Source organism: Ochotona princeps, chromosome 21 (assembly GCF_030435755.1).
Source record: "Ochotona princeps isolate mOchPri1 chromosome 21, mOchPri1.hap1, whole genome shotgun sequence".
In the NCBI taxonomy this organism is placed as follows: Eukaryota; Metazoa; Chordata; class Mammalia; order Lagomorpha; family Ochotonidae; genus Ochotona; species Ochotona princeps.
This window is the reverse complement of record NC_080852.1, coordinates 34,937,128-34,998,075: the sequence shown is the minus strand read 5'-3', so window position 1 is coordinate 34,998,075 and position 60,948 is coordinate 34,937,128. Positions and strand designations below refer to the sequence as shown.

Sequence of the window (60,948 nt, the reverse complement as noted above, 5' to 3'; positions counted from 1 at the left end):
CTTCCACAAGGCTGCTGTTCAGCTTAAGTGAGCCTTGTGGGACCCTCAGCCACCAGCCCCTGGACCAGCCAGGAACCAGAAACCTGGATTCCCTGGGGGTGGGGTAGAGTGGGGAACATACTGGCTGTGTCTGCAGGGCCAAGGGAGCCCCACCTGGGCTAAGTCCAGGAGCCCTCCGTGGGGCACACCCAGTCTCAACCTCTGGGGAAGACAGCAGGGGAAAGGCAGTGTAGGAACTCAGCCACTGTGGCCCCGGGCCCCCCACAGGAGCAGTGTGGGGCCTGGATTCTCTGGCCGGCCAGCACAGCAGGCCAGCCCCGCGCTCTGCACTGGACATGGGAACCACGATGCCAAGGGATGTCCCACAAGCACTTTAATGCAGTTGAGGGTGGGAAGGAGGGGGTCCCTGGGTGCTGCGGCCCTGCAGGGGGTCCCGGGAGGCAGGGACGACGCGAGTCAAGGCTGTGATGTCCAGTGCTGGTCCCTGGGAGGGTGAGGCCCAGGCTGCTGCATGCAGGAAAAGCCAGGCAGGTGCTTGGGGCTGCCGAGGGCCTCTGCTGCTCCTGGTCATCTTCTGCCTGAGAGAAGAGGGGGGTTAGTGATAGGGGCCCAAGCTGCCCTGCACTCACTGTAAAGCAGCGCTGTCCCAGAGCAGGAAACAGGCTCAGACACTAAGCAACCAGCTCAGTGTTTGGAGTGGGACTGAAGTTACAACCCCAGACTGGGGCTGCTGGGCCAGGCCTTTCAGCCCCGGCCAGGCTGCCCTGCGTGGCTGACAGGCTGTAGTGGAGGGGTTGGGTTCTCAGCGTCACCCGTGCCCACCTTGGTCCCGGCAGGTCCTGTTGGCCAACATGTTCTGCGTGGAAGCTCATCTCCAGAACCTCGCCAGCCTGTCTCAGCTGGACAAGCGTGAGTGGGCACCGCAGGGGACAGGGCCCCACTCCGGGAGGGCGGGGTGGGAGCCGTCCCTGGGACCCAGGTCAGCCTGGGCTGGTGGCAGCGGTGCCTGCCTGGCAGGGCACACACTGGTGGGCCTGACCCCTCCCCGGGACAGCTGTGGGTGGAGCAGAGGTGCCCACACATGGCCGCTTGTGTGTGCTGGCCCTGCTGGGCAGGCCCGGCCGTGTCCTTGTGTCTGCCAGGGGTGCGGGGAGGAGTTGTGGTGACACTGCACAGGCTCTGGAGAGAGCACTAGCTCTGCTCCTCAGCCGCCGCACAGCACCCAGAGAGAATGCCCAGCTCTGCCCGCTCAGGCTTGGACCTTCCGTTTGTGGTGTCCCTCCTTCTTGCCCGCCCCATATTGGACTGTGCAGCACCCAGTCCCCTCCTGACCCCCGAGTCCTGTGGGCTGGAGGCGCTGGATCAGCATCCTTGCAGAGGCCCCTTTGGGCCGGGCCTGGTGTGGGTGAGGAGGGAACACCTTCCACCCAACTCACTGGATTGGGGTGTCAGAGCAGCACAGGAGGCGGCCCTGTGGCACTCCCCGAGGTTGGTCCACAGGGCAGCGTGGGGAGGAGGGGAAACACCGTTCCAAAGGCCCTGTGCGCATGCTTGGGGACGCGGCCTGCTGCCTCCCTCTGGCCACGGCGTGGATGGGTCTCCCTTTCTCTCCTGCAGTGTTTCTTCAACATGGCAAGATAAGCATGTTTCTGTCCATGAATTCCTGGGAGCTGGCACTAGGAGCACTGCCAGTGGGGCCCACAGGGAGCCCTGGCACCCCTGGGTGGGCAGCAGCCAGCTGGAGCCTCAGCATGTCCCGGGCCAGCTGGACAGGGGAGGGGCACCGGCCTGCTGTGCTCAGGAGGCAGGGAAGGACTGGACCCCACCTTACGTATCCCGTGTTGCTTTCTAGGAAGAAGACTTTGGCCAGCCTCGGAGCTGAGAGAAACTCACTTCACGTCTCCCCTCAGAGTTCTCACCCATTAGCCTACCACCGTGGGCTCTGTCAGCCTGCCAACGAACCATCAGGAGTGGAGGGGAAGCAGATAGGGGGACTGGTGTGGCCAGACCTGTTCCTTCCTGGGAGAAGCAGCAGTTCCGGGAGATGGAGGGGTGCGGGAAGGTCCCCGTGAGGCCCAGGGATGCAGACGCCAGCCAAGGGCCACAGCATCGTGTCTCACTGTCCCCATAACCCCCTGACTCGACAGCTGAGAGGCCAGGCCCGGCATCTGCCCGAGTGACAGGTGCAGCTCTCCTGAGCTCCCCCTGGACCCCACCTTGAGTTCTCAGCAAGTCCTGACATCACTATGCACACGGAATGCAAAGTCCCTGACAGCAGCAGAAGCGCCAAGGGGCTAGGCCCACCTGTCGCAGGCTCCAGTGCTACAGGTGGGGGCAGCTGGAAGAAAGGCGGTGGCTTCTTGTACAGGTCGAAGTCTAGGTGGCGCTGGTCCCAGCTCCATCTGTCGCGATCCAACACGGGCTTCAGCACGTTGGCGAACAGTGCACACTCCATCCACTCCTGTCACGGAGCAGGTTGGTAGGGCCACAGGCCCCCAGACACCCCCATGCCCGCACCCGAGTCCCAAATTCTCCCCGAGACCTCATCCAGCTCTCTGATGGGGGGCAGCCTGAGGCTCTCGGACTGGCCGGCGGGGCCGCTCTGCAGGCCTGTCACCTGGAAGCCACCGGCCGTGAGCCAGGCCTGGCGGGACCGCTGCTCGGCTTGCTTCTTCTCCTCCTCCGAGTCCTGAGGCTCCACCATGGCTGAGAGGTAATTCTGGGAGTACGTGAACCTCCTTCCTGGCTCCTGCAAACACGGGCAAACAGATCCACTTGGAAGGGCTGGTGGCCGTGGGGATTGCAGGCGGGGTCAGAACAGCTGGGGCGCAGTGTGAACTGTGCGATGACCCGTAAGGGGCCTCTTGCTTTCAGTGGAGCACCCACTGGCTACAAGGCTTCGCAACTGTGGACAGGCAAACATGGACACACAGTCCCTTTGGTCACCCTCGGGTGGGAAACAGCGCTGTCCCCCGTGCTTCGCAGGGTGCCTGCCTTCCCTCTGACATCTGAGGACAGAGCTTGCCGAACCTGCCACCTGCCAGTGTCCTGTCCCTCACCTTGGCCATCTCCTTGTACAGCTCCTTCTTGGCAAGCTGGGTGGAGTTCAGGGTCTGAGTGCTGTAGTTGTAGACAGCGTGGTTGGCCGGAGCAGAAATTCTGATCACCTTCACTGCCGACTTTGGGGGCCTCTTGCCGGCTTGGTGAACTTCCTGGATGTTTTTCTGTGGAAAGAGACCCGAGTCCTTACCTGTGCCGGTCCCCTCCACTTCGCCTGGAAGCTCTGGTGCAGGGAGCTAGGGCACAGCTGCAGAATGGGCATTGATGGGCACTGAGTCCTGGTGCTGTGCTGCATTCTAGAGCCTCGCCCAAGGTCCCTGCTGTTGGAGCACGCAGCACGGGCGCCATCCTTCCTTTCAGCTGCTACAGAGACCCCCAGCTGTGAGGCCAGTGAGACAGGCTTTCTTGGGGCTCTGCCTCTGAGGAGGAACTCGCACAGTTCCCCCCTCAACCCCCCCTTGAGAGAGCCACTTGGGAAGCCAGAGACCCCAATCATTGCCCACCCCAGCAGAGCAGCTCTGATGCGTGCACCCAAGCCCGTGTCCCACGCCCTCCAGGGGGGCCTGTTCCATGGGGGCCCTTGGTCCTGCGTTGGAGGCCCAGTCCCTCCGCCTTTGCCCTCCCGATGCTGCCGGGAACAAGGATGAGAGCCCCACTGCCACTGTTACAGAGGGTGTAGGGAGCCTGCAGCCTGGGAGATGGAAAGATATGACCACTGGCATCACACAGAAACACAAAGGATCATTAGGGACAACTGTGGGCAACTGCATACCAACAGATCGGAAAATCTAGAAGAAAAGTTTCTGGACACACAGAACGTACAAACAATGAACCTAAAAGACTAAAAACCTGAGCCAGCCCGCCCTGGGTAACGAGACTGAGTCGGCATTTAAAGTGTCCCAGCAGAGCAGGACTCAGGCCTGAGGGTCTCGTTGTGGGGTCTCCCCCCGCAAATTCCACCGAAAAACTGACAACAACGCTTCTTAAACAGTCCCAGAAGCCCAGCACGAGGGAACCTTCCCAAACTCCTCAGCGTTATAGCACCAGAACTGACAAGGACACACACACACACCCCTGTGACTACAGCAAAACTTCTCAGTGAAATACCAGCTCAATTTAGCAGTGTATTAAAAATATTCCTACCGGGCCCAGTGGCGTGGCCTAGCGACTAAAGTCCTCGCCTTGAACGCCCCGGGATCCCATATGGGCACCGGTTCTAGTCCCGGCAGCCCCACTTCCCATCCAGCTCCCTGCTTGTGGCCTGGGAAAGCAGTCGAGGATGGCCCAAAGCTTTGGGACCCTGCACCCGCGTGGGAGACCCAGAAAGAGGTTCCTGGTTCCTGGCTTTGGATCGGCACACACCGGCCTTTGCGGCTCACTTGAGGAGTAAATCATAGGACGGAAGATCTTCCTCTCTGTCTCTCCTCCTCTCTGTGTATCTGACTTTGTAATAAAAATAAATAAATCTTTAAAAAAATATTCCTACCAGGATCAGGTGGGATTTATCCTAGGGCTGCAAGGGATAGCTCACCATATGGAAATAAACTATGTAAAACAAGGTATTAAAAAATAAGGTATTAGCAGAATGAAGGATATAATGAAGAGATGTTGAAAAAAAAAACTCTAGAAAATAACCAACACCCACTCAGGATTAAAATCCTGAGTAATGTTTATATAAAAGGGCCTTATACCAACAAAATGAAGGCTGCATGTGACAGACCCATAGCTTTTCATGGGGAAAAATCTGAAAGCATTTTGTCTAAGTTCTGGCACTACAAACAGACCTAACACTCAGGGCCGTACCATGGTGTAGCACGTTAAGCCACTGTCTGCAGTGCGGGGATCCCATGCGGGCACCAGATAGTCACGGCTGTGCCACTTCCAATCCAGCTCCCTGCTACTGCGCCTGGGGAAGCAGTAGAGGATAGCCCAGGTTCTTGAGCCTCTACACCCACGTGAGAGACACAGAAGCAGCTCTGGGCTCCGGGCTTCCACCTGGCATCACAGCCATTTGGAGAATGAGCCAGCAGATAGAAGGTTCTCTTCCTCTACACTTCCACTGTGCAAATAAATCCATCTGAAAAGGAAAGGAGCATCGACTCTCATGGCTTTAACTGAAATGTGATAGAAATCTCTGCACCAGAACAATCAGGTGAGAGAAAAGGCACAAAAAGGTGCCATGATGCCCCCTGCTGGCAAATGTTGGTATTGCAGGAAGTGGCTTAATTTCTATGCTACATTATCAGCCCTGAAAGAACTACTTTTTATTATTTTTAAAAGATGTATTTATTTGAAAGGCAGAGTTAAAGAGACAGGATGTACTGGTTCACCGTCTACAAGGCTGCAATGGCCAGAGTTGTGCCAGACTGATGCCAGGAACCTGGGGCTTCATCTGGGGGTGTCATGTAGGCTCAGGGGTCCACACACTTTGGCCATCTGCCGCTGCCTTTCCAGGCACGCTAGCAAGGGGCTGGACTAGAAGCAGCACATTGAGGATTCAAACCGGTGCCCATATGGGATTTCAGGGAAACAGGCATTGGCTGAACCCATAGCATCACGGCGCCAGCCCTGTTCATTTTGTTTTGTTTTTAAATGCTATGTGGGGTTAAAGCAAACACGATGTAAAGCAGCAGAGGCGTTGTGCAGAATGGTAGGAAATGCCTCAGAAACACCAGACCTCGCACACGATCCAGCCATCCCACTTCTTTGGGTGTCTTTCCAAAGAAAGGGAAATGAGCCTCTCCAAGCGGTGCGCACACCCCCATGTTTGCTGCAGCCCAACACATAAAACATGGACGCAACCTTGATGTCCACCGACAGGTGACACAGAGGAACTAACGCATGTACATTCGCAGCGGCAGGTTAGCTATCACAGTGAGTCTCTGCAGCGGGTGGATGGGGCCGGCAGCCGGGCAGGGACATCATGCTATGTGAAACACGTCGGCCACACAATGACAGATTTCACTCGTGGTGTCTCGTGTGGAAGTTCAAGCGGGAAAGCTCCCTCTGAATGTATGATAGTGAGCCCCAGCAGGCACCAAAACAGCCTTGGACAGGAGCAAGCTCCAGCATCCCGCCACACTGCAGGGTGACCAGTGTCCACAGCCATACAAGGTTTTGATTAAACAGAGTTCAAAGCCTCCGACAAGGAGATGGAACTACCTTGACTAAAGCAGAACACATTTTATACTTTCCTAAAATATCACACTGTACCTATACATGTTTGCAGTTCCTGTGTATTTAAGAAAGTTCTTGGGGCCAGCGCAGTGCCTAAACAGGCTAAGACCCTGCCTGCTGGCACCAGCATCCCATATGGACACCAGTTCGTGTTCTGGCTGCTCCACTTCCTGATCCGCTCCCTACGTGTGGCCTGGGAAGGCAGTGGAGGACGGCCCAAGTCCTTGGGACCCTGCACCCAGGAGGAAATGCCTGGCTCCTGTCTTCAGACGGCTCAGCTCTGGCCATTGTAGCCATTTGGGGACTGAACTAGTGGATGGAAGATCTTTGTTTCTCCTTCTCTCTGTAAATCTGCCTTTCCAATAAAAAGAAATAAGGAGATAGGAACTCTAACCTAATTTCACCTTTAATGTATATGATACATGTTATCAAATCATACTGTACTCCAAAAATGTGCGATAATGAAAATATTAACTCCTGAGTAAATGCACCGTATTCCTGTACACATGGAAGTGGACTGAGATGGTGAGGTAAGGAATATTCTATTGCTAAACTTTCTAATAGGCATATACTTGGATCTGGCTTTATAATTCAGAAGAAATTTAAGGCACACAACGAGAACATAGAGTGCATATTGTCCTATGTTGAATCTGGCCAAGGATGAACACAGAGGAAGGGTCACAGCTTTAAATGTCAGCATTGCTCCAGGGAAAGAACAAAACCCAAGCAGCCAGCTCTGCCAGTACCTTTCTGTCCAAGGTGACGAACGGGAGACCCGGGAAGTGCTTTTTGTGAAACAACAAAAAACGCTAGCACTTGCCCCGGGTGTGTGTGCAGGTGAGTGGACAGCCCAGGGGCCCTGGTGCCCAGCAGAGCGAGGCCCACCTGGATCAGGCTGAGCTTGTGGCCTTCCTTCTGCAGCAGCACCGCGTTCCGCCACTGCAGGTACTTCCGCTGGTGGGCGTGGATCTCGGTGGAGAGTGTGGAGGTCCGGTTCCGGAAGTGTTCCAGATTGGGGCTGGGCTGGGGCGGTGTGGCCAACAGCGCCTCCTCTGAGAATCCTTCTTGGGTGATGGGGATCCCAAACTCCTGGCTCAGGTCTCTGATCATGGCCGAGGAGGGCAGCAGGTCACCCACAATCACGTCCCTGAGCCTGGTGCTGTTATAGCAGATGTCATAGATCCTGCAAGGGAAGAGGAGCCAGCCACTCAGCCTCACCCGCCTGGCGAGGCGTGCCAAGGTGGCTGCTCTACACAGGAAATGGGAACACCGGGGTGCCAAGCAGAAGGTGCCAGATCACGACTACGTAAATGAAGAATGATTCTGGTCTGATGAGCCTGAACTCAGAGCAAACTCTCTCACCATCTCCCTCCTGGCCCTGGAAGCCAGGTCCCCTCACGTCTGTTCTGTGACAGTCCTTACCCAGGCTCCTCAGCGGTCCCACCAAGCTGCCCACAGCAGTGCATGTGGGTCTGGGAGCCTCCTGTGTGGGGGACAGGGGACATGCACGCACCCTCACTTCTGACCCCACTTCCCCCAGCCACGAGAACACTCACAACATGAGCACACATTGGAGAGATGGTCTCTGGTCTCCATAGACGGCATACACAGTGCCTGCCAGTGTCATCCCACCTCCCCCGTCTGAGGGCTGGCCCCGGGCGCCCTCCCCATGCCCTGGCTCATGGATCGCGCCCAGAACACACACTCCAGGACCGCCTGCTGCCGCTGTGTTGGAGTGCCCAGGATTGAGCCTGCCTGTCCCCTGTGGCAGAGCTAGGGCGGCCAATTAGGAGTGTAGGTATGGTCTCCCCAGCCCTGGCTGGGCTGCCTCCTCTTCCCCTTGAGTGCATAGTTAAAGCAGGGATCCATGGGGTCCCCCTGATGCTGGCTTTAAAAATGCAAAGACAGGGCCTTGGGACCCTGCACACCCACAGGGGAGACCAGGAGTAAGCTCCGGGTTCCTGGCTTTAGATAGGCTCAGCTGGGGCCACTGGGGCCATGTGGGGAGAGAACCAGCAGATGGAAGATCTGTTTGTCTCTCCCTCTTTCGCACCTCCTGCCCCACACAGAGCCTGCCCCGGCGGGTACCTCCTGGCTGGCCATGCCTCAAGGTCCTGCCTCCTGCAGCAGGGGCAGGACCTGCCCCTCAGCACGCCACGAACTGTCACTGTTCAATGACTGTTCCACAAACGGACAGAGGGACCACTGAGCCATGGCGTAGGAGCGTGCTCTCGGCTTCATGTGTCAGAGCCAGAAATGGCAAACGTACCCCTCAGGAAACGCAGCTGAGCCAGCCTGGCTGGCACTGCCCTCCCGCGCTCCCTCAGCTCTCTGGGAAGACAGGTGTAACCCCCATTCCACACCACGCACTCTCCTCCAGCCAGAGACAGCAGGCGCAGCAAAGGCATGAGTGGGAATGACCCTGCCTTCCTCCTCCCATGGGAGTGCCTAGAACCATCGGCCACAGACCACACCTGCAGAGGGAGCCTCCCCCACGCCTGCACAGGGCCCCCCCACACCTGTACAGGGGCCCCCCCACCTGCAGAAGGACCCCCCACACCTGCACAGGGGCCTCCCGGACACCTGTACAGGGAGCCTCCCCCAAGCCTGCACAGGGGCCTCCCCACACCTGTACAGGGGCCCCCCACACCTGCACAGGGGCCCCCCACACCTGCACAGGGAGCCTCCCCCAAGCCTGCACAGGGGCCCCCCACACCTGCAGAGGAACCCCCCCACACCTGCAGAGAGGCCCCCCATGCCTGCAGGGCCCACCTGGCCAGCGCCCGGAAGACACTCCTGGGCACCTGGCGACGCAGGTAGAGCGCCGCCTGCCGCATGAGCTGCGACATGGGCTTGAAGAGGTGCACCCGGCACAGCAGGGTGTCCAGGTCCCCGTAGAGGCGGCAGCGGAAGCGCAGCTTGGAGTTGTACAGCACCTTGTGTCTTCCCTTCTCTGTCTCGGGAATTCTGCAAGACAAGGGGGAGGGCGCCAGGCTCGACGTCGCTCTACTCCGCAGGGTCTGAGCGCTGGCTGCCTTCACCAATATCCACGGCCCCAGCCCTGGTTACAAACAGACCACAGGCTCATGAATCAGGTGGGGAGAGAAATTTCAACACCTGAGGCCTGGCAGGGCGGAGAGGACCGTGAGGGCTCCCACCCTGCCCTGGCACTCCGGCCACTGTCACTGCTCTGAGCCAGGGCACAGTCTGTGCGTGCCCTGGCTCCCCAGCCAGGACTCTGTCCAGTCACAGCCCTTCATGCCTGCGATGCACACACCCATGTCCCACCCTTCTATGGAGATGTGTCTGTTGTTTTCACATCAGCTCACAGGCTTTTCCATGTGTTTAAGATACTCTGTTCCACATATTATATGTAACTTGTTTGTGGTTCTTCTTGTCACAATCTTACGGTATCTTTTGATAAACAAGTTATTCAGTTTAAGGAAGCCAACGCTATCATTCCTCTCACTTACATCCCACCCAGAGAACTTTCTCTACTCTGAGTGATGGAAATCTTCTATACCATCTAGCAGTTACCGAGTCCTGGGCAAACTCCTGATGAATCCCCTGAATTGAGCCAACCTCTCCCTCTCTCAGATGACCCTGATCCTGAACTTGGCTTCAAGCGGCCTCTCTGCTCCCCACCCCCCATCCATCCGTCACTTGCATGCAAAACTCAAAGCCAACCACCTACAGGTGCTGAAGGTTCTCCCACAGCTGCCTCAAGCCCTGGTCGGCCAAGCCTTCCAGAACGAAGAGGTGGAGCTCGCCGTCCAGCAGGTGGAAGCCGGTGAGCACGTTCAGCTGCTGCTGCTCCTGGATCTTCACCCGCATCCTGAAGGTGGACAGGATCTGCTGGGTGTTCCTGATGGGGCAGGAGCCCAGCTCCAGGGCCTGGGCATTAATCACGGTGATGTCCTGGAGCACACTATGCAGCAGGAGTGTCTTCCTGTGGTCAAACAGGATGACGATGCGGCCGAACTGAGAGCCCTGGAGGTCGGGGTCAGCGGTCCCAGCCCTGAGTGGCACCGTGATGTCCACCCGAAGCTTCAGCTGGGATCCAGCGTCCAGGTAGTTGCCCATGGGCATTGGGCCACGGTGGAGGCCATCTTTGGGGACCCGGAAGCCCCCAACCTTCCTGAGGCTGCTGTCTTCCATGGGGTCTATGAGCTTGGGCTCACAGCTGTGGATTGGCACATCCAGGTCCAGGAACCTGTGGCCCAGAAGGAGGTCAGCAAAACTGACCTGGGCCACCCCGTACGGGTCCCACAGCTTGTGCCTGGATTTCAGAGGATTGGCCTCCGTCTCCTTAGGGGAGATCACAGCAGGCAGGTTGAGGAACATATCCAGGGGATCCTCCCCAAACACGCTGGGCTTCTGCAAGTAGTCCTCGGACTTGCGGTCACGGTCATGAACTTCCACCACCATGGGGGGGCCTTCCAGGTACTCCCTCAGGTCACCGGGGTGCATCCCGCCGAGGAAGACAACGTTGATGTCCTGGAAGTGAACGCGGGGGGCATGGGGCTCCCCCTCAGTCTTGTGAACCGGGGCATCATGGAACTGATACTTGCAGTACACAGGCATGCAGAGCCTCTAGGGGAGACAGGGCGGCAGCAGGTCACCTGGCTGCGCCAGCGCTCGCTCCCCTCCCCCTTCTCCCCAGGAACAGGCGGCTCCCATGGGAGCAGGGCACATCCCACTGCCACACTTGCTGCCCGCGGCCCTGGGAGCCCAAGGACCTCAAAACCAACAGGCCCCTGAGCACACATGGTGCCAGGTGGTTCCGGGACTGCCTGGCCTCATGCACATGTAAGCACCCTGATGGTGGCTGGCAGGGGATGAGGCCTCAGGCCTGTGCGCTGCTGTTTCTGTGCAGGCAGACACTTCATGGGACATGGAGTCCAAAGGTAAGCTTATTTCAGCGCCAAAAAAAAAATTGAAACGCAAGCATGGTTTCTCCATACTGTACATTTTCCGTACACTTTTTCAAGACTCTTTGTCTATTTACCGGCACAGAACAGTTTAAAGTAGAATTTTTAGATGACCATTTACGTTAGTGTAAAAAACAAAGCTTTTAGGAAGAAACTAAATGAAAGTTGACAACCCCAAAGCACGGCAGAGAGAAGTGAAAAACGCTCTCACAGAGAACCAACCGCTGCTGTGGCCAAAGTATACAACACAAAGCTAAACGCTAAAGCCAGAATCACAACCAGTCCACAAGAAAACATGGTGTGGGGATCTCCATAAACGTGCGGCGAAGGAAGATTTAACAGGATCCCATAAATACTCCTAACAGAAAGTTGGTAAACCAGACTCCATCAAAGTTGGTAAACCAGACTCCATCAAAGATACCAACTACAGAATTCAAGTTCTACACAGGAAAAAAACCTTATGACATAACCCTCTCTATGTGTACATAAACATACACGCACATGTGTGTGCTATGATCTGAATGTCTGTGTCCATCTAAAATGTATACATTAAATATAAAGGCCTCGTGTGACCGTCCCCTGGGAGAGGACCGGTCACAGCAACCCCCCCAGATGAGACCACTGTCCCTACAGAAGGGACACAGCCAGCCAGTTCCCTCCACCCGCCGCTACGCGGAAGGGGCTCTCAGCAGGCCCTAGGCCCTGGCTGCCTGCACTCCGGCAATGTGAGAAACAAGTGCGTGTGTTCCACAAGCCACCCATTTCACAAGCTCACACAGATGAGACAGGTGCAGCACAAAGGGCTCGCATCCAGAATGCAAAAACAGAACACCCGCAATCGGTAATAAAGAAGACAAGCAATGAAAACCAACGGCACAGGAGCTTTCAAACCTGGCAGAGTGGTGTGAGCACGTACCATCTGCCTCTCTAGGTCAGAGCTGGTGGGGCAGCTGAGGGCTGGGCCCACGGAGGGGCCTGGCCAGCGCAGCAGGGCATTTCCTGGGCCTGAGTTTCCCCCTTTATGCTCAGGATGGCACTCATCAGATGACCGAATCCCCAATACAGTACCAGGCATGGGCACGTGCAGCTCAGAGAAGCCCTCTACTGCCCGACCAACACCCTGTTGGACACACAGCACAGGGAGTTCGTCGCCACTACTTCCCATCCCTGGCCCTGCCCTTGGGGACGTCCAATACCCAAAAGCACCTCTTGGTGGCCGTGAGAGCAGCCAGGCAAGTGCCTAGGACTCTTCCGTCCATATGTCTGCCCACCTCTCACCCTCAGAGACAGGTCCCAGTTCAGGAGTCCAGGGCAGAGTGGGAACCAAGAAGCCACAGCTATTAGCCCACTCCGCAGCCCGGAGAGCTGGCAAACGCGGTGGACATGGCAGACAAGAGACAAACGAAGATGGGATCCCACGACACAACATGAGCGCGCGTGAACGAGCATGGACAGACCTGCTCCAACACAGTACGTCAGAGGCCTAGGGAACGCAGCCCCGGAGCAATGTCCCCAAGCAAGACACCTGCAGGACATAGCAGGGACATAACAGCACCGAACAACCACAACCCGCTCCAACCGGTGACCCAGCGCCCCACGGCCAGGGACACAGCTGAGGGCAACGAGACAGTGCGCCCAGCGGGACCTGCACGCCTGTGTTCACCGCAGCTCCATTCACAACAGCCGGGACGCGGCCGGCCGAGGGGGAACGGGTGAAGAAAAGGTGTCACGTGCAGGCAGTGGAACAGCAAACAGCCATGACAAAGAAGGAAACTGTGACATCTGCAGACAGGCAGGCAGAATCCGGGTCATCACGCAAGCGGAAGTCAGAGGAAGACTAACACTGCATGCCGCGTTGACAAAAAGTCAATCTGCTCTGACAGGGGATTCCAGTGTTCCACAGCACAGCACAGGGACCGTAATTCACAGTACGATAGTCTCTGTTGTACACAACTACAAAAGGGGAGCTGGTAGACTCCAATGTAGAGTTAAGGAAATGAGGGCCTGGCGCAGTAGCCTACTGGCTAAACTCCTCGCCTTGTATGTACCTGGATCCCATATGGGCACCGGTTCTAATCCCAGAGACCCACTTCCCATCCAGCTCCCTGCTTATGGCCTGGGAAAGCAGTTGAGGACGGTCCAAAGCCTTGGGACCCTGCACCTGTGTGGAGACCTGGAGAAAGCTCCTGGCTCCTGGCTTCAGATCAGCTCAGCTGCAGCCATTGCGACAATCTGGGGAGTGAACTAGCAGAGAGATCTTTCCCTGTGTTTCTCCTTCTCTGTAAATCTGCCTTTCCAAGAAAAATGAGTAAATCTTTTTTAAAAAATGTGCAAATATTACGTTAAGTCAATATTTAAATTTAAAAGGTCTAACATGAGAGAGAGAGAGAGAGAGAGAGAGAGAGAGAGAGAGAGAGAGAGAGAGAGAGAGAGAGAGAGAAATAGAACAGTGCCTTAAAAACACTACAGGACAGTTACTTTTTACCTGGAACTCTCTACCCAAACTATCAATCAACTATCAGGATACAATAAAGGTATTTTCAGATGTATATCAGATAGAACTCTCAGTAGCCTTACTCACGAAGTTCCTGGAAGTTGTGCCTCAGAAGAACCACGAGGGAAAGAGGAAGACACAGGACCGAGACAGGGAGACCCATGAGGACCCAGCAGAACTCCCTGGCACGCTGCAATGCTAATCCTGCTGGTTCCCAAGGAGCCCCCACTGAGCCCGGGCTCTGCCCAGCGCTCCCAGAGGCCGGCGACCGCCACTTAAAAAGCACCTGGGGTTGTCAGCTGCCCCCTCAGCCCTTCCTGCCCTCAGCTCTCATGGCCTCCCTGAGGGACACTGGGTGGAGAAATGTGGACGACCGTCTTCGCTGCGAGGGGCTTAGGGAGGAGTATAGGTACATGTGACAGGCAGCTGGGAGGGTGGGCCTGGCTGTCTGCCTCTCACCTCCAGCTCGTGGATGGGCACGGGCTGTGCCGGCAGGCAGGACGCACACTCGATCTTTATGATCAGGGGGTTCAAGTCCTGCTTCTGCTCCTCGGTCATGAGGGGGACTTCCGCCCGCAGCGTCAGCAGACAGTCCAGGATGTGGGCTGACTTCTCGCTGCTGCGGCTCATGACGGTCTGCCGTCCTGCAGGGAGCATGCACAGTGTGAGCCCTGGAAAAGTGCAGAGTGGTGGGAGGGACAGGGATGGGGCAAACCCCGAGGGAGAGGGCAACACAGTTCCTCAGAGGGAGCGCCCTTCAGTTCTCCAAGTGATTTAATGCTAACGATTCTCTTGCAGCAAGCACTGGGAGCATTTCCAGCATCCCCGGGACACAAGGAATGCTGAAGCACAGGTGCCACCCAGCCTAACCAGACCTGGGGTGCAGCCTCTCCACTGGGAATGTGAAAGCTCCCCCTGGGGATTCCAGAACCATCTACTGGCCACGTGGGGCTCCAGGGACTTACACATCATTTAGGATGCAGCTCCTTCACGGCATGAGATGCATCCCAGGCGCTCAGTATCCCTGTGTGCCCAGGGTCACAGCCGGGGTCAGCACAAAAGGCATGAGGGTGGGAGCAGCACTGGACTATTTCAAGCTGTCATGTTCACACCGGTCAGCACGGGCCAAGTCCTGCCAGCATGCGCACTCAGAGCCAGCAGTGTGACCCCAGGGACACGGAACAGACCTGCACATTGCAGCCAGCGGTGTGGCCCCAAGGACACCAAACAGACCTGCTCATCACTTGTGCTACAAAGGCCCCAAGTGCCGGAGCTTCTCAGATTTTGCAATCTTTGCATCAGCTTAGCCAGGAGAACATCCCTAACCCTACAGCATGAATACACAAAGCACTCCTGCGGAAGATTACTTGCCATCTTGGGTTAGACACATGTGTCCTGGCTTTGGCTATGGCAGACACACCCGGGGAAAAACAGAATTGCAGTTTAAAGCAGCCAGAGAAGCCTCACATCTCAGAGGCAGACAAATCCGGGGTCAGACCCCAGAGCCGCCTCTTAGCCACATGCACATGTCTTTCTGAGGCTCATGTCCCCATGTGCAATGTGGGGACAGAGCATCCTGTCCAGGGTTAAGGGGACGAGATGACCACATAGAGAGGTGCCAGAACACTGCCCGCTACAGCACATGCCCACCCAGGTTAGCCCTGCCCCTTCCCAAAACTTGTCAGTGCACTCCAGGACATACAGAGCTGGAGTGATCCCGCTTGGTACTGCTGCTCACACAGCCATGAGCAGGCTGTGACGCTGCGCACAGTGCTCCGGCCCCCGCCATTCTCTCCCATAATGCGGAGTCTCTGAGTGATGGCCAAATGTGGGCTTCTCCCATGGCTGTGACCTTTCCAGGTGTGAGCTCTCCCAAGAGAGGGGGATCCCCAGCACACCCAGAATCAGGAGTTGTCAGCGCTGAGGCTGGGCCACAGTCCCCGACTCAGGACCGACACCTCAGTGCAGCCCACTTCACAGCAGCGGCACCCCGCTCACAGGGCTGATGCTGGAAATGCCTCCACTCTGCCCAGTGCGCCCTGGGGGATGGGATTCCCAAGCTGAGAGGGACACTTGTGCTGCACCAGCCGGGCGCGAGCACACATCACTCAGTACCCCAAAACTGCCTCACCTGGCAGCTGTCATCTCCACCTTCCAGAGGGGAAGAGTGTGGCCTGCAGAGGCTAAGGAATCAGTCAAGGTCCCGTGGTGGGTGAGGTGAGGAGGCCACGAGCATCTACACGGCCAAACGCATCCCCTCTGCTCAGCGTACAATCTCATGTGTGGGCAAGACTCCCACGCCACCCGGCACAAACTGACTTCACGGATCACTGCCCAGCGGTCAGGACAAACAGGTGCATGGAACCTGCGGGCTGATCTGAAACCCAAGAGGGTGACCAGAAGTCACCAGGCAGGTCCTGCAGTCATCGTGGCAGAAGCAGACAGCCGGCCTGCTGAGCCTCCTGTCCTCGCTGAAGGCCACGGCCAGCACTACCCCTCTCCCGCCCCTACCCTTGCAGCTGCCAGCTCCAGCCAGCTCTGAGCCCTGCCCCATGTAGGTCTGTGCTAGGCAGCCACACACTCTGTGAGCCTCAGGGCTGCCCGAGGAGGCAGGAAGGAAGGCGGTGGGGGAAGATATCGCCATCGCCATGGGATGGATGAGGTGACAGGCTCAGAAAGACCTTGTGATCTGCAGTTTGGTCACCATGTCTGCTTGTCACCAAGGTCCTGCACCCATGGAACACTGCAAAGCTGGGACAACGCAGGTGGGGAGGGGGTGGCCTGGACACATCCTGGCTTCATCGGGTGGCAGCCACGTCGGGCAGCCAAGGCCCCTGAGCTCCTTCCTCTCACAGTAACAACCCTGAGGAACGCAGTCAGTCCAGAGACAAAACAGGGCGGGCTCCATGAACTCCCTACAGCAGCTGACAGGAAGCACCTCCACGCCTCTGGCCCAGAGCAGGAGCACACGGTGCTGTGCAGGAGGCAGGAGTTCCGGGGCACAGCGTGGCCCCGGGCAGCAGCCTTGGGAAGTTCACTCACACAGACGCAGGACCGTGTCCAGAAACGACGTGGATGCCACGCCCAGGCCAGGGAAGGCAGCCCGAGAGGATTCAGTGCAGACTACAAACAGTACTCGCTCAGGACAGACCGACATGGCCACAGGAGCCCCTGAGGGCGCCTGCCTCCTGAGCCATGTGGGCCGAGCTGGGCACTCAGCCTTCAGGATACTGCCTTGCACCACGGTTTCACCTGCCAAAGACCAAAGGCCAAAGCCTGTGCCTCAGAGGAAGAGCCAGCAGGGGGGCACACATCCAACCTGATGCTTAAAAAGCGACTTGACACTGTCTTAGCCAACAGGACAGGTGCACTTCCTCCTTAGTTCCCATTTTAAAACGAAATCGTGTACTTCTACCCAAAATGTACTCACATAAGTTTATCCAAAATATGCTCTGAGCTTTCCATCACCAAACCATATGGCCTGGCCACAACCTTTCACCAGACGGCGGGTGGTACAGTTCAGACACTGTCACGTCTCAGGCGGCCGAGGGACCGCACCCCTGCCGGACCCTAATGGTGGCCTCGTCAGGGAGCCGCGCTTGCCCGTTTCTCCTCACCGAGCTAATGCTGACCCACCACGGCCACAGGCTCATGGACATGACCAGAGTTTGCTACCAGGACCGGGGGTGTCAAAACGTTCTTGGAAAATGACATTAAGGACACATTTATTGGGGCACCACCTGCAGCACTGGCATCCCATTTGGGTTCTGGATCAAGTCCCAGCTGCTCCACTTCCCGCCAAGCTCCCTGCCAATGTGTCTTGAATTCCATGGTTTGTCATAATATGCAGTTGCTATGAAAGTTCTCCCCTTTTATATTTAAGTGGTAGAACATGAGAGTGACAGAGTAAAAGGGGCAAGGAGAGAGAAAGGAAGGAAGGAAGGAAGGAAAAAAAGAGAAAGAGAAGCGAGGGGAGGGAAGGGGAGAGCTTCTGTCTATTGGTTCATTCCCCAAACGGCCACAACAGCCCAGTCTGGGCCAGGCTGAAGCCAGGAGTCAGGAAGTCCACCCTGGTCTCACACTTCAGGTCATCATCTGCTGCCTTCTCAGACATACCAGCAGAAGTGGAACAGCTGGGCTTGAGCCAACACTGGTATGGGATGCTCGTGTCGTAACCAGAGGCGCAACCATGGCACCACAGCATTGGCCCACCCCTCTGTGAATGTTTCCAGATCCTGTCTGTAAGGTGCCTGGCACCCAATAAATGCTCAGTGGCAACCTTCCCTGGGTGCTCGTGCCGTCACCTGGAGGGAGCATCCCTGTAGAGCTAAGATCAGGACACCTGTCCCCCTCCCACGAGCGGCCTCGGACTGCACAGTCCAAGCGTCCTGTGGCCAGCCCTGGCTTCACGGTCTGTCGGCTGCGTGACCTCAGGCAGAGCGTTCAACCTCTCTGGGCTGTATGTCCTCCTCTGTGTGAAGACAATGACCCCCCCAACTCCCACAGCTCCTGAGGGGCCAGGAGGAAAGCGGACATGCCAGCCCCACGCGACAGGACTGCCAGAAGCCACAGGCGGGGTCACCTACCGGCCAGGAGTGGCATGACAGCCAGCTGCAGGGAGAAGGCGCTCTGCCGCCAGGGGCCCAGCAGCTTCCGGCTGCCTTCCTCCTCCACCCCGGGATGAGTCTTCCTCTTTGGGCTTTTCTTTTGTCCTTCGGAATCCTTCCCTTTAGCTGCAAAACCAAAGAACAGACATAAACATTCAGGAGAGGTGGGATCCAAGTCACCTTTTGCAAACTACGAGCTTGAGGCACCTGGGGAAAGTTCCAGAAGCCCCTAGAAGGCGGCAGTTGTTCTTGTGCTGCAGCACATTCCCAGCAGAGGAAGTAGAAGTTTCAGATTATGGAGCTGGTGTCACGGCACAGCAGGTAAAGCTGCCACCTGTGCCATCAGCATTCCACGTGGACATCGGTTCAAGTCCCAGCTGTCTCACTTCCCATCCAGCTCTCTGCTACAACCTGGGAAAGCAGTGGAGGACGGCCCAAAGCCTTGGGACCCTGCACCTGTGTGGGAGACCCAGAAGAGGCTCTGGGCAAATCCAGCTCAGCTCAGGTCTGGCCACTGCGGCTGTATGGAGAGTAACCAGCGGATGCAAGACCTTTCTGCCTGCCCTTCTCTCTCTGTAAAGATCTACCTTCCAGATAAGAAACACACACACAGTTCAGAAAAAAAGCAAGTGGCCCACAGAGACTCCAGAACCAGCAGAGCGCCAGCCCCCACACACACAGCCTGTGGGCTGTTCCCGGCCGCATGTCGCTGAACCACCAAGTTCACAGGCAGAGATTCCTGTGTGCCCGTCTCCTCTGGCCTCACACTCTGAGCTGGCATCCCTGCTTGCTCTTTCCTCTTCACACCCAGACAGGCGGGCCCCGTCACCCCCACTTAGAACATGGCCTGGCACCAATAAATTAGCATGGGCTGATTAGGGTGCAAAGAAGATATTTTTAATCCATGCATATGTTGCACATGATAGGAACTGCCCACAAACTCCTTCAAGAACCCTCAGGCACCATCACCGCTGGGTCCCAGAAATAAAACCGTAAGAGCAGAGCGAGTTGCAGCAAGGGACAGAACAGACAAAATCATTTCTGCAACTCACAAAGGTGAAAGTCAATGCAGGGCCAGAAAACCATCCAAGAGGACGGGGCCACACACACTCCACACGGGAGGTTGCTCCCACTCCCTGACGGACAGCAAAGGGGCCCACACAGATCCACTGCCTGGTGCTTCTTGCAAGAACAGAAGAGAAATGTGAACTAGAAGTACCAAGGCTTCAATGGTAAGCACACGTAGTCGTCCCATTTTTCCGTGAACTCCACTTCAAGCTTGACCAGGTCGGCATACTGCTGAGGTAGAGGCCGTTCACTCAGGGCTGCCAGGTATGATGGTGTGGACTGATGTGTAAAACCTTTAAAAATGGACAAAGGCTCTAACATTGTGGTGCAGTGTGTTAGGATGCCGCCTGTAATTCTGGCATGCCCTATGAGGGCCCATCCGAGTCCCGGCTGCTCCCTGCTGGTGCACCTGGGAAGGCAGATGGCCCAGGCGCTTGGGTCTCTGCAACTTTGCGGGAGTTGTGGTGGAACGCCCGAGTTCGACCTGGCCCAGCCTTGGAGTGAACCAGACATGGAGATCTCTCTTCTCTGTCTGTCCCTCTGTCCTCCTCCCTCCCTCCCCAATCTTTGTGAAACTCTTTGAAATAACTAAATAACTCTTAAACGAGTTGTCTTCCACAGCATCCCTAGCACCCCAGGGCCTTGTCCAGGTGGTCAGTCCTCTCCACGACCCTAGCCTACTCATCCAGCAACAGCTCAGGCTCAGAAACAAACTCAGAGCGGGGAAAGTGACCTACAGCAGCTTCAGCTCTACGTAACACAGCCCTCCAATGAGGGTGCAGGTACAACCTCTGGTTCTAGAACTATCACGTCATACCAGAAACCCAGGCACTCAGTGAAACACTGGGGAACGGAGGAAGACCAAGACTGAGTGCCACACGGAGACACTTGTCTCTGGACAGCCTGTGACTGAGGCCACACAGTTCTGCCCGACCAGGTCCCATGACGTGGGCTGCTGCATCCCTCATTCCGCCAGAGAAAGCCGACAGTCTGCCATCTTTGAAGGAGGATCCTCCCACAGTCCTCACTCTCAAGAAAATATTTATTTATTTTTATTGGAAAGGCAGATCAGATTTCCTGAGAGAAGGGGAGACAGAAAGATATTCCACCCACTGATTCACTCCCCAGGTGATGGTAATGGCTGGAGCTGAGCCAATCTGAAGCCAGGAGCCAGAAGCTTCCTCTGGGTCTCCCATGTGGTGCAGCATCCCAAGGCTTTGGACCATCCTCGACTGCTTTCTCAGGCCACAAGCAGGGGGCTGGATGGGAAGCAGGGCCACCGGGATTAGAACCGGCACCCATGTGGGATCCCAGCGTGTTTAAGGCAAGGAAAGAATTTAGCCACTGAGCCATTGCACCAGACCCCACAGCCCTTACTCTCTCATGGTTCCAACATTACACTGTCTGCTCCATTGGAGCATCCGTCACCAGAACTACAACTCCTTATCTGAAAGTCTCCGCTAGCTATTTTTATACGCCCTACAAAATAGCATGGATCAAGAGTCCCAGCACTCCAGCAGAGCAGGATGGCATGAGACAGGCAAGGAAAACGCATGGCATCAAGAGGGTGAGTGAATGGAAGATGAAGGGAGACGGATGAGGTGGATGAGGTGGACAGACAGCTGGCAGGATGGACAGACGTGAGAGGTGGCGACGAGATGGACAGACGGCTGAGACAGCTGGAGGGAAGATGACAAGGACAGATGCACGGACAACAGATGCAGGAATGAGATGGAGGGAGGGATAAGACGGGGAAGAGGGAGATGGGTGGGGGATGACACGGCTGTGTTGAGAGACGAGAGAAGGGATTACACGTGGACAGATGTCACAGAGGGATGACGGGTGAGGCGGATCAGGTGCCAGTGTGTCCAGCACTGGCAGGTAACATTTGGTCAAGTCTCCAAGAATCTTCTCACCACCTCCTGAACGTGAAGCGCCCTGCAAGGCCACCGCTGACTTACCTTGCGACTTCTGCCTGTCTAAGTTGCTGAACGAAGATCTCTCGATTATGTCATTGATCTCCAGCATGGTCGCCTCGGCCAAGGGCGTCGTTTGCACTTTTGAATTATTCCCCCTGGAAAATTCACAAAATTCCTATTTTCCCATCATGGCCCTGTTCGCCAACTCTTTGAAGATCACCCCCTCTCCTGACTCTGTGCAGGCATCTTGAAATATTTTGCACAAAAGTTAACTCATCTGGTGATGCTATTCTCCAATGGACTCGCTGAAGTCCATCCACACCTTTAGGGAAGAAACCCAAACTAGAAACCACCCAAGGGTTATCCGCCACATCCAGAAACACCTAACTGTTAAGGGACAGAAGAGACAGAAAAGATCTGAATTGACGGACAGAACACGATGGCGAACTTGACCATGGGAAATGTCAAATCTTTCTAAATTCATGCACCAAAGCAAAGCCAAAGCAATTTTTAAGAAGTCATTTAAGGACATACTTTTGGGTTCTCCTTGTGCCACACTCCCAAACACTAGCAGGGCCGTCACTGACCCCCACCCAGTTCCCACAGCTGCTGTACCCCTTTCTCTAGAACTTTCTCAGCTTAGTACAGGCCCTGTGGTTAGCTCGCTGCTCCTCCAGCAGGGAGCACTGTGACTTATGGGGGGCAATGATTCCATACAAGTCACTTAAATCACCTAAGAAATAGAAAACTGGTGGGCGGCCAGCAGGGCATTAAGTGGGGCAGCAGGAGGTGCTCTCGAGTGATCAGGATTACAGATCTCCGCTCCTCCCAGGGCCACGACCAGAGTCTCTTCCACCCACATCCTCACCCAAGCACAGGGTCGTACCTTGGGGCTGACTTCTCTTGTTCCTCGCTGCTCTTGGGAGAAGTTTCAGTGTCTGTCTGGCGAGAATCTGAAAATATCAGTAAATGTCTCCAAAAATCCTCTTTCCGTGAAGTTCACTCAGAAATGAGCCCCCCACCCCGGTCCTGCCCACTTCTGTCGTGTCCGACTCTGCGGGGGCCTGGTGCGTCATGTGGCAAGCGTTGGGTATAAAAGTCTTGCTCCCAGGGAGGGAAGGACGGTACGCAGACCCGCTCCATCTGCCCAGAAGGAGGCAAGAGCAGCTTCCACTCCCGCACAGAGCCCAGAACGAGGAAGCAAGACCGTCGGCAACCTCCTGGACGGTCCTTCAAGTGTCAGCACGCAAGACCCTGAAACCACTCCCAAGTTTTCCAAGTACCCAACGACAGGGGGTGCTTGAGGAGACAGCCTAGCAGCAGATGAAACACACAAACTAAGGACAGGGACATGCTGGAAGGGAAGCCCAAAACCCACACGGTGGCACAGGAACGATTTCAGAATACATAATCCAAGTAACATCTACACAAAGGGTCACAGAACAGGGTAACCAGGACGCTGCACCGACTGAGCCAGGGTGGAAGCAGGCATTAACCCACTTGTGATCTGACCCTCTTCCGTCTCTACTGCATTTTGTAGACACCGCACGCACGTTTCTTCTGCTGTCAGAAAAAACTTCTCCATCTTACAACACAAAGAAAACTCAACAAAGAGCTGAGTGCCCAGCACAAAGCGAGCTTCACAGGGCAGCGTGGCACAGGCTGTGAGGGAGGTGGTGGCACATCATCATGCCGGCCAGGGCAGGGCAGTGACCTGAGAGCTCTGAGCCAGTCACGCCCACAGCAGCCCATAAAGGCCGTCTCCACTCACTGTGTCGGTGTGGGTACGGCTGCTTGGAGTGCTTCTCCGCCTTGTCGGGCTTCTCCATCTTGTCCTGCTTCTCCGCCTTGTCGGGCTTCTCCACTGACTCCTCCTGGTCCCACTCTGTTTTAATGGAGTTGGCTTTCTCCAAGCCCAGCTCAGACAGGCTCCTCTGACTTAAAACCAAACGTCGCACTTCCTCTAGGAGGCAGAAAGGATTAACTCAGCAGGTCAGAAACACCTCAGCCCTCTCCTGGCAACGGCTTACTCCAACGAGGCCTGGGATCCATGTTGGGCCACCAGATCAGCACCGACTGCCTGAGTCTGTACCAATGCCCAGGCTAAGGCACCACAGGGCACCGTGTGTCCCCCGTGTGCAGATGAGGGGTATGGCACTCAGGAGCCTGGGTCACAGAGCTGGTCCTCAGCTAAGCCGGGGTCACACCGAGAGCTCTGGGATTAGAACTGGAGCCCATATGGAATCCCAGGCGCTCAAGGCGAGGACTTTAGCTCCTAGGCTACTGTGCCAGACCCTGAGCAAATCTTAAAAACAACTAAGAGGGCCCACTGCAATTGCTCAACGGCTCAACCCTAGCCTTACAAGTGCCAGGATCTCATATGGGTGCCAGTTTGTGTCCCAGCTGCTCCACTTCCCATCCAGCTCCCGGCTTGTGGCCTGGGAAGGCAGTAGAGGACGGCCCACAGCCTTAACACCCAGCACCTTCACGGGAGGCCCAGAGGAGGCTCCTGGTTTTGGCTTGGCCCAGCTCTAGGCATTGTGGTCATTTGGGGAGTGAACCAGCAGATGGAAGATCTTTCTGTCTCTCCTCTCTCTGTAAATCTTATCTGTTTTTCCAATGAAAATAAATAAATCTAAAAAACAAAAGCAACCATGGAAACCACATTATAAAAGGTCTTCAAAGTCAGACTTGGAAGTCCCACCTGTTCCCCCAAAGCACTGGCTGTCCATGAAACATCCCAGAGCAATGGAACCACAGGGCTGGAGGGCGAGCAAAGGTCAACAGAGGCTGAACCCAGCCGCCTCTCAAGGCCATGTCTGGGGCGGGGTCTGAAGCTCCCAAGCTCTTGGGAAAGACACAGGTGGGGCCTGCCCAAAGAGTTCCTCAAGTGAGGCTGCTGTTTGGGACCATGTTCTGACCGTGAGCCCGTGACAATTACACACACGAGAGCAGCCAGGACTTCAGTTCCACACACGCCATGGCGGGGGTGTGGAGCCATACTGGTCTTCTCGCTCTTTTTAAACCTTCCCAGGGGCATGCAGGGGGCCAAGTGGTGACGATGCCCTCGGCCCCCTCCGGAGTCCCAGGGTGGGATTTGGGCGCCTGACCCTGGCTTTCTGCTATCACTCAAGTACACTAGACTCCCAGATGGAATTCCTGGTTTCGGCCCAGGTTTGGGCTGCTGTGGCCATGTAGGGAGTGAACAGTGGTTGGGAACTCAGACTGCTGCACATAAATTAAAAATGTCAATGTTAAAAAACAAAAACAGTAGCCCAAAAGAGTAGAGGCAGAAGAATCTGGACACAGAGACGGGGCCAGAGTCAGGGGCCAGACACAGCTGGCAGAAGGTGAACCCCAGAGAACGACACACAGGCGGGGTCACCAGCTGTCAGGTGGGGGTGCCCAGTCCTGACACCACACAAGGGGGCAACACTGATGCCACCTCTATCGAACACTGAAAATCAAGCAGATGGGTGGATGGAAGATCAATGGTCCCTCTGGTTGGGAGACCCAGAGGAGGCCAGCAGGTGGGAAGCCACCAGCCTGGGCCAACAAGCCACCTGTGTGCTGACACATGGGCACATGGTACAGATGGCACCCCTGCACTTGTCTTTCTCCATTACTATAAATGATGGCTTTGTGTGGGAAGAATTCTCTCCACTTTTTGTTTTCATTGTATTCGCTTAAAAGGCATAGTTAGATCGAGACAGGAAAAGAGACAGCCTTTTATCCACTGGCTCATTCCCTAAATGACCACAATGGCTGGGACTGGTCCAGACAGACGCCAGAGGCCTGAGGTCCATCTGGGTCTTCCACGTGGATGCAGGTGCCCAAGGACTTGGGTCATCTTCTAGCTGTTTTGCCAGGTGCAAAGCAGGGAGCTAGACTGAAAGAGAAGCCGAGATTCCAACCAGCACGTGTGTGGGATGTCACAGCCAGCTGCTTCACCCACAGCACTAGACTGCCGGTCCCTAGGGTCCTGTTTGCTGCTCTCTCCTCGCAGGGGAGCACACAAGACCTTCTGACATTCAAAACCGTATTTCCACAAACATCACAAATGTGATCACGATGTCTTGGGGAGGTGGCATGTTTTTGCCTTTTGTCTCTTGGCATCCTCTTAGCTCCCGGAAGCAGGTTGCTGGCAGATGACCATGTCATAGCTGCCACCCAGGGACACAGACCTTGCCCACCCAGGTCTGTCACTCCTCAGAAGCATGGCAGGGTACCCAGGCATGCCCTGGAGGGAGGCAGCGCCTGAGATGAATGTCATGTGCACCCCAGGAAGCTGCCCTGGAGCAAGCAAGGCAGCACCAGCTCCCACTCTTGCTGCCATGGGGGCTGGGGACCAGAATTTTCTATTGGGGGGATTTTGGGGACATGCACATATAGACACTGAGGTCCCCCGGGGATAGGATGGACATCTAAACACACAGACTCACAGATGTTTCATGGACAGTATTTTCAGTGTGCCTGGGTTTTGACCGTGACACATGGCTTGAAGTCAAGTGTGGCATTCTTTACCTGGGCAGCATGTCTATGCCCACACAGGCTTTAGGTCTTGGGGTATTTCGGACTGTGGATCAGGAAGCTCCCTGGTTGCCGTCAAGTTTCTAGAAACGTCATCAAAAAGCCAGAAAGTCCAACATACCGACAGATGCTACGTCGTCCAGAGAGCCGGCAGTCTTCAGCCCGTACCTGATCTTCTTGGGGACCCTGTCCTTGGTGTTCCACAGCTTCAGGGTTATTTTGTGGGCACACATTTTCTTCAGCAATTCCTTGGTGACGTTGATGTTAAAAGTCTGAGTCCACGACACCCAGACCCTGTCTCCTTCTTCCCACAGCTTCACAATCTGTGCAGAACAGGGTTCAGAGGTGTGAGCTACCGTGTGTGTGTGTGTGTGTGTGTGTGTGTGTGTGTGTCTGTGGTATGGAAGGAGGGCTCTGTCAGCCCATGCTGCCTTAGTCGGAGTCAGTGCTCTGCCCCACACCCCTGCACCCATCTGACCTTAAACCTGGCAGAAAGAATCCAACCAAAGCCATCAGTGCCCAGCAGTGGCTGCTCCAGAACCACCAAGCCAGCCTCTGCAGGCAACAAGTGCACACGCATACACACACGGACACAAGCACACGCGTGCTGTGGGAGATCATCCCGGATCCCTGCCTGCTTGGCCTGTGTGGGAGGGCATAGTGCGTGACACACCGTGTCCCCCGATGATGGTGTCAGCTAAACCAAGACCTCAACCTGGCCTAGTCACTGGTCAAGCAGGCAAGAGCATGGGCTGCACCCATCTCTCTTCTCTGCCCTTGGACCAGCTGTTCTGGGACTTCCTTGATAAGCAACTCTGAGTTAGATGCAACCCACAGCCTGTCTACCAGCCACTCAGTCAATGTGACCTGATCTGTGACTTGGTCGGAGGGTCCACACAGACAGACATGCCTTCTAGCCAGTTACAATGTCATTGCTGGGTGGGAGGACTGTCAGGGAATGCCCTTCTGCCGTCCCCTCTCCTAGTCTGTATAAGTTTGTGCTCACTTTGCAATAAACGGACATGCTCAATTAGGCTGTCTCCTGTGGCTCTTGTGGCCAAACAACACCATCGCCTCAACCTCTCAGTGGTTTGGGGGCCTGCTGGCAGGAAAAACCACCAAGACATACACCTGCTGACACACGTGCATAAGTTCACACACACACGTGTGTGTATTCACAAGCACACACTGAAAGCCAGCACGGGAGCTATAAAGTTTCAGCATCAAGGACACTGCTGAGTAAAACGGCATCCCAGTGAAACGCTGGCACTACCTGGTGAGGGCAGAGTCCCACCCAGGGGTCGGAGTGGCACCCAGGATCCTAAATTTCTAGAACACCCCAGACGGAAGCACAACTGGCAGGTCCCCAGGGTGCACACTGTGCCTGGGTGTCAGACCACCCACACACACACCCCCACACACACACACACCTTCACTCCTGACTCCAGGAATACTTTGGCCATGGCTGGGAAGATCACCACGTCGACTTTCTTGGGTTCAGTGTCATCGGGCAGCAGGTGGTACTCGATGTGGCAGAAGCGATACGCCCTCACCGCAGAGGTTTCCAGTCGGGGGTGTTTCCTGTATTTTTCAATCAGTTTCGTGTATTTTACTCGGTGACCTAGAAGCAAAGATTGGCAAAGTTCGCTTCAGCTTCCTAGAGAAAAGTCCGATGTGCCTCTGCACAAACAGGATGAGCTCTAAGACACTACAGTGTCAGTCTTAAAAAAAAAAAAAATCTCAAACTTTAAGATTGTATTTATTTTATTGGAAAGGCAGAGAAGAGAGAGAGAGGAAGATCTTCTGTCCAATGAATCACTCCCCAAGTGGCTGCAATGGCGGTGCTGCGCCAATCTGAAGCCAGGAGCCAGGAACTTCTTCCAGGTCCCCCACACGGGTGCAGGGTCCCAAGGCTTTGGGCCGTCCTCGACTGCTCTACCAGGCCACAAGCAGGGAGCTGGATGGGAAGTGGAGTTGCCGGGATTAGAACCAGCGCCCATATGGGATCCCGGCACGTGCAAGGTGAGGACTTTAACCATTACGCTATCACGCCGGGCCCAAAGTTTGAGATTTTCACCGTCGCAGGCCTCTGCTGCATTAACTGCACCAGTGACAGCGTCTGTGTGGTGTGGTTTGATTAAACTTCTCAGGAATCGTTACAACTTTCCTGGTGTTCAGCACTGTGGCTTAGCAGGTAAACTCACTGCCTTCAGCACTGGCATCCCATATGGGCAGGGGTTCAAGTCCCAGTTGCTCAAGTTCCTATCCAGCTCCCTGATAATGACCTGGGAAAGCAGCATATGATGGCCCAACTGCTCAGGACCCTGCATCCACATGGGAGACCCAGAAGAAGCTCCTGGCTCCTGGCTCTGGATCAGTGCAGCTCCAGCCATTGCGGCCACTTGGGCATTGAAGCAGCAAATGGAAGATCTTCCTCTCAGTCTCTCCTCCTCTCTGTATATCTGAATTTCCAATAACAAAATCTTTTTAAAAAGTGTCATGTGCCAAACAAAGAAAACAGTTAACATATTAAAAAAGAAGAGAGGACATGGGGCACCATGGCAGGAGGGAGGACAGCCACGTGAGCAGCCACGTGAGCAGCTTGCACAGCCAGGCAAGTGGAGTCCTGCTGGGAGCACTGGGCTGGGGTCTTTTTCCTGGCACTTCACAGCCACAGCTTTTTTTATTTTGAGACTTAATTATTTGAAAGGCAGAGTTAGAGAGATCCTCTATCCACTGGTTCACTCCCCAAATGGCTGCAAAGCCCTCAGGCCGAGAACTAGCAGGAGCAGGGTCAGAAGGACAGAAGCCAGCCTCGAACCAGCGAGAAGACTGAGCAGGGCAGGCCCGCAGCTGGGACCTCTAAGCCTTGTTTCCATTTTCCAATTTAATTGACTAAGGGGCAGAGCTCTCATCAGCTGTTCACTCCCGAGGGGCGCAGCCTGAGCCAGGGTCCCAAGTCCACCACACTGCTGGCAGGAATCCAATCCCAGAAGCCCATCACTGCTGCCTTCCGTCCTCGCCTCTGCACCGCTCCCCCTCCACCCCCGAAGCGGCCACAGGCGCAAGCATCTCCTAGGAGAAGGGCATTGGTGCCCCCCATGGGCAGCAGGCGCGGGGGTCTCTGCCCTGACACCTACTCAGCTGTGGCGGGAAGGCCAGGGACACGATCAGCTTCCAAGGCACCACGTGGGGCACGTCGGAGCGGAAGCAGTTCGGGGCCACGTCCGAGTATTCGCTGCCCTCCTGGCGCCCCAAGTCCAACTCCTGCGCCCGGGCCGAGGCCTTCAGGTCCGCGTCCACGTCGAAGTTGTAGGAGCTGGCGATGGAGTAGGCGGGCTCTGTGCTCCCCCTGTCTTCATACTCCTTGTCCCACGCCTGCACCGACATCCTCCTCTCCCTCCTCGGACCGAGCTGCAGGGAGTCCCACCTGCTGCCTGTGCGGAGACCAAGGCTTTCATCCCCTGTGCTCCCAAGTGAGGGTCTCCCCGAGAAAGACGCTCTCGGCCCCTCTCCGCCTCCCCTTCCCTGGGCAAGGCCTGAGCTCCGCACACACTGGGCTCCCCTGGGTTAGGGCGTCCGCACAGAGAGCGACAGCTGGTGGCAGTCGGGCCAAGGAGCCAGTCCGGGTCTCCAGTCCGGCTCAGCTGCTCCTCCTCTCCCAGCCCCGAAGCCGGCGTCGGGGCTCCTGCGGCGCCTGTCCCAGGTGGGCGCAGTGCCCGGACAACCCAGGAGGGCGAGGAAAGGAGGCCTGCCCAGGGGCAGAGGGCTGTGCCCAGGCGGCCCCCACGGGCGTCTGCACCTCCGGGGGGCCAGGGCCCTGCACGCCCCAGAGCCCGGTGAGACCGAGGCGGAGGGAACCCGGGCAAGACGGGCAGAGTGCTGGGGGCTGAGCTGGGGGTCAGTGCAGGCGGACCCCGGCTCAGGCCGAGGAGGGGGCTGCACTGGCGGCCAGGCCGGGTGCGAAGAGACTCCAGTCGCCCACGTTACCTGCGAGCGGCCGCGCTGGGCGGCAGCCGGGCTCCTCAACCAGCCCCGGCGCGGCGGCCTACACCGGTAGCGCATCCGTTTACCCTCGGCGGCCCCTAGCAACTGGGCGCTGTTAGTGTTGCTAGGAGAGGCGTGGCTGCGACCGGGGAGGGGGCGAGCTTCCTGCTCCGAGGCTGCGCCTGACACTTCATCAGATAAACGGCCTCAGATTTGAAGCGAGTTTCATTTATTCATCCGATCAGCCGTTCGCTCTCTAAGCAGCTCCTACTCTCGCTCGTCACCTGTAGCTTATGTACATGGTCAACAGCAGCGTTGAAGGCCGCTTCCGCTCAGCAGATGCACCTGTATGACTCCTCGGAACTCGCCCTTCGGCTACCTTCAGCAGTACGTCCGCTCAGAAGATGCGCATGCCTCAACGAGCACCCTGGGGCACACGTGGGCTCAATGCACGCTCCCCGCCCAGCTGCAGCCAGGCATCTCCTTTCTGTCCCGGTGAGGCTGCCTTCCTGGACATCACGCACACACACACCCATCCACCACGAGGTTCTGGGTTCCTCTGCATCCTTGTCTGTCTGTACAGTGGCCATTCTGGTGTCTCATTGTCCCCACATGACAAATGACATGGTGATCTTTCCATGTGCTCGCTACCCACGCGATGCCCTTCGCAGCCGACATGTCTGTCCACATCTTTCACCCACAGCTCTAGTTTAGTAGATTTCCAATGGACATGGTAACCGCAGGGCGCCCTATGACATTTCAGTTTGCGTGTACGTAGGATCAGACCACAGAAACTGGAATATTCATCGCTTCGCACATTTCTCAGTTGATTTTCTCAAGACCGAGCGTCCTCCTCCAGCCCTCTGCTGCTAAACACACAGTCACATCAGCCACAGGTCCCCGACCGCCACAAAACACAGCAGTTGCTCCTCCGACCCTGGGCACCCCCAGACCCACGGCCATCACCCCTCCCTCCGTCACACGGGACGAGCTGGGGCGGCCCTGATTCCCCGGCACCTCAAGGATTTGTGTCTTAAGGATCGTGGCTTTTCCATGTCAAGGATGACAGGGATACAGTTTTTCCCAAAAGGAAAAATGAAAAGCCACGTTGAAACAGAGATACATTCCAAACTGCTGGAATATCCACACAAAGCCCTGGTAACTCAGAGGCACAGATGAAAAGCCAGGCGAACACAGAGAAATTCACACACACAGGAATAGTGAGGAGGGAGATGGATAGGCGTCTAGAGAGCAGCAGTGCCCACTGGGGAGTCCTCGCCCAGCGAGCTCCCGACACCCTCCCCGCTCCCCAGCCTCTGCCCAGCATGGCTCTATGCCCTACTGTGCGATGCCAGGCAGCTGGTCTACCTTCCACGAATCAGTGAGAACATGCAGGAGGACAGATCACCCCTGTGGGACTGGGTGGCTTACCCTTTTATGACTGAGTTGTAAGAGTTTATCATCAACCCCAACACAAGTCCTTACAGCCCCCAGATTTTGTGAATATTGTCTCCCAGAGTCTTGTTAGTCTTTTCATTTTTCGTTAAAAAAAATTTGTTTGAAAAGGTTAAGTGACACAAAGATCTATCCATCCACTGGCTCGCTCCCCAAGTGGCCACAATGACCAGGGCTTGGCCAGGCTGAAGCCAGGAGTCTGGAACTCTATGCAGGTCTCCCACGTGGGTAGCAAGGGCCGGCGCACTCAGGCCATCTTCTGTTTTCCCAGGGGCACTAGCAGGGAGCCAGGACTGGAACCCACACCATAAGGGACACCAGCATTGCAGATGGTGGCTTTACTCACTGTGACACACCGCTGGCCCTGTCTTTTCATTTTATAATAGCGTCTTCTCCAGTATAGAAGTCTCAAATTTGGTTAAGATCTGACATATCTGCTTCCTTCTTTTTCAGAACATACATTTTGTATTGTTACCTAGGAAACCTTTGGGCCCGGCGGCATGGCCTAGCGGCTAAAGTCCTCGCCTTTAACGCCCCAGGATCCCATATGGGCGCCGGTTCTAATCCTGCAGCTCCACTTCCAATCCAGCTCCCTGTTTGTGGCCAGGGAAGGTAGTCGACGACGGCCCAAAGCCTTGGGACCCTGCACCCATGTGGGAGACCTGGAGGAGGTTCCTGGCTCCTGGCTCCGGATGGGCACAGCATCGGCCGTTGCGGTCACTTGGGGAGTGAATCATCGGATGGAAGATCTTCCTCTCCTCTCTGTCTCTCCTTCTCTCTCTGTATATCTGACTTTGTAATAAAAATAAATAAATCTTTTAAAAAAAAAAAAAAAAAGAAACCTTTGTGAAACCCAGGCCCGTTGTAATGGAAATAAAAAGAAAAAAAAAAACTTGGCGTCTACACAGAAAGCAAAATCCACGGACCAAGGCTCCCCAACAGTAAGACTGGATCAAGGATATTCCCAGACACTTCCGGGGACTGTATTAAACAGGATAGCTTTTAGGAAAACCTAACAGGGTCAAGAGCTTCGAAAGGGCCCTGCTCCTGGAGGAGCCCCAAATCACTAGCGACACGGAGGCCCTCCCACAGTCTGGCTTAAGGGGCCAGGTGAGGACGCCCTCATCAGCGCCTCCCGCTCCTGCCAGCAGAGGGCGCCACGGGCTGAGGAGGGAGGCGGCTCGGGCCGGGCGGGGAGGGCCCGCCTCAGGTTCATGGGGCGCCCCTGAGGAACCCGGAAACCTGCCCCCTTCGCGTGTTGCGGCAGGGCCGTCCTGCACCCTCCGCCCGAGGAAGACACAGAGCGTTGTCTCCACCTAAAAAGCTGCTTCTTGCCTCAGTGCATGGGAAAAGTCTAAATGAAAATGCCAGAAGGGCGCGGTCGTGGTCTCGGTGACAACAAGGTGGATTTTTTTTTCCCCTCTCTTCTTTTTTTAAGTCATTTCCCGGCGCCTGGGAACGACTCTGCGCTGGAAAGGGCTCCAGCGGGGCCGACCCGGCCTGGACCAAGCGTTTCTTGGCTGCGGTGGGAGGCAGGGGCGGGGGGCTGGCCAAGCCGCTTCCCAGCCCCCAGGACTAACAAAGGCGCGCCAGGAGACCCCCTGACTCGACTCGCCTGGCACCTTCAACAAAAACCTCGTGGATCCCAGCCGAATGCTTTCCCGGGCGCCTGGTAACGGGCCGGCGCGCCATGGCGGACCCCGAGTGCGGGCCGGGGGGCCCCCTCGCGGCGCCACCGCGAAAAGCGTCCCCGTCGGCGCCGGCCGAGCGGCTGTGGCGCCGAGGGCTCCTTCGCGAACGCCGCGCCCGCTCGTGGGGCTTCGGCCGCGGCGGGCGTGGTCCAAGGCCTCGCCGTTTCTCGAGCTTTCTGACCGAACCGAGGCCACCCGCGGAGTCGGCACTCCAAAGCCCAGAGCCACCCGTCCCCCGGCTGAGGGGGCACAGAAGCCCCCCACTGCCAACATCACGCCTCGCGGCTGCTCCGCTCCGGGTGCCGCGCGTGGGGCGGGAGGGGTCCCTGTCCCGTCCCGGGTGCGGGGAAGGGAGGAAAGCGCCCTGGGAAAGGTGGCCGCTCAGTTCCAGCGGCAGAGTCCCTCGGAGGGCGCCTCTCGGAGGGCTTTCCCAGGAGACGCGAGGGGCGCGTGGGCGTTGGGGCGCACACCCTGGCCCGAGGGGCGAACGCACCGACCCGCGGCGCGAGGACGAGGATCTGGCGGGGTTGGCGGGGACTCCCGGGCCGCCTCCCTCGGCCTCCGCTCCACGGTCACCCGGGTAAACAGAGGCTTGGTGCGCGGCCAGCACAGCTGCAGGCCACTGGCCCCGGCGTCGCTCCGACCCGCCCGCGGCCGCCAAGCCCCTCCTCCCGAGAAGCTGCGGGGCCGGCGCTGGAAGTGGCGGGCGGAGGGCCCCGAGCAGGGCAGGGCGGTGCGGCGCCGGAGCCCGGCATGGAGGGCACGGCGGGGGACCCATACCGGCGGCCAGCGCGGCGCACGCAGTGGCTGCTGAGCGCCCTGGCGCACCACTACGGGCTGGACCGCGGCGTGGAGAACGAGATCGTGGTGCTGGCCACGGGCCTGGACCAGTACCTGCAGGAAGTCTTCCACCACCTGGACTGTCGCGGCGCCGGCCGCCTGCCCCGCGCCGACTTCCGCGCGCTCTGCGCGGTGCTGGGGCTGCGCGCCGAGGGGCCGGGGGCCGGCGAGGGAGCCGCGGAGGCCGTGGCCGCGGGAGATGCGAACCCCGCAGGCATGAGCCCCGGGGACGGGGACGCGGATGTGGACGAGGAGGCACGGCTGGCGCTGTGTGCCGAGCCGCCCGAACTCACCTTCCGCCAGTTCCACGCGCGCCTCTGCGGCTACTTCGGCGCCCGCGCGGGACCCCGGCTGCCCCGTGGCGCCTTAAGTGAACACATAGAAACGCAGATCCGCCTGCGCCGCCCGCGTCGCCGCCGCCGCCCGTCCCGCGAGCCGGGCCCCGATGGCGGCCCCGGAGGCGACGCGGCCGGCGAGCGCGTGGCGCGGCTGGAGGAGGAAAACAGCAGCCTGCGCGAGCTGGTGGAGGACCTGCGCGCTGCGCTGCAGAGCAGCGATGCGCGCTGCCTGGCGCTCCAGGTGTGTGTCACTGGCTGCGAGGGTCGGTCAGAGTAAAGCCGGGGCTTGGGGACAGAGTAAAGCCGGGGCTTGGGGACAGGGGAGAAGGGCCGGCTGGCTGTGCAGCCCAGGGGAGGTAGAGATCAGCTGCCCTCCACCGTCCCAACCCACCTGCACCTGCTTGTCTTTGTCACCTGTGCACACACACAGCAGCCATCCTCCCATCTTGTCTTGCCCCTCCCGAACTAGAGATTGGCACTATGGGGTGGAGTCCTACCCCGTTATACGGCAAGCACCCTTCCTGCGGGTATTCTGGAAGGTTTAGGGCAAGGCTAAAGAAGACCCAGTTCCTGCCTCAAGTCTCTCCTCACCTGTTGGGGTCATGAACAGCTCCTTCCCTCAGGCAGCAGATAGTTACGGGGCTGCCGTGGGGGCAGAGCTACAGCCCGAGTGGGACGCAGACAGTGTGGCCAACACTGTGGGGCGGGCAGTCACGGCCACCAGGGGCGAGCCCTGGGGAGCAGTCATGGACACAGTTCCAACCCCAGCGTCTGGGATAGATCAACACACATTGGAGCTTCTTGCCCAGCCATGTGCCAAGTGGCAGTGCTTTGGCCAAGGGTTGCAGGAGGAAACCAATAGCCCCAAGGTGGAGAGAGTTAGCAGGATGTTAGCCCCCAAACTTAGCCCAGAGGGTGGTGACGTGTGATCTTTATGGCTGTATGGAAGGAGAAGACAGGTAAGGAGGTCTCGGCTGAGCCAGTGGAGGCCAGAAAGTAGCGCCTGGTGTGGAGTGAACAGCCCTGAGAAGGGAGACCAGGCGACCACTCTCAGTGTTTACTCAGCATCTACCGTGTGTCCAGCCTGTTTCAGGCATGAGGCACCCCTGGCAGAAAGCCTCCAATGTCCGACTGACGCTTGGCATGCTCCTCCAACCCGAGTCTGACTGGCCAGGGCAGTTGAATGCCCATGTGCAGGCAGGTCACCGTGCAAATAGACTGGGCTTTGCGTGTTTCCCTCCTCCTACAAAGGTGGCCGGGGTCTCCTAGGGCTGTTATCAGGGTTCCCTGAATGGGACCAGTGGGTCCCTCCTGCAGTTCCACGCACTGGTGCACCATCACCTTGCAGCTTTGCTAACGCCCCCTGTCGCTCACCTTCCGCCCTCTGCCGCCCTGTCTCCGCAGGTCGGCCTTTGGAAGAGTCAATCTGGTGGCCACGGAGAGGGGCTCGGAGAGCCCGAGGCAGCAACGGTGCGGGAGCTGCAGCAGGTGCGGGGCGCCCTGGCGGCGGCCGAGGCCCGTGCGGGACGGCTGCGCCAGGGCCAGGCCGAGGTGCGGCGGCGCGCGGAGGAGGCCCGGCGGGCAGTGCTGCGCAGCCTGCGCCGGGTGCGGGAGCTGGAGGCCGTGGCGCAGCAAGTGCCCGGCCTGCAGCGCTGGGGGCAGCGGCTAGAGGCGGAGCTGCGGCGCTACAGGTGAGCACGGCTGCCAGGGGTCCCCACTTCAGCTCCGGTTCTCACAGTCCACGGGTGTGCTCTCCTTGACCCACGCAATCCCGTGCCCGGCTGTGTGTTCACCAATTCGTATCCCGGCGACCATTCCTCAACCCGATTTTTGTCCTCGGTCCACCCCACCATCTCTTCTCTCCACCCACGCACAAATTGCATGATTCTTTGCACTTAGATTTGATTCTGACCATCATGGTCATGTGCAGGCTCTGAGCTTTACAGGCTAACCACATTTAATCCTGGGCACAGCCCTAGCCAGTGGGTGCCTTTATGTCCCCTGTGATAGCTGTGAGGATGCAGGTTTGCACTGGACACCTGATGCTGGCTCCCTCCGGCTAGGATGCTGGCCCTGGGCCCATGGTTTGCCTCCTGGCAGGGTCTGTGCCATGTAACTCTGGGCAAGTCACCAGCCCTCTTGGCCTCTGCTCTGGAGTAGAATTGATTGCTGCCCTTGTCAGCACAGACCCTGAGACAGCCAGAACCCCCAAATCCAAGCCCAGGCAGTGAGCCCGTGGGGCTCCCCATGAGCCAGCACAAGTCAGGCACAAGGCAGGCGGGCGAGAGTTCACTGGCAACGACTGGGGTGGGGGAGTGGGCAAGTGGGACCCTCATACTGCTCAGCCTGCCCATGAAGAAGCCACTGGCGCCGAGAGCTGGGGACAGGAGGTCACCAGGCAAAAGAAGCTGGAGGGGAACATTCTAGAATATGGGGATGGTGGTGAAATGAGACCAGGATCTGTAGGGAGGCAAAGACCAGGCCATTTAGGGCCCAGAAAGGGGGTAGAAAGGAGACCAGTCGTTCCCTTAGGAGAAGTGGAGGCCAGGGGAAAGCTAGAGAGGGGCAGAGGGAGATTTGCATCTCAATGAAGAGTGACCCGGCTCCCGCTGTGGCGACAGAGCTGTGGGGGAAGGGGAGGAGCCCGCCAGGGGCCCCTGCCAGCTGGAGAAGGAGGGGCGGCTGGAGCATGGCTCCAGGGAGGAGGGCTCTGGCCCTGGTGAGGTGCTCCCAGCTGGCAGATGACAGGGCGGCCGGCCTCCTGCCGCTGCAGATGTTTGGACAGTGACTTCCTGTTTGCACAGCTGGCCGGCCAAGGAGCGCCTGGCTCGAAAGTCTTCTGAGGAGGAGGAATAAAGGGGCTCCTCACGTCCTTCTGGGTCCCTTGCAGCCTAGTTGGAAGAGCAGCTAGACCCTGGGCAGGGCATGTGGATGCTGCCTGATTCCCCCAGGTCCTAGGAGATCCAGCAGGAAGCTGGATCGGAAGTGGACGCAGGACCCAGCCTTCCCTGCCTGGGCCGTGCTCTGGGGCCCCAGAATGGCACCGCTGCCTCCCGCAGCCAGTCTCTGTGTTGCATCCCCCCCATACGAGGCCTAGCAGCTGTTTCTTGTCTCATCAGACAAATAGTCCCTCTCCAGACATGTCTGTGTGCAGCGCAGGCTACTCATGATGGGCTGGGGGTCTGCAGTTATGTAACAGCTCACAGGAGAATCTGCCACTCAGGAATACCATTAATCCCGCTCACCCACGACCTTCCCCTGGCTTGTCACCGTCAGCCCCAGCCACTTTCCAGTTTTCTCTGTTTTCTCTACCCATTCTTCCTTCCAATTAGCCAGGTCTCCTGAAAGTGCTGTAAAGCTTAAGTCAAGCTGGCTTTGGTGAAAACAAAACACTTGTCTTAAAGCTAGCAGGTCTACCCATGGCCAGGGCTGGATCCGGGGACTGCACTGTCACCAGGGTGTGCAGCATCTCTTGTTTTAGGTAGGCCGTCTCCCAGTGGTCCCAGGGACAGGGGGTGGGGGGCTACAGGTGCTCAGCTGACCTCGGCGAAGCTCTGAGTCGGTGCAAAGGTCCCCTCCTGTCTGAGCCATCATTGGATCAATCAGAAACCCATCACCCCTAAACCCATCACCCCTAACCCATCATGGGGCCAACCTTAGACACAACCCCACCCCTGGAGCCAGGGCAAGGCCTGGGGACCTCTGAAACTTCTCCCTGGAGATTCAGGGGGTGTATCCTGGGTGTGATTAGACATATACACCCTCCTGCTACTCCATGGGAGCTGGCAGCCCAGCACTGTTTGGACCAGGGAGGGGACCAGTCAGGGCGGGTTGGGCCTGCTTTTTGGCTGCTGAAGGCTTCAGGGTTTGGGAGCCAGTCTCCTCACCAGGCCTCGCTGTTCAGGTACTTGAATGAATGAGTCCTCAGAAAGGACCCAGGTGTGGGTTCCTGAGTGGTCCAATGGCCTGGGAGGTTCATTTTGTTTGGAAAAATGATATTTAAATTTGTTTCGACAGAGATCTGTCCACTGGTTCACTCCCCAGATTCCCACACCAGCCAGGACTGGGTCAGGCCAAGAGCCAGGAGCCCAGTAGTCAGTATGGATCTCTCACATGCATGGCAGGGCCCCACGTGCTCAGGCTGTCCTCCGCTGCCCTCCCAGGGGCCCATTAGCAGGAAGCCATGTCAGAAGTAGCAGAAACTAAGTTAAACAGAATCATCCCAATAAGAGAATGTGGGTACCCCAAGTGACAGCACTACGCTCGACGCCCACCCGTGCTCCTTGGAAGGTGGTAGGTGGCCCTGGGCAGAAGGGCTCTGGGGGGACTCCTGGCATCTCCCTCATCTCTCATTTGCCTGGCACAGCCTCCCCAGCTCTATGGCCAGAGACCAGCCGGGTCCTCTTGGCAGGATCCCCAGGGCACCTGAGCAGGCTGCAGGGCCTGGGGCTCCAGCAGCCAGAGGGAAAAAGACCAAAAAGCGAGCTTAGCTTGGTTGGGGTGGAGGCAGGCGCCAGTCTGGCCTGGATGGCTTTGTTGTGGGAAGGATAAAAAGTCTGGGAGGGAGGGAGGGAGGGAAGGAGGCTCGCGGGAGGCCCACTCTTTCTGCTGACCACCTCGGAGGGGACACAAAGACCGGGCAGCCCAAGGGCCCCCTCCTTTCTTCTGCCTTATTGCTAGGGCTTAGCCTGGCCCCCAGGGACTGGGAGTTAGAAGGTCAGGAGGCAGGGGTGGCGGGGGGGGGGGGAGAGGAGGGAAGAGGAGTGGCCAACAGCAGGGGAGGGGTGTGGGGCACCATTTGGAGTTCTGTTATCCTTGGAGACAGGGCATGTGGGTGGCCGGTGGTAGGAACGGAGGCCCATTTCCCAGGAACAGAGCTCACAAAAGGCAGGGCTGCTGGACACCTACCCCAGGCCCTAAAAGCTTGGGATGCAAAGACAGCTCCACACACTGGGGTCTAGGCTCAGGAGGCCCAGTCCAACAGGACTGGAACCCTTTGGGGGCACTGGGGTAAGCTACAGCCCCATCTGTCAGATCGGCAGGGGACTGTGCAGCCTGTTCTCTGTATGACCCTGGTGATGGAGGAGGGGCACCAGGACTGCAGCAGGCGAGGCTCACCTCTGTGAGCCCTGATGTTCTTCTGTGAAATGGGATGACGTGAACAAGGTGCTGATTCGACGCTAACACGTAGAAAGGATACATGCTACCCAGCACTGAGAAACACCTGTTAGACTGGAAATTGTCACCACCTCCCTCTCATCTCACTTCCCACCAACAGGGGACCCTATAAACCAGTCACACTGGTGAGGCCCAGCCAATGGGAGCAAATGGACAGCTTCATTTGAGGGTGGCAGAGCTCTAACAGAGAGCCACATTGTAGACAAGTACAGAGAGCTGGCTGGGTGAGTAGGGTGTTGACATATGAGTAAGAGTTTTCTCAGGCAGTACAGAGCCAGATTCCTATGAGTACAAGGGCTCAAAAGTGGGAGAGGCCTTGGCATCTCCTGGGACAGGCCAGGGGCCTGGGGGGGAGGAGTTGGGAGTTCCTGGGGATCCCACTAGGGCACCAGGAGTCTTGAGTTGGGGGTTATTGCCCCTCCTACTCATCAGCCACGTTGCACTGTGATTGCTAAATGCAAGTTATCAGGGACCATTGCTCCAGAGAGCCCCACCCTCTTGTGACACTGGGCAGTCACCACAGATGGGCAGTCAAGCTACACCTGGGTAGAATAACATTTTGCAGGCAGCAGGCAAGACCACTGAGTGATCAGAAGTGTTCTAGTGGCAAGGTTCAGAGCACCCAGCCTTGTTGGGTGGGTCTGCCCTCTGCTGGGAGCAGAAAGTGTGGGTGTGAACTCAGTACTGTCTTCCACAGGTCGCCCCAAGCAGATGGCCTGCTCAAGTTTGCAAGAGGAGGTGGGAGGTGGGGGAGTGGGCCCTTTTCTTGTCTATCCAGGAAAATAAACCTACCGGAAGCCCCTAGCAGATGTCCATGTAAGGGCCAGAGCTGAGTGGCCAAGGACCATGTGACCCCAGAGAAAGTTACCTTAGTGAGCACAGCCCCCCAGCTGCCTGGCCCATGGCTCCCAAATGGACCCTGTGTCCACACAACAGCCAGGGCAACCCTGACTGCACAAATTCCTTTGTGTATCAGGCATGCCCCTTGGAGAAGGATGGAGCCCAGAGAAGGACAGTGAGTGGCCCATGGTCACTCAGGAAGTCAGGGACACAGCCTGGGCTGTATTCCATCTTATACAAGTCCCCAGACCCACAGATCTTTCTGTTGTTTTCCACGGAGGGGGGTGCAAGAGGGACTAGAAGTAAGTGGCAGTCCTGCTGGCTGGAGACAGCCCCACAGGGTCCAGGCTGGCCTGAAGCGCTGGGGCAGTCATCGTTGGCCACGCGTCTGCTCTGAGATGCCTGGTCACCCCTCCCTTGGGAAGCTTTCACTTGACCTCTCTGCTCACTTGCGAGGACCGTTCATGGGTCTGCCATACGCTGCATAAAGCCAACTCAGGCCCCCAGTCATCAGCAGTCCCCTCCCCATCGTGTCTGCTAGCTGCAGCTGGGAACATGGGTGCAGGGACCCCCAATGCAGCATTTTGCAAACCCTGTGGCCCAGCACATGACCTCCCAGTACCTGTGGCCCTACCTGTAACAGAGGGACCCAGAAAAAGAAAGGGTCTGGTGCTCCGGAGACCAAGTGTCTCCACTCCTGTGGGTGATGAGGGCACCCAATGTCCCTCTTCTGGCTCGCAGCCACCAAGCCTGATGGAGGACATGGTTCAAGCACAGGCAGGTACACAGGGATGTGACCTGGGCTGGGGGCCTCTCCTGCAAGGATCCATCCCCAAACCATTGACAGATTTTTTACATCACAGTAGTTCAGTATTGTCACAAAATAATCAGTGGCTTTTCTTTTTTCAGCAACTTCTATAGAGTCCTGATTCAGCCTAAATGTGATTTGTCTTCACTAAATACTACATTCAGGTCCATGGTCCCAGTGTTGGGAGGCGGGGCCTAGGGGGGCAGCTTTGCCCTTGGGAGAGGGGTCCTCACACAGGGACCTGCAGGAAAGCGCCGAGTCCCTCCCCTAAAGTCCTGCTGAATGCCCCAGCATCCCAGCCTCCTCCCTGGTTTCCCACTGATGCCCCCCACCCCACCCCCATCCCACCACCTGCTGTGCCCCCCCTTCTGCCACAGAGGCACATCTCCCAGGGAAAAGGCCAGCTGCCCAGGAGTAGCAGGTATTCCACGGCTGCCAATGGTGTTGGTCCCGCAGACCCCTGCTGGCCAGATTACTGAGTAGCCTCCACAGCTCAGGCCAACAAGGCCTTGGGGGCGCTCAGCCCTGCCCATCACCCTGCTTGGTGTCCCTGAGAGACAGGTGCTGGGGTTGGCTCAGACCCTCCTGTGGCACCTGCGGCCCCACCCCACTTCATGAAGGTGGGTGTTTCCTAGTCCCAGGCCAGAGGAGCCCAGCGCTGCCCCCAAGCCTCCACACTTCATGATTTATTCCCAGCTCTTCCTCCGGCCCCCTCCTTCCTACTGTTGTTCTCGTGTTTGCACTTGCTGGGCCCCGTTTCCTGAGAGGCTTCTTTGCTCAGGAAATGCCACACAGCAAAGGAAGCCACTGTGCAGGGACCGTCAGGGCCTCCTGGGACAGGTTCGGCAGAGTGGCCGTGACCAGACAGCCCACTCGCACCTCTCAGGCCCCGGCTGGCTCTGAGGGTCCCGAAGCCTGGAGCCCCACAGCTTCCTGCAGTGTTCCAACCCACTGTGCAGCTCAGGGAGTTGGAAGTGACAAGAAAACAAACACCAGGGACATTTTGCATCCATGCCAGAAAAAGCGGGGCCCAGGAGGTGTGATGATCTTTGATGTGTGGCCTTCACTTTGATGTGTACCATGAAGGGTGCTTTGGTTATAGTCTCAGCTGCCTGGATACACCCTCCCCCATGGATACAGTGACGGTCACTGACAGACCTTCCAAGTCTGTGGTTAGTCCAGTTCAAGTCAGGGGACCAGCAGGTGGACTGGGTGGATCTGGAAGAGCCTGACTGAGGCTTACATGTAAAAGAGAAGCAGTTTCACCTGCTAACATTGTGCCCACTGTGGACAGGGTGTCGGCTGTACCTGCCTGCTCTGCCTTGAGTCAGAACTGGAGATGTGGAGTTTGACGGATGTCACCTGCTTCTCTCGTTGAACCCTGGCTGGCACAGGGGCAGAGGCAGGGGGGCTGGCATTGACCAGGGAACTGGAGTGACATTTCTAAATGTCAGCAGGGCACTGGCCAATGCTGGGAACAGTTTAAGCACCATGATGCTCTAGGCTGTACGGTAACATAAAACCCGGCTCAGATTGGCTCCAGCCACACAGGCCCTGACGGCCTCACAGGGAGGTCTGGACAGACAGCTCTTGGTAACTTGGTCATGTTCTTAGGGCCCCAGTTCTCTGCCTTCCTGCTCTCTTCTTCAGCTCGCCATCTGGGCTGTTGGCAAGGCTGCTCACGGTCACGCAATAACTTGGGCTACAGCCTGGGTCACACCACCCCATTCAGAAACTGGAAAACAACCATTCTTCTTTGGTTTTCCTTCTCAGCCCAGGTTCTGCTGGGAGACTTTTCCACCCCTCTCATTGGCCAGAATCACAGCTCCGTCTGTGACAAAGGGAGGAACCGTCCCTGTGGACCGAGGCCCATCAAGCCTCTTGCCAGAGTGGTCCCGGAGCCCGTGCCGAGAGCACACCCTGGGTGTGCCTGTTTGGTCCTCTCTGTTTGGTTTCTATCACAACTGTGACAAACACCATGTGAGCTCACGGTTCTGTGGGCCAGAAGGCCAGGCAGCCTTGGCTGGGTCCAGTGGCTGTGGTGCTGGCAGAATCAGCAGAGTCAGGCCCATGTTCCCCTGATGGACATGCACGGGGTGGTTCTCCATGGTCTGTCCCCTGTGGGCCCTTCACCTTCCGCCCTGAAGCGACCCGACCCGAGACTCCCTCATACCTCACATGTCTCTGACCAGCCCAGAAAGTGACTTGCTTTTTTTTTTTTTAAAGATATATTTATTTTTATTGGAAGGTCAGATATACAGAGAGGAGGACAGAGAGAGAGGAAGAACTGTCAGCTAATTCACTCCCCTAGTTTCTGCAATGGCCAGAGCTGAGCCGATCCAAAGCCAGGAGCCAGGAACTTCCTCCAGGTCTCCCACATGAGTGCAGGGTCCCAAGGCCTTGGGCCATCCTTGACTGCTTTCCCAGGGCACTGGCAGGGAGCTGAATGGGAGGCAAGGCTGCCTGGACATGAACCAGTGCTCTGTGGGATTCCGGTGTGTTTAAGGCGAGGACTTTAGCCACTAGGCTACCGAGCTGGGCCCAAGCTGTCTGCTTTATAAGGGACTTGTGTGATGGAGCGAGGGTGGTTTCCCTCTGTCACGGTCCATGCCATGGAACATCCAGCGTCAAGGCATGACTGCACACCCTGTTCATGGGACCTAGGAACGGGGGTAAGCATCCCGGAAACTGTTCCCAGAAATCGTGCCTGCCCCTGCAGGAGCCCAAGTGCCCATCCCAACTCCACGGACACCTGCAGATGGAGTGAGGTGTGGAGAGGCGGTTGAGCAGCCGCAGACACCTCCTGGGCTGAGGGACATTCTGGCCCCTTACAGAGCAGCGGCCAGGGTGGCAGCCTCACTCAAGGTTGGAGCAGCCAGCGGCCAGGGGCTGCTGTCTTTGCTCAGAGGGGATTTCAAGACAAGCCACACTGCAGTCAGCATTCCTCAGACACTTCCTGCAAGGATTGGAGCCACAGCAGGAACCACTCTCATGTCACACTCTGTGCTCACGTGAACCACAGTCGGGTTCCATAGGTTGCAATCACTGAGTGTCTGGGTACTTCATGAACCTAACAGCGGCTTACAAAGGAGTTAACATTGTGCGCGAAATGACTGCCAACTATTAACCTAAGCTCCAGGTCCACGCTGCATTGTTGGGCAGGGCTGGTCTAACGTCCTGTGTGGATGGAAATGCTTTCTCTGTTCTGTAGGGTTGGCCGTGAGCCATGCGGGGATGGGGAGGCATGGGCAGTAGATGTGTGGCTGCTGTGATGGAGGAACTTTGTGTTTGATTTACATGAATTTACATTTAAGTAGTCACATGTAACTAGTGCTTGCCATGTTGGACAGTGTAGGTCAGGTTTAAACATGGTGGGATTACCATTGTTGCAATTCACCGATTTGAAGATTAAAATAATAAAATAATGTACAAGGGAGAAGGAGAGATGGATAGGCAGGATGTAGGACGGGGCCAGGTGCGTGCATTCCTCATTTCATCCCAACTTCCTTCCTGTAGCTGCAGTGACTAACTCTCAGTTGCCAAGCTGCCAAGTGGCCTGGGTATTTGGCCTCATGTTTAAGATGCTGGCCTCCAGTAGAGAAAGGAATCATCCCAGTGTGCTCCCCATCCCAGCCTCATGTCAGTGCAGGCTCTGAGAGGCAGTGACAGTGACTCTGGCGACCGGCTCTGTCACCCACGCAGGAGACCTTTGAGTCCCTGCCTTTGGTTTTGGCCCTTGTCCTTACAGACATACGGGGAGTAAACCAGTGAATGGCAGCACCCACCGTCTCCCTGCCTCTCAAATAAATCCAGGGGTCCGGCTGTGTCCCCCAGAGGGGAAGGACTGGAGTGGCTGGCCCAGGATAAACCAGACAGAAGCCAGACCTTCAATCCTGTCAGGCTGGGGAGGGGCTCAGGAAGGCTACAGGCCAGGCTGGCACCAGCAGAGACTCCAGAAGGTTTCCCTCCTTGGACACACGCTGGATCCAATTGGCTGACCCAGCAGCCTCAAAATCCAAGTCCACGGGGATGGACGCCTTATGCTCCCAGAACCAGGCAGCCAAGGCCAAATGAGGGGTCTGGGACGGCTGCATTTGCCCAGGAATGTTCTGGAGATTGCAGGGTTTGGGGGAGGACAGTATCTAGGGGATGAGTGGTGCTCCCGACACTTGGAGCACTGCCAGGGATCCAAACCTCCATGCAGAGTTTGCACAACCTAGATGGCCCCCACACCCGGCTCAGCCCCGCGTGCCATGCTGGCCACTTACACAGTGGCTATCTGAGAAGGGAGACAAGAGCCCCACTCCCCACTCCACTACTTCTGTAAACACAACATTTGTGTGTGCACAAAGACTTTGCCAAGAATGTGCGGCTGTGTGCATTGAGGGGAGGTTGTACTTTCCTTCGCTCAGAATTTCCCAACAACTGCCCCTCATCTTGGCACTGCCTCATGGCCAGCAACAACACTTGTGGAGCTTAACCAGCTGCTGAAGAACACCGGGTCCATGGAGGTCACCCCAGGGGTCTGGGTGTCCCCTTGTCTGTCTGGCTGTCCATTTCTCAAGCCTCTCTGTACATCTACCCAGGACTTCAGAAGGTTTATGAAAAAGTAGAAAAGGTGAATTTATTTCAGTAGAATCAAAATTTGAAACCTGTGTGCACCAGTGGTCTTGAAAAGCTCATGAAAATGCCTGTGATGAAAAACTACAGCAAGGGATGGGCGTTGTGGCTCAGTGCATCAAGCTGCAATGCGACATCTCGTCTGGGCACCTGTTGGTCGTGGCTGCGCCCCTCCCACCCAGCTCCCTGGAATGTGCCTGGGAAAGCAACAGAGGATGGCCCAGTGCTGGGGTCTCTGCCACACAGACAGAGGAGACCTGGACGGAGTTCCTCGTCCCTGGCCCTGCTTTGGCCATTGCAGCCATTCGGAGGGTCAACCAGTGGATGGCAGATTTCTCTATTGTCTTTCAGGTAGATAAATCAATAATTTAAGAAATGTACCTGGATTTCAAATTTTTACACAAACTTGTGGGGGTTTTTTAGTTTTTAAAAATTTATTTTTCATTTTATTAGGAAGGCAGAAAGACATAGACAAAGATCTGTTATCCTCTGGTTCATTCCCCAGATACCTACAGCCAGGCCTGGGCTGGGCAGAGCTCCACTCAGGCCTCCCTCAGGGGCAGCAAGGCCCCGATACGTGAGCCGGCAGCCACTGCCTCCCAGGTCTGCAGTAGCCAGACCTGAGTCCAAAGCAGAGGCAAGACTTTAAACCCAGACACCTCAATATGGGATGTGAGCAGCCCAAACGCTGCCTTGACCATCACACCACAGTCCACTCCTCAACTTTGCTTCTTATTGTTTTTTTTTTTTCAAATTTATTTAAGAGTTACACAGAGAAAGAGATTTTCCATATACTGCTTTTCTCCCCTCATGGCTGCCAGGCCAAAACCAGGAGCTGGGAGCTTCCTCCAGGGCTCCTACCTGGACCGTCTTCTGCTTTACCCAGCTATTAGCAGGGAGCTGGATTGGAAGTACAGCAGCTGGGACTTGAACTGGTGCCCATGTGGGATGCTGGCATCACAGGCAGAGGCTCTGCTTGCTCTTCTACAAAACCTTCAACTTACCTTTTGATTCCATTTTTCCCACAGACTATTTTTGTACTGCCCTTATAGTTATTTATCTACCTATCTCTTCTTCTTACTAATCTTTAGAAAGATTTATTATCATTACTGGAAAGGCAGATCAGATTTATGGAGAAGAGGAGAGGCAGAAAGATTTTCCATCTGTTGGTTCACTCCCCAAATGGCTGCAAGGGCTGTTTGCTGGAGTTGAGTCGGCCAAAGCTAGGAGCCAATAGCTTCGTCTGGGTCTCCCACATGGGTACAGGGTCCCAAGGCTTTGGGCCGTCCTCGACTGCTTTCCCAGGCCACAGGCAGGGAGCTGGATGGGAGGTGGAGCAGCCAAGACACGAACCAGTGCCCGTAGAGGATCCTGGCGTTTGCAAGATAGGATTTAGACATTGAACCATCACACCAGGCTCCTATCTGTTCTATCTGCATATATTTTCTTAGTCCTTTTTCTAAACACCAAATGTTAGAATGTCAACAACATTCTTTGGCCATCCAAATTTAAATGTAACTGTTGTGAGTGGCCGTATGTATCTGGAAGCTCAGTATATCCGGGTATTTACCTACTGAAACCCATTATACAAGTCAGTTCCTCTTCTTTCTGCTTTAAATTGCTATGGCATATCACCTTCATTTCTCCCAATGCCATGTGAAAAGAAGGCGTTTTGTTTGTGCAGCTCATGTGGGGAAGGTAGAATGCTCCAGACTATTCATCACATGTATATGTCTTTGCCTTAATCCAGCTCATTCTTTTCCATAATTTGTTTGGTGGTTTGTTTTTATAAATCTTTTTTTAAAGACTTATTTTTATGGCAAAGTCAGATATACAGAGAGGAGGAGAGACAGAGAGGAAGATCTTGACTCTGATGGTTCACTCCCCAAGTGGCTGCAATGGTCAGTACTGCACTGATCTTAAGCCAGGAGCCAGGAGCTTCTTCTGGTCTCCCACGCGGGTGCAGGGTCCCAAGGCTTGGGGCTGTCTTCAACTGCTTTTCCAGGCCACAAGCCGGGAGCTGGATGGGAAGCAGGGCTGCCAGGATTAGAACCAGCGCCATATAAAATCCTGGTGCATTCAAGGTGAGGACTTTAGCTGTTAGGCAACCATGCTGGGCCCGCCCCTTTTCCATAGTTTTAAAAGGAAGTTGGATTGCCATCACATAGGGAAGCTAGGAGCGCTTAACATGTTCACTCCCTAATGACTACAACTGCCAGGCCCCAGGCCAGGCTGAATCCAAGAGCCTGGAATTTCACCTGGGTCCTGCGCTAGTCTGCTGTGGTTAGGATGGGAGGGGGACAGAGAAGGTTGGAGGGTGTCTCCTCACCCAAGGGCCCCTGGAACAAAGGGTCCTTGCTTCATAACCTCAGACTCTTCCTCATGGGAGGGGTTGGTTGAGGGGTCTAGGCAGCTCTGTGGGCCACAGCAGGCTAGGGCAGCATGACCAGCATGGCTTCCAAAAAGATGGCCATGACAGCAAGTGGCCACGGCCTGGAGGCAGGAGAGGGGAGCTGGGATGTCAGGCTGGCCGTTCAGGGAAGCTGAGCCGGGTAAGGCCACTAGTGACCGTCTGCCCTCCACTCTGTCCCCATGTCAGCCCCTAGCTACCCAACTCCAAACACTGGGTCAGGGCTGATGTTGAGACACGATGGATGTGCCTGCAATGTCACCCCTTCTAATCAGATCACTGGTTCGAGTCCTGGCTGCTCCACTTCCAATCCAGCTGCTGCAAATGCACCTGGGAAAGCAGCAGCAGGTGGCCCAGGTGTTTGGGCCTCTGTAGCCATGTGGGAAGACCCAGATGAAATTCCAGGCTCCTGGGTTCAGCCTGGCCTGGGGCCTGGCAGTGGTAGTCATTAGGGAGTAATGGAGCAGATGGAAGATCTCTCTCTCTCCCCGCCCCCACTCACCTCTTAAAAAAAGCTGGCTCTGTGGTCCAGGCTGACCGCCAATGACTGTCGGGTCTTTAAACCAGCAGATTCTAACAAAGCCTTTCCCAAAGCAAGAATGCTGCCATCCCCACACACCACGACGTGTCTGGTGAGGCCATTCCAACCACAGCCTCACTTTTGGTAATCTGGTATCCCACCCTTTGTCTACTTAATGTGGAGCCTGGGGATGTTTATGATGGGCCACACAGGGGCCCAGGAACAGGCGGTGACTGCAGACAGCAAGGCCAGAGCTGGAGGCAAGGACTTGCCTCCAGTCACGTTTGATCCTTGGAAATCCAGTGTGGGAGCCCCCGTGAAGCGGGGACCACAGAGGTGCAACACGACATAGTATTTATTCAAATGAACCGACTGTGCTGTGTGTTCACTGAAGCCAAGTGATACATCAATAACTCGTGCATTCCTTCACAAAGATGATTCCTGGGATGGGTGCAATGGTTCGATGGCTAAATCCTCACCTGGCAAGTGCCACGATCCCATATGGGCACCGATTTGTCTCCCAGCAGTTGCACTTCCCATCCGGCTCCCTGCTTGTGGCGTGGGAAAGCAGTAGTGGATGGCCCAAAGCCTTGGGACCTGCACAGCATTGGAGACCTGGAGGAGGCTCCTGGTTTTTGGCTTCAGATCGGCTCAGCTCTGTTGTAGTCATTTGGGGAATAAACCAATGGGTGGAAGATCTTTCTCTCTGTCTTGTTCTCTCTATAAATCTGATCTGCCTTTCCAATAAAAATAAATAAATCTTAAAAAAGAGAAAAGGATGATTCCCATGGCTGAAAGACTACATGGGTCTTCACTCGGGGTCGATGATGCATGTTGGACCAGTTTTCCCAACAGAACTGCTGATAACACATCCATTTATGATCATTTTATATAAATATTATGATAACATAATTATGATGATTGATCGATTGGTTTATTGCAGTTGAATTGTGAGAAGGTTGGTTTTGTAGAACCTGCATGAGGCCATGGTCAGTCTTTCTAAGGGGTTTCCCTGGTCCATGCATCTCCCTGGTCCTGCACGTGTCTCCTTGGTCCTCCCTGTGTGTCTCTGGTCCTCCATCTGTCTCCCTGGTCCTCCGTGCATCTCAGTGACCCTGGTCCGGCCTCGCCTCATCCCACATGCATGGCTCCAGCTGTGAGTCCTGCAGTTCCCCCAGGATGCCCCTGACAACTCAATAGTTGTTCTTATTCCTCTCATTAATTCTGCCAGACTGTTCCTTGGGGTCCCCAGATGGCTACTGCAATTCCAAACATCGCATCCTCACACATCAGTGTCAGAAGACAGGCAGGAGCGAGCATTTCGGGCATTTTCTTTCCCAGGCCTCTCTCTATTAGAATTAAAGACTAATTCCTCATCGGATTTCTCTTGGAGTCCTACTGGCCAAGACGTGGTTACCTGTGTCCTGGCTGCAAGAGAAGCCAGACACGGGAGAATGCGGTACTTGCTTCCGACCCGAGGGGGCTAGGTGGAGGCAGCTCAGGCAAGCAGAGTGAGGACTGACACGGGCCACACCCAACCCACCTCTCCACGCCTGTGTCTCTTCCTATATCCACAGGGCAGAGGGTCCCCAACTCCCAACAACTGCCCGGGCCAGCCCAGAGCCAGGAGTCTCAAGTGGGGAACTTGAGGACGGTGGGACCAGAGATCCTGACGCCCTGACGGGAGCCTCATCACTGGATAGCAGCTCCGGGAGCAGAGCCCTGGACGAAGGTTTGTCCCTGTGCCAGTCCTGCTGCCAGGCTCACGGCCAAGCTGGCTGCACCCCAGCCTGGCTCAGGGACTGTGTGTGTTGGCCTCAGCACAGAAGCTGCTTCCCCTGTGGTTGGAAGCCCACGGGCCCCTTTTCCTCCTTCCCCCTGCCCCTTCTCCTGGTTGCCTGAAGAACTTGGACCTTAAGGATCTGGTGGGTGTGGACATAACAGGAGTGAGCTCAAGGGCTCTCCTGGGACAGGTCCTGCGTCTCTGTCACCGATGGCCATGCCCAGCACCCTGCACCTGCCTCTGTTAGTGACACACAGGTGTGTATCATGGCCCAGTACGGTAAGCCACTGTTAGGGAGCCCACACCCTATATCAAAGTGCCTGGAGTCAAGTCCCACCTCTGCTTCCCATCCAGCTTCCTGTGGTGGGCCTGGGGTACCTCCTGTGGGAGGCAGCGGGTGACGGCCCGAGTACGTGGGCTCCTGTCACCCACCCAGGAGATCTGGACAGCGATCCAGACTCCTGGCTTCAGCCTGGCCCAGCTGTGACAGTTACAGCAGTTTAGGGGATGAACCAGGAGATGGAAGATCTTTATCTCTGTCATTCTGCCTTTCTTATAAATAAATAAATGTATTTTTTTATTTTTAAGTGATTTATTTATTTTTGTTGGAAAGTCAGATATACAGAGAGAAGGAGAGACAGAGAGGAAGATCTTCCATCTGCTGATTCACTCCCTAAGTGGCAATAATAGCTGGAGCTGCACTGATTCAAAGCCAAAAGCCAGGAGCCTCTTGTGGGTCTCCCATGTGGGTGCAGGGTCCCAGGGCTTTGGGCTGTCTTCAACTGCTTTCCCAGGCCACCAGCAGGGAGTTGGATGGGAAACAGTAACCCTGTTCCCAACCCTGGACATGAACCATTGCTCAAACGGGATCCCAGCGTGTGCAAGGCAAGGATTTTAGCCGCTAGGCTACCACACTGGGCCCATAGATCAATCTTTACAAAGAGAGAAAAAACAGGGTGCCACTCTCCCTGCACCCCTGTGTAAAACCCCAGGGAGAAACCCTGGGGCCATTGTCCCCCCTGAGCCAGTGATGTGGGTGGGGGTGAGTGGTGGTGGGCACAGGCCTGGCCTCAGGGCAGCAGCTGGCAGAGGCCCTCTCCCTGGTCATTCCCCGGGTGTGCACTGCTCTCCCCCCTTGTCCCTGACCCTGGTACCATGTCTTCCACAGTGGGTGAGCAGCTGTTCCGCTCTGTGGAGGGCCAGGCCGCCTCGGATGAGGAAGATGAGGAAGAGGAGAAATGGCGGGCAGAGCACAGGTCACCAGCAGCTGAGGTCAAGGCCCTGCCAGCTTGGCCCTCCAACTGCGGGAGTGGGTGAGTGCGGGGGCCGCCAGGGCCCCAGGACCCCAGGTCCCTGAGACGGCGACAGTGACAGGACCTGAACTGAGAGGCTGCTCGTCCTAGTCACTCCCCAGCGCCTCTGAGGCTGTCCCCTCGTCCATCAGGAGGAGACAAGGCCACCCTGTGGACTGAGATGACCATGTCCATGGCCTTAGTCCCTGTCACTCCTCTTACTCCGTGGACCACTGTCCCAGGCAACTCCAAAGACCAGTGTCCTGCTCAGACCATGCCTAGTGACCTCACACACCCTGTCCCAGCCCTGCGGCTGCTGCGTGCCTCACAGTCCTGGCTTAGTCCTAACCACCAGGATGCTTGCAGTCTCGCGTGGTGCCTGGGAGCCCTTGGCACGATTTGAGGCTCTGGGCAGATGCAGTAGCCCTCTTATCCTGTGTCCCTGTCATGGTGACAAGGGTAAGGAAGAGAGAGAGAGCAGGGAGAGGCAGGAGGGAGGTAGAGGGAGATCCTGTTGGGAATGAGGGACTGAGCGAGGCAGTGGTTGGAGGAAGGCCATATGGAGAAGCAAAGGCCCTGGGGCGTGTTAGAGGGACTGGGAAGTCACTGCAGAGCAGGGGGGCTGAGGGAGCAAGCTGGTGGGGGCAGGAAGTGGGAGGAAAAGTTCGAGAGGTCATGGCAGGTCTGGGGTTCCCTCTGAGTGACCCAGGGGATGGGGTTGGGGGGCACATAGCCAGCTGTGGCCTGGCTGTGGTTTGAGAAGACAGGCTGTGCCATAAGACAGTGCTATCCCCGCTCCACCTTGTTGACGCTCTGCTCTGCTTAGGTGTGGTGGCCAGACAGCCACGAAGCTGAAAACTCACTACGGCCCTCCAGGCATCGCTGACCACACCTGCAGCCCTGGGGAGCTGGAGGCCCCCGGTACCATGGCACAGCGACCAAGCACCCAGGGCACTGCCGACCACACCTGCAGCCCCACGGAGCTGGAAGCCCATGGCGCTGTGGCTCAGCAACCAGGCAACCAGGGCACTGCCGACCACACCTGCAGCCCCGCGGAGCTGGAAGCCAGTGGCTCCATGGTGCAGCGGCCAGGCACCCAGGGCTGTGGCGGGAAGGTGCTAGGAACCCTGGGAGAGGAGGTCAGCAGAGCCCCCGGGCCCTGAGGCAGCATGGTAGAGCCCCCACCCCACCATGTCTCTCTCACAGAGGAGCAAGCCGAAACTCACATGTGATTTCCTTTGATTTCAGTTAAAAGAATTACATTTAGGGCCCGGTGTGGTGGCCTAGTGGCTGAAGTCCTCACCTTGCACACACTGGGGATCCCATATGGGCACTGATTGTAGTTCTGGCTGCTCCACTTCCCATCCAGCTCCCTGCTTGTGGCCTGGGAAGGTAGTCAAGGACGGCCCAAAACCTTGGGACCCTGCACCCGTGTGGGAGACCTGGAAGTGCTCCTGGCTCCTGGCTTCAGATTGGCACAGCTCTGGCCTTTATGGTCACTTGGGGAATAAATCATTGGATGGAAGATCTTCCTCTCTGTCTTCTCCTCTCTATATATATCTGACTTTCCAATAAGATAAATAAATAAATCTTTAAGAATTACATTTAAAATAAGTGAGGCGGGAGAGGAGGTCTTCCATCTGCCGCTTCATTTGCTGCATGCCCACAGCAGCAGGCATTCCTTGCAGCAGCTCAGTCTGCCCCGACTTACATTTAACAAAAACATCTGCAGGTTGTGTCCCGGGAACTCACTGGGGTGTAGAGCTGAGGACAGCTTCAGGCACAGCTGGACTGATGCGAGATTGTGTACCCCCCCAACACCCCGGGCTGGCCCCACTTCCCCCTCCTCAGCCTAGTGGGGGGGGCAGGGCAGGCTGGACCACAGACAGCCTGGAGACACTAGATGAGAACTCCCAGAGGGAAAGAGTCCCCACCTGCGCAGCCTCAGTGGTAGGGTGGGGGTCCGAGCAAGGGGAGTGAGGCAGCCCGCTGTCCCCGTGTCAGCGTGGTCCTCGCGGGCTGCGACTCTGCCCTTTCCCCTTGGGGACTTCTCTGTTCCAGTGCAGGCAGAGGCACAGGGATGTGGAAAAGCTGCTGCTTCACTGGGCCTTCGCCCCCAGCACGCTTTGATGCCAGTTTGTGAAAACTTGTTGTCCCATAGGTTGTTTATGTAGGTCTGGGGTGCTCCCAGCTCCTTAGCTCACCACTCACAACAGTGTGGACATGCTTCGTCCCTAAGACCCCGGGGAGGGCTGGGCGCAGGGGTTAAAGACGCCTCCTGGGACGCGCATGTCCCCTATCCAAGGGCCCGGTTCAGCCCCCAACTCCTCTACTTCCCATCTCAGGGGTCCGGGGCCCCAGGAGGGCAGGCAGGGGTGCGGTGTGAGAGCACTGAGGCCCTCTCCGCAGGTGGACCTGCGGCACAGAGGAGAGACCGAGCTCCTGAGGCTGGAGCTGCAGATGGTGGAGACAGAGAGGGTGCGGCTGTCCCTGCTGGAGGAGAAGCTGGTGGACGTGCTGCAGCTGCTGCAGAGGCTCCGGGACCTGGTAGCCCCGCCCCCGGGCCTGCGGGGAGGGGAAGGGAGCCCTGCATGGGCTCTGGGATGCTGGGCAGGTGGGGAGCTGGTTGGGCCCTGCAGCCCTGGGTGTGTCTTCCCACTTCCCCTGGTGTGGCCTTGCACCTGTTAAGCTGTGCATACTGCAATGAGCTGTGCTAGGCATCGTGAGGGTGCCTGCTTGAGTCACACTGTCCCCTACATCTCTGGCTACAAGTCCATTTGCACAGTGTTCCTCCTGCATCTGTGGGAGCCTCGTTCTAGAGCTTCTGCAGATCCCAAAAGCTGAGGCTCCCCCAGTCCCTGATGTAAGCTACAATGGACGCTAGGCCACATTGTTCAGGCAATGGGGACCAAAGCATAAGTCTGTATGTATTCAGATATTTCCCACCTGTGCTGGCTGACTCTTTGGGTAGAACCTGCCGAGTGCCCATGACCTTGGTGGACAAGGCCCACACACAGCTCCCTGCACCCAAAGGGCTCTGAGAGACCCAGTTCAGGCAGCCTAGGGATAGGGGGCCAAGGAGGATGGGAGGGTGGGGTGGGCCCTGATCAGTTCTCAGGGGGCTGCACAAAAGCCCCTGAGCCCTCTGGGTAGCCGGCAACCCCAGATGAGGGTGTAGCAGTTACCATGTGACCCAGCCCTGCCTCCATGTGTTTTTCAGAACATATCGAAGAAGGCCCTGGGCAGGACACTGCTGAGTGCGCTGGATGCTCGCAGGGACCCCACCCAAGGTAGGATGGTGAGGGCAGGGCAAAGGACTAGGAAGCAGATCTGGGGACTGGGATCAGGACTAGGGCATGGGACTTGGCTGGGGGGCAAGTTTGCGGGTCAGGGCATATCATCCTGACCAGGAACTCCCACCCTATTCACTGCCTGCAGAATCCAGTCTGCAAAGCGACCTCACTGTTCATTCTGAAGGTGCAGGGAGCTGGCCCACAGAGGAGCCAGAAGGGTGAAGCCCGGGGGGCAGGGTGGGACTGTGGGGAGTGCTCAGCCTGGCCACTGCAGGGCTCAGCCCGGCCCTGCAGGTGGAGCATCTACAGTGTCTCTGACTCCCCACCGGGAGTCCTTACAACAACCCAGTAAGCGAGGGGCCTTTGTTCCCACACTTAGATGGGGAGACCGGCACGGAGAGCCCACTGCCGGCCAGGCGGGTCTGATGAGCTACACTGGGGTGGGAAACATCCATCCTGTGGGCCGGAGAAGTCCCGAGAAACCACACGGTCAGGCCCTGCCAAGGCAACCGCATGCAGGACTGGAAATTCAGCCAGGCAAAGCTGGGTCATTTTAGCTTAATCATTGTATATGGCCTTCAAGTGACATGGACATCCAGATGGCCCCAGGCAGAACAAAATGGGGACCTTGAGACAGAGTTCAGGGGGCAGAGTTCCCACAGGACCATGCCCAGTGTGGCCAGGAAGAACAGAGCCTACTGGGGCCACTTAGCAACGGGCAAGTGGGCCTCACAGGGCATTGGTGACAGGCATCTGGAACGTGCAGGGCCTGGGCAGGCCCCGGCACTCAGGAGGGGAGGAGACTTATGGCGGGAGTGGCCGCGTGGGCTGACACAGCACCCTGACCACCCCCCATTGCTTCTCTCTAGACGCGAGCTCCAGTCCCGCGGCCACCCTGGACGCCCTACACCAAGCCTTGGCCAGCTGCGAGCTCTTGCGGAGACAGCCCCCCAGCCCGTGCCCATCAGCCCCCGTGCTCCCCAACCCCCTCCTCATCTCCTGCTGAGGCCCCTGCCCCGCCTCCACCATGAGATCAGCACCACACCACCCAACTCAGGAGGCCCCACGTCCACACCGAAGTCCCACGAATGCCCTCCAGCACTGCCTGTCCCTCACAACAGCGAGCCTGCTGTATGGGAGACCTACCTGGGCCAGCCCTTGGGACACTGCCAAACCACTGGGAATCTCCTCAAACCCCAGCAAGTGTGACAGAACAGGGAAGATTGGAGGAATTCCCAGGAGGGAGTGATTACTGTGGACTGCCTGGAGGAAGCCGACCTTGACCTAGCAGTGGAAGGCAGGCAGACTCCAGAGCGGCTGAGAGAGAGCAAGGAGAAGGTTTAATGTAAGGAACAGCAAGAGCAGAAGTGTGGTCTCAGCCAGCTCCCCGTCAACATCCTGCCCAGGGCCCTGCTACCTGAACACTCCCCACGCCTGTGCTGCGCAGGACAGAGCTGTGGTGGAAAACACCACGTGTAGGTGCCGCCAGCGCTAACCTGAGGCAGAGTGCAATGAGCCCCCTCCTGAGGGGTTTGCGTGCAGCCACAGGGTGCAGCTGGGATACAGGGGGCACCCCAGTCTACTCAGCCTGAGCCACAATGGGGAGGGACTGGGGCAAGGCACAAGGGGGAGTAATAGAGACCACCACCTGGAAAAAGCCAGAGAAGAGACTGGTCCCTTCCAAGGGGAGGAGCCAGGTGGGGTCACACCCCCTCACCGCACAGAAACTGGACAACCAAGAGGAAGAGGTGACAAACCCTCCACAACCTGGAACTCTACACCCCAGGAGGCTGTCCTTGGAGCCTGAAGGAGAAGTAAAGCCACGCTCACACGGAAAGGTGGGAAGCATGTGGCCAGCACACACTGCCTGCGTGAGCCGTTCAGAGAGGACAGGGGCGTGAGGTCAGAACCCGGCCCCACGTAAAGGATGAAGGTCGTTAGAGAAGGAGGAAGTGATGTTTCTCATGCGACAACAGGAGCATCTGTGAGATGCATTCCAGAGATGGTGCATCAGAGTACGACAGAGATTAGGACTGTGAGGTTGTTCGAAGGTACCCGGACGAACCGTGGAGCGGACTAGTGCTATGTGAGTGGGCTGGGTTAGTTGTGGAAGCATAATGCAAATGGTAGAGTAACCACTAAAATAAAGTTTGAAAAACAGACGATCAGTACGTTAAGAGAGAAATCGAGATTATATGAAAGGATCCGTTAACATCACAAAAGGCAGAAGAAGAGTACCAGGCACCCAGGAAGAGACGGCACAGGCCACACCCCCACACGACTGACGTTGACCAAGAGATGGACACATCGTCCGTGTTCTGCATGAGCTCAGGAGGTGTTCGGCTGCCAGACCGTGTCCAGCCTGGTGCAGCAGCTGCGTGAACCACAGACAGGGTGGGTTTCAGAAGAAGAAACCAACAGTGGCGAAATGGAGCAAGGCCCGGCCGAAGCCACGACTACAGAGGAGCCAGTGGCCCAGCCTTGGAGGCCTGAGCTGAGAGCGGCAGGGAGAAGCGTCCAAGTCGTCCCTGGTGGAAACCCAGCACCCTGCGGTAGAAACAGCGCCGCCAGCAGGTGGAAATCGGGAAGGACCAGGGTCCGGGCCGGGGCGTCATGGCCAGCTGAGGCTGGCAGATGCCATGTAACGCAGCATCTGCCTGCTCCCCAGAGCCATGCAGCAGGTCGCCGCAGCGCACCAGGCACAGGGGGAGGGCTGCCACAGTGTCCGAGAACAAGGAGTGAGCTGCGCACCAGTGACCAAGGGATGACTGCGACTCCCCAAATCGTGCAAGCTTCAAGGGAGAAACCTCAAAAGAAATGCTTATAATGCTTGGAACAAAATGCAAATATAATGTATACAATTGATGTGAAATCACATAAGAAATTATAGGGAAATGCATCATTTTGAATACTTGTTCTTAAAAAGTTTTTTTAAAAAATGCTGTAAAATCGGGCCCGGCGGCGTGGCCTAGCGGCTAAAGTCCTCGCCTTGAACGCCCCGGGATCCCATATGGGCACCGGTTCTAATCCTGGCAGCTCCACTTCCCATCCAGCTCCCTGCTTGTGGCCTGGGAAAGCAGTGGAGGACGGCTCAATGCATTGGGACACTGCACCCGCGTGGGAGACCCGGAAGAGGTTCCAGGTTCCCGGCATCGGCCCGTTGCGGCTCACTTGGGGAGTGAATCAGCGGACGGAAGATCTTCCTCTCTGTCTCTCCTCTGTATATATCTGGCTGTAATAAAATGAATAAATCTTTAAAAAAAAATGCTGTAAAATCGATCATCAGAACTTTCCCACGCCAGGAAACAATACAAATGAGGAAACTGACTCCCAAGTGGAAGAGAAGAGGTCAAAACTGAAGCACAAATGGAGAGGCTTGAACACAGGAAACAAGGAGAGAGAATCAATAAACCTAAAATCCGATTCTTGGAGGCGATCAGTGGAATGGATTAGACCCTCCCCGGAGCATTGAAGCAGCCATGTGTAATGACCAAGGAGAGGGCACATCAGGCCCTGAACCACACAGCGCCAAGGAAGACCACAAGTGTGCTGACTGACATGCAATGAGCACATTTCCCGAAGGCAGAGAATGGCAAGAAAGTACACATCACAGATTTCCTGGTACATCTAAAAGTTGTGTCAATCCTGCAGTCCCTTAAATGTACAACTGCCTTACATGTAAAAAAAATGCACATGCCTTCTTTGCTTATTAAATACTTTATGGTTTAAAAAAAACTAGGCCCGGTGTGGTAGCCTAGTGACAAAAATCCTCGCCTTACATGCACCGAGATCTCATATGGGCGCCGGGTGAGGTCCTGGCTGCTCCTCTTCCCTTCCAGCTCCCTGCCTGTGGCCTGGGAAAGCAATGGAGGACAGCCCAAGGCCTTGGGACCCTGTACCCACGTTGGAGACCCCGAAGAAGCTCCTGGCTCCTAGCTTCGGATCAGCTTAGCTGCAGCCAACACTCGGGGAGTGGACCAGCAGATGGAAGATCTTTCTATATCTCCTTCTCTCTGTAAATCTGCCTTTCCAAAAAAAACACTAAGCAAAACAAGTAATGCTGCTCTTAGCCCCAGCAGGTCATTGTCGTCTTGCTGATGGGGGGTCTCGCCTCGACAGTGCCGGCCACGGACTGAGCAGGGGGCTCAAGGCTGGGCTGCTGGGCTGCTCTGCCCACCCATGTGCCCTTCCCTCCATGAGAGATGTCTCTGCAGGGTGGACTTCTTCCCAGGTTGCACGGGAAAGAGAGATCTTCCATCTGCTAGTTCACTCCCCAAATGTCAACAGCCAAGGCTGGGAGCCCAGATCTTCACCTGTGTTCTCGAGGGGGGTGGCGAGGCCCCGAGCCCTAGAGCCATCCACTGCTGCCTGCCGGGGTGCACCTGAGCAGGAAGTAGACCAGAAGCAGAGCCAGGGACGGGGGTGGCCTGGGCAGCGCCCCTGCCGCCTTAGGGCAGAGAACTTCCTTCAGAGTTGACGTCAATCCTGCCCCTGTTGGATCAGCCAATCCTGGTCCATGTTCCTCGGCTGTAGTGGAATGCCCAGAAAGAGGTTGGAAAGCTGAGCGCAGGTCGGCAGGCTGAGTCTGAGGCAAACGGCACGAGGTGGGAGGCAGAGCCCGGGAGACCATGTGGCAAGATGGGAAACCAGACAGTAGGGCAGAGGGTGTACCCAGGCCTGCTGTGCCACCCGGTGACCCCCTCCTCAGGCAGCGCCCCCAGGAACAAGTCATCTCACACTAAGTCTGTCTTGAACTCCACTCTGGGAACCCAGATTTTTTATTTATTTATTTATTTTTATTAGAAAGGTGGATATACAGAGAGGAGAGACAGAGAGGAAGATCTTCCGTCCAATGGTTCACACGACTAGTGCTGAGCCAATCCGAAGCCAGGAGCCTCTTCTGGGTCTCCCACGAGGGTGCAGGGTCCCAAGGCCTTGGGCCGTCCTCGACTGCTTTCCCAGGCCACAAGCAGGGAGCTGGATGGGAAGCGGGGCCGCCGGGATTAGAACTGGGGCCCATATGGGAACCTGGCGCGTTCAAGGCGAGGACCTTAACCTCTAAGCTATCACGCCAGGCCCAGAACCCAGTTTCTAACATATGGGCCTGCTGGGACACACCACAACACAGTGGAGCCTACACCTTGGTCCTTGTTTCTAAGGGACAGTGGACCTGGAGACACCCGCGGCCACCCACGGCTTCTGTGGTCACACAGCCTCCCTTTGCCCTCCTCGTCCCCCTCCCATGTCACCCCCAAGGCTTCTGTCCCTATACTGACCTCCAAGGCCTCTGGCTTTTCTCCGACCCAAGTCAGAGCCTGGCTACACATTTGGCCCAGGCCTGTTCTCCTCTTCCATCTAGACCACTAGGCCCCGCTCCACCATCCGCCACAAAACCATCTCCCTTTCTTCCCCTTCACTATTCACTGGAGCAGCCCTTTTCCATGCCCTTCTAGAACCTTCCCTTTGCATCCCTAACTTGGCGGGACGCATAAAGTAGCTTAGGGCCTGTTTCTGCCCCCACAAGCCCCTTCCTCCCTGGGTGGAGGTGTTTCTGGCTTCTGATCTCCCTGGGGAGGATTCCACGGCATCTCTCCCTGGATCTCTGGAGAAGCCCCATGTCAGTGTTGCTGTGTCTCGGGGCTAGGAGGCCCAGCAAGACGCGGCGAAGTCACAGAGGGAGTGCACACCATGGAGAGAAGCGGGCTGGTAGGCACAGTCAGTGCAAACCTTCAGTTTATAAAGAAAAAAAAAAGTCTGCATCTCATCTCTCCAGTAGCTCCTCAGTAGCTTCCCACCGCAGAGCAACGGGCAGGGCCGGCTCCATGCCGGGAACCCTCAGGAGCACGTGGCCCTAGTCCCTCACCGTCGGCCAGGAGACAGGCAGAGAGGCTGTCCCCACCTGCTTCGGCAGCTCCCACATTCCCCTCAGACCCAAACACAGGCAGGCAGAGAGCAGGGGCAGGTGCTGGGCCTGGAGGGGCCTCCACCAGCATCCCCTAGCAGACTGCCTAGCTGGGGCCAGGCTCCAGCTTCACACTATGAAGCACCGTGACAGGGCTCACAGGGCTGGATCCCAGCCTGGTGGGAACCTGGACCAAGTGTCCGGC

At 56.7% G+C, this 60,948-nt stretch overlaps 2 protein-coding genes across 3 annotated transcripts; one reads left to right on the top strand and one right to left on the bottom strand.

The window, feature by feature from the left end:
• Positions 1 to 353: 353 nt before the first annotated feature.
• On the bottom strand, positions 354 to 34,074 carry CFAP92 (cilia and flagella associated protein 92 (putative)). Of its 2 annotated transcripts, none has more exons than XM_058678896.1 (16): positions 34,053 to 34,074; positions 28,927 to 29,223; positions 27,217 to 27,407; positions 25,908 to 26,109; positions 23,028 to 23,219; positions 22,143 to 22,209; positions 21,299 to 21,411; positions 18,249 to 18,395; positions 14,122 to 14,306; positions 9,932 to 10,830; positions 9,010 to 9,204; positions 7,123 to 7,420; positions 3,060 to 3,224; positions 2,543 to 2,749; positions 2,305 to 2,461; positions 354 to 578 (listed from the first exon to the last, which is right to left on the bottom strand). In XM_058678896.1, the coding sequence occupies exons 2-16, from the start codon at positions 29,174 to 29,176 to the stop codon at positions 568 to 570; spliced, it is 3,279 nt and encodes a 1,092-aa protein (XP_058534879.1). In that variant the 5' UTR covers positions 29,177 to 29,223; positions 34,053 to 34,074; the 3' UTR covers positions 354 to 567. The 2 variants fall into 2 exon arrangements, with proteins under 2 accessions (XP_058534879.1, XP_058534880.1); XM_058678897.1 differs by having other exon boundaries at positions 9,932 to 10,734.
• Positions 33,437 to 55,847, top strand: EFCC1 (EF-hand and coiled-coil domain containing 1). Its single transcript, XM_058678898.1, has 9 exons — positions 33,437 to 34,338; positions 35,502 to 35,788; positions 50,051 to 50,205; positions 51,425 to 51,569; positions 52,375 to 52,469; positions 52,614 to 52,687; positions 53,958 to 54,095; positions 54,769 to 54,838; positions 55,711 to 55,847. The coding sequence occupies exons 1-9, from the start codon at positions 33,673 to 33,675 to the stop codon at positions 55,845 to 55,847; spliced, it is 1,767 nt and encodes a 588-aa protein (XP_058534881.1). The 5' UTR covers positions 33,437 to 33,672.
• The last annotated feature ends 5,101 nt before the right edge of the window (positions 55,848 to 60,948 follow it).

Excerpts from the sequence above, each read along its gene's own strand:
- CFAP92 (XM_058678896.1), bottom strand. The coding sequence starts at position 29,176 with ATGTCGGTGCAGGCGTGGGACAAGGAGTATGAAGACAGGGGGAGCACA. Across the intron at positions 10,831-14,121 it reads TGCCCATCCACGAGCTGGAG|AGGCTCTGCATGCCTGTGTA; the intron begins GTGAGAGGCAGA and ends TGTCTCCCCTAG. Across the intron at positions 2,462-2,542 it reads CCATCAGAGAGCTGGATGAG|GAGTGGATGGAGTGTGCACT; the intron begins GTCTCGGGGAGA and ends GCTCCGTGACAG.
- EFCC1 (XM_058678898.1), top strand. The coding sequence starts at position 33,673 with ATGGAGGGCACGGCGGGGGACCCATACCGGCGGCCAGCGCGGCGCACG. Across the intron at positions 35,789-50,050 it reads GCGGAGCTGCGGCGCTACAG|GGCAGAGGGTCCCCAACTCC; the intron begins GTGAGCACGGCT and ends CTATATCCACAG. Across the intron at positions 54,096-54,768 it reads TGCAGAGGCTCCGGGACCTG|AACATATCGAAGAAGGCCCT; the intron begins GTAGCCCCGCCC and ends TGTGTTTTTCAG.